The 72,089-nt window shown below is 30.9% G+C and overlaps 4 protein-coding genes across 4 annotated transcripts; 1 reads left to right on the forward strand and 3 right to left on the reverse strand.

Annotated features, from left to right (window-relative positions):
- Positions 1-1,378: 1,378 nt before the first annotated feature.
- On the reverse strand, positions 1,379-23,719 carry nompA (no mechanoreceptor potential A). Its single transcript, XM_065512933.1, has 21 exons — positions 23,527-23,719; positions 19,546-19,893; positions 19,372-19,466; positions 19,168-19,277; positions 18,896-19,105; positions 18,652-18,794; positions 18,223-18,409; positions 18,018-18,130; positions 17,677-17,949; positions 16,467-17,510; positions 15,872-16,364; positions 15,651-15,814; positions 15,488-15,581; positions 15,345-15,429; positions 15,133-15,272; positions 10,692-10,946; positions 10,267-10,631; positions 10,156-10,211; positions 9,688-10,094; positions 9,440-9,565; positions 1,379-1,454 (listed from the first exon to the last, which is right to left on the reverse strand). Exons 1-21 carry the CDS (start codon positions 23,615-23,617, stop codon positions 1,379-1,381), a joined length of 4,875 nt encoding a protein of 1,624 aa, XP_065369005.1. The 5' UTR covers positions 23,618-23,719.
- A 21,878-nt stretch (positions 23,720-45,597) lies between these two features.
- On the reverse strand, positions 45,598-52,268 carry Or47b (Odorant receptor 47b). The gene is made up of 7 exons (XM_065512934.1): positions 52,196-52,268; positions 50,775-50,970; positions 50,544-50,715; positions 49,961-50,481; positions 48,828-49,032; positions 45,802-45,960; positions 45,598-45,651 (listed from the first exon to the last, which is right to left on the reverse strand). The coding sequence occupies exons 1-7, from the start codon at positions 52,266-52,268 to the stop codon at positions 45,598-45,600; spliced, it is 1,380 nt and encodes a 459-aa protein (XP_065369006.1).
- Positions 52,269-59,158: 6,890 nt separating this feature from the next.
- On the forward strand, positions 59,159-59,984 carry LOC135959675 (uncharacterized). Its single transcript, XM_065510681.1, has 3 exons — positions 59,159-59,290; positions 59,605-59,722; positions 59,788-59,984. Exons 1-3 carry the CDS (start codon positions 59,194-59,196, stop codon positions 59,909-59,911), a joined length of 339 nt encoding a protein of 112 aa, XP_065366753.1. The 5' UTR covers positions 59,159-59,193; the 3' UTR covers positions 59,912-59,984.
- Positions 59,985-70,535: 10,551 nt separating this feature from the next.
- On the reverse strand, positions 70,536-71,079 carry LOC135959965 (uncharacterized). The gene is made up of 3 exons (XM_065511124.1): positions 70,963-71,079; positions 70,767-70,884; positions 70,536-70,678 (listed from the first exon to the last, which is right to left on the reverse strand). Exons 1-3 carry the CDS (start codon positions 71,060-71,062, stop codon positions 70,555-70,557), a joined length of 342 nt encoding a protein of 113 aa, XP_065367196.1. The 5' UTR covers positions 71,063-71,079; the 3' UTR covers positions 70,536-70,554.
- Between the last annotated feature and the right edge of the window lie 1,010 nt (positions 71,080-72,089).

Below are 72,089 nucleotides of genomic sequence, written 5' to 3' on the forward strand. Positions count from 1 at the left end.
ATATGTCAATTTCGAAAAAATCAAGTATCAGGCTTTATTAATTTTAAAAAGTTTTTAGTATAGGTTTATAGACATCCTTCAAGTAACTGTTTGTATAAACGATTTAATTTGTTTTATTAATTTGTCTTGGCTAAATTATCAAAACTAAGTAATTTAAGCTCTTTAAATTCAGATTACATTTTTATATATCATCTTCTATCTTACAAAAACAATTATGGTTCAGTTTGTATTTATTATATTTGTTAATTAAATGATTATATGAAAACCTTGATGTGGATATAGACTTTTCATAAAATCGTCATTTTGAGGACTAAAATCGGCAAATCGCACTTTGCCATTTTTACAATCAAAAATCGTCAAAATACCGATAAATCGGCAAATCTGGCAACAGTGATCCCAGCGGGAAAAAGATGCAGTAAAGAGGCCTTCCTAAATGCCTCATTTTGCAGACAGAAGGACTTGCAAAATCATTTTGCCGCATTGCAAAATCATTTCATTTTTACACGGCGTGTCATTGCGAGCCAAGGCCTTGCATACTCGCTGCTGTTAGAGGGCTGAGAGAAGGCCTACTTATGATGGGCTGTTGGCAGCCAACAAGCTCACTTGTTATTAGAAGGGGATTCATAGGGCTTCTTGAACACCTTCTAAGAGCAGGCAGGGTGGAATGAGTATCGGATCTTTTAGAATGTGTAAGTATGCCTTTTAGAAGGCTTACAAATTGAAGTCATATCATTTTTTCCCGCTGGGATATATAGATAAGAAAGCAAACAAATACATACATATTTATCAATTATTTTTTTAAGATTTTTGAAATTTTTATTAAATTTGTGAGAGAAATATTTTAAATAAAATATTTTCTTATTTTATACTGTTAGTGTTTTTTATCAGTTGGTTTAAGCCTATTAATTTATAAACTACATATTACAATCGTTTTGTTATTATTAAATTAATAATAATGTAATACAAAAATTAAATTTTAAATGTCTTATATTCAGCTTATTGTTAGGGCCATAAAATATGAAAACATTTTACAGGACTTTTTAAAAACTACAAAAATATATTTGGTATCAAAATGTTGTTTAATTTGTGATTATTTTTTTGTTTTTTTTTTTGGTATAAAATATTTTTTTTAATCACAGATTTAAACTGTATGAGCTTTGTTTGTGTAATCTTTGGATTAGGGGGTTTTGGGTTACATTAAATACTTTTTAAGGCAGTTTTTCTTATACGAGTAAATGCTATTGTATTGTTTTTACTTAATAGTAATTTAATTATGATTAATTTAAGTTATTATTTCCTTCATTTCTTCATTTATTACATTTAAGTCCATGGGTTTTATTTTTGAATGAATTTCCCGAGTGAAATGCTTGTGCAAGTTTTAGACATCATTACGGCGATCGTGTTGATCGTTCTCTCCTGCTTCGCCACCCTCTATATTGAGACTGCGTAGAGATCTAAAGGGAAATAGATAATACAAAATATTTAATAATATATAAATGAAGTTCTTTTAAAGTTTTGTAAATTACGAAAACAAGTTATAAAGTCATAATTAATTAAATTAAATCAATGTTAAGAATAAATGTTAGAATTATATTGTATTTTAATAAAATTGTCATGTATGTACTTGTTATACCCTTCACCTTCGTGAGAAGGGTACATATAAGTTTGTCATTCCGTTTGTAATTTCTACATTTTTCATTTGCGACCCCACAAAGTATATAGTATATTCTGGATCGTTATAGATAGCGAAGTCGATATAGCCATGTCCGTCTGTATATTGAAATCAACTTTCCGTAGCCCCTAAATAACTTACATACAGGATTCATACATCAATATGTCGGGCTCGGTTGCTATTTAAAATCGTCAAAATCGGCCCACAAATGGCTGAGATATAAGGAAAAAAAGGGTAAAAACGGGTAAATTCGGTAACCTTATATCTTCAAAACTAGTAAAGATACAAAAAAACTTAAAATTGCATGTTACTTCATCTAAAAAATAAGCTGACAGGTGTTTCGTACTTTTTCGAAATTCGAACATTTTAGGGGAGAAAACGGGTAAAAACTGTATTTTGGTACTTTTTTGGCACCCTATGTATCTTTTAAACCAATAAACATAAAAACAAATTTTAAATCGCATTCTTTACTTATCAAAAAATAAAAAATACAAGTTTGGTACTTTTTGGAAATTCTAACCCTTAAGGGATAAAAATTGTGTTTATTTTTGGTACTTTTTCATAAAATATGTTTTTCTATAATATGACATAGACATACGAATATTTTATTATGAACTCCCACCACGATGCAGATTTTTATTTGAATAAAATTTTACCACCGCAATGGGGATAAAAAAGGTACCAAAAAGGGGATAAAATCGGGAAAATACATTATATTTGAAATTATTAAGCCAATTTTGATAATTTTTTTAACGTTGGTTCCTGGATTCGTACAAAAATTAACTAACAGGGTGTTATTTGGAACTCGAGTACCAAGGTGTATATTGGGCCAAATCCCGGTAAACAGTTTGGTACTTTTTTTAAAACATATTTATTCTTGGCCATATTAACACAGATTTTAATATTTTGAGACATGCCTGTAGCATAAACAATTTTGGCAAAATGGAATATTTTTAAATTTCAAACTTGAGGGGTGTTCAAGGAGGAAAAGAAAAATTGGTACTTTTCTCCTAATGGTACTTTGTTAACATTTTAAATTATTTCAGTTATCGACATTAAAGTTAGCTGATATGTATCTGAGTGAAGTTAGTGTTAGGAATAGGGGATAATATTTAGGTACCAAAATGTGTGAACTGAACTATAGGTACTTTTTTGTTCTTCTAATGGTACTTTTTTGAAATTTCTATAACAATGGACTTAGAAACATGAAATTAAACATATATGGTCCTAAGTGAGTGAGAATTCTAGGGGGAGACTTTTTGGTACTTTTTCTTTATTGGATTGGTACTTTTTGTAATTTCTTCACAAATGAACCTAGAAACATGAAATAAAGGTTATATGGACCAGAGTGAGTGGGAATCCACAAGTGGCTGCTTTTTGGTACTTTTTGTTTATTCTAATGGTACTTTTTTTAATTTTCTATAGCAATGGACTTAAAAACATGAAATTAAGCATACATGGTCATAAGTGAGTAAGAATTCTAGGGGGAGACTTTTTGGTACTTTTTCTTTATTCGAATGGTACTTTTTGTAATTTCTTCACCAATGAACCTAGAATCATGAAATAAAGCTTGTATGAACCCGAGTGACTGGAAAACCACAAGTGTATACTTTTTAGTACTTTTTCTATATTCTAATGGTACTTTTTTGAATTTTCTATAACAATGGACTTAGAAACGCGAAATTAAACATACAGTGGTGGCCACCAATTTAAGACAAATACTTGCATTTTTTTCATCAACTGAATTTTAAGTGCGATAGAGCCAAAATAAAAGGACCTCTAAGGGTATGAAATTTATTATTAATGTTTCTAGTTTCTGAAAAATGTTTGGAAAAATCGGTAAAACATATATGGACAAAGATATGTGGAAATACGTTGACCCACCTCAGCGAACATCCGCTGTTAATAACATGATATGACCGAAACTAATGGAACTAAAAATACGAAATTTGGTCCGAATATTTTATAATAATAAAAATATAATGATATAAATGTGAGAAAATATGTTTATTTAAAAAAATTTTTTTTTGGTCAAGTTGTAGAAAAATTGTATGTGTTCGTGGTGAATATGTATGAATTGACACAGTCGAATAAAACACACTTGTGTGTTAAAACAATCCTCATGCATACATATTTGTCGAAATATTTGAAAAAATAATTGACAATCACGTGGAATTTAGCAAACAATTTTTGTCTTAAATTCCTGGCCACCACTGTATATGGTCATAAGTGAGTGAGAATTCTAGGGGGAGACTTTATGGTAGTTTTTCTTTATTCGAATGGTACTTTTTGTAATTTCTTCACCAATGAACCTAAAGGCAAGAAATTAAGCTTATATGGACCCGAGTGAGTGGGAAACCACAAGTGGGGGATTTTTGGTACTTTTTATATATTCTAATGGTACTTTTTTGAATTTCCTATAATAATGGAAATAGAGTTTCCAAAAAATCGAAGAATTTCAAAACCGCGGTTTCAGTTTTAAAAAATTAAAAACCGATCGGTTTCGGTTTTGTGATAATTTATTAAATATTATGTATTATAGAAAAAAAATTAGTTGATAATATACGAAATGATATACAAATCTATAATTCAAACTTGACGGGTTATGGTTTAGTGAATGCGAATTTAAAAGTGATAATCAATGGTACTATTTCCTTATTGCAATGGTACTTTTTGAATATTTTATAATAATAAACCTAAAAATTTAAAATTAGGAACACATTTTGCATTTTCTATAATAATGGACACAGAAATATGAAATTAGACATTTACAATTAGATTCACAAAGTGAGACTTGATAGTACTATTTCTTTCTTCTAATTGGGGTGGCGAAGCGCACCGGGTCAGCTAGAGATACATATTTTAAAGTCCATTGCAACGATGTATATAAAGCTATAATAGTAAGTTGGTCCTACAATGGGTCAAAATCGGGAAAAATATTTTTTAACCCGAATTTGTTTGTCATAAATTATTTTTCCAAAAAAAAAAAAAAATTGTAAATAACTTTTTTAAAAAACAATTTCGAAAAGTAAAAATTTTAAAAAAATTTGGAAAAAAACAATTTCGAAATGTAAAAATTTAAAAAAAAAATTGGAAAAAAAAATTTGAAAAAAAAAATAAATTTTGTTTACCTAAAAATATTAAAAAAAAATATTTTTAAGTATAATTTGGTGAAGAGTATCTAAGATTCGGCATAGCCGAATATAAATCTCTTACTTGTTTTTAGTAAATATTGATCTGTCTATACATTTTGAAGTTGCACATTGAGTTAAATTTAGAGATGCCAAACGGGAAATCCCTTTCCCGAAAATCCCGGGGTTTTTTAATTTTAAATCCCGGGGTATTCGGGATTTTCCAAATCCCATTTTTCATAAATAAATAGGGGAAATTGTAATTTTTGTGTGCCTTTATCAAAACTTTTTTGAAAACTAGGTTTTCTATTAAAATATAGTAGATTTCAGCGGTTTTAATGTCTAAAATAAATTTTATTTAAAATATTTCTTTTATCTCCCACACTGTGCGATTATGGTGGCTAATCTCTTCTTATTTTTCTGCTTTCTTTTTAATAGTCTATCTTTCTTTGACTGTCTGTGATGATAAAACACAACATACAGACTTATTAAATGAAATGAAAAAACTACTATTTGCTAAATTATGATGACGTTTGTCAAAGATATTCAAAGAAATTGACATGATTTAATTCACATTGTATAATAAATAAATATTTAGTCAACCCACTATATTAGAAATGAATTTGTTACTCAATTTAGTTATTTTTCTTACTACAATATTTAAACGTGCATAATATCATGATTAGAAATGTGAAAAAAATAAATCGTAACTAATATTTGCGGAAATAATATAGAAAAATGCATTTAGACAAATAGAAACGCAACAAATTTCTACTAACTTATATTTGGAAAGATGATCTTTGGCTAAAACAGAGACGTACGAGTATTAGAAAGTAAAGAAGGGGCAAAGTAATATTTTGGCATAAAAGATCTTTTATACGATCGTATTTTATGTTACATTTTTTAGATTTTAAATCATTTAACAATGTTAAGCGTTTTTATCCTCACCAAGCTCGGAAGTGATTATTGTAAATAATATCAAATTTTATTAAAATAAATATTTATTTTATTAAATTTAAATTCTTTTTTATTGTTCAAATCGTGCGTGATAACACAAAAATTCTCAACTGTTTGGTAATTTGATCTCAATAAATTCATTTGAGTTGTTTTATATTTAATTTTTTTTTTGCAAAAAAATCTAACTTTATTTTATTAAAAACTTGTGCTTTTGTTTCTTTTTTTTGTTTGTTTATATTTGTTATTGTTATAATTTATTTGTTATAAAATGCATTTTATAATAAAATTATTAATTATCATGAAGCTTACTTTTTGCAATTGTTTATGTATTACATAAGTTGGACGAGTTTGAATTGTTTTGAACGTGTTTCTACTAATCCAGCTATATGTTTTGAAGGAATTAAGGAAAAATTAAAAACAAAAGAGTACAAGTTACTAGACAAGAATATTATATATTGTTTTTTGATAGGAAATTATAATAAATTCAGAGTTCAACTTGGAGAGCTATAAATACCATCATTGTTGGCTAAGGAAAGGTAACGATAATTTGTATTATGTCTGCTACGGTATTTTAGTGGTAACTTTTTATTTTGGAAATAATTCGGTAGCTCGTGAACGATTGGAGATATCATAATGAGTTGATTTGTATTTACATGGGTTCGTATTTGGAATGGTGGTTAATGGGCGGCTTACCAAAGTTGCTCACCTCGGGTGAGCAATTCTTATCCTAATGTCAAGAATATATTTAGAAAGTAGTTGAAAATATCTAGAAAAATACGGTTACATGTGTGGGAATCTGTTTTGGTTCATGAGATATTTATGCAGATTTTTTTTTTTTTTAATTTTTGACCGACTTTTTTGTTTGTTTTTTTTTATGTGATGGACCCAATACAATTTCAAATATAATAGAAGTAGGTTGTATACAGTTATCAGGCCCTTATACAAGCATCCAAATTCCGAACATCTAAAATAAAAAAAATTGGTCTTCAAACTTTGAGCTTGCAAAATCATTGGGAGCTACTGAAGTAGCAATTTCAATACGTTTGCGAGCAGCAGGATTCATCCAAAAGCAGTGAAATTAGGTAATATACGAATTAAAGCCGAGAGACCTTGAATGACAAATTTGCATGTCCGAAGTGATGCTTGAACGCTATAGAAGAAAATCACTTTTGCACCGAATCATTACTTGCGATGAAAAATGCATCCATTGCGATAATCTGAAGCGTAAGAGATCGTATGTGAAGCCCGGCCAACCAGCCGAATCGATACAAAAGCCAAATAATAATAATATCTATTATGAGCTGCTGAAATGTTATCAGACCATCACAGGGAACCTGTACCCTCAACTGATTCGTTTAAAGCGAGCATTGGTCGAAAAACGCCCAGAATATGCGGCCAGACATGAAACCGTAATATTACATCATGCCACATGTTGCAATACCTGTTAAAAAGTATTTAGAATGAAGTGCTTGGGAAGTTTTGCCTCACCCACCTTAAAGTCCTGATCATGCCCGACTACTATTTGTTTCGATCGATGCAGAAAACTCTCTCGCTTCTCCTCCGAACAGAGTATCCCAAATATGAGCAGTTCTTTTTGCTCGGAAGCCATATGTTGCCAGAAAGATGGAAAAAGGTCATAACTAACAATGGTCAATACTTGGAATAAATTTATATTGTACAAATGTTTCAAAATAAAAGCAAAAAATTTTAAAAAATCCCGCAATTTTAGGTGACACACCCAATGGAAAAAAAAAGTAAGAGAGCTATATTCGGCTGAGCCGAATCTTATATACCCTTCACCAAATTATACTTCAAAATACATTTTTTTAAATATTTTTAGGTAAACAAAATTTAATTGTTTTTCAAAAATTTTTTTTGAAATTGTTTTTTAATTTTTTTTAAAAAAAGTTTTTTCCACATTTTTTTTTTTTTTTTTTTTTTTTTTGGAAAAAAAATGTATGACAAACAACATTTTTTGATGAAAAAAAAATTCAGGTTAAAAAATATTTTTCCCGATTTTGACCCATTGTAGGTCCAACTTTCTATAGCCTTATCTACATCGTTGCAATGGACTTTGAAATATCTATCATTAGATATCCATATTGTCTATATTAATGACATAGTAATCCAGATATAGATCAAAAATAGGTCCAAAATCGTGGTTGTCCCGGTTTTTTGCTCATATCTCCGTTATTTATGGACCGATTTTGCTGATTTTAAATAGCAAACTTCTCGAAAGCATGTCTGACAGAATTATTGAAGATTTGGATCCCGAAGATATCTGGGGTCTTCAGAAAATGGCTTAATCGACTCCGCTTTCTATAAGGATCCAGAATATATATACTTTATAGGGTCGGAAATGAAAAATGTAGAAATTACAAACGGAATGACAAACTTATATATTCCCTTCTCACGAAGGTGAAGGGTATAAAAATACCTCGGCCTCTTATATATTTTGTATACATCTCTGCAGGAAAACTTAACATAAATGAGTGTAAAACAAAAATTATCTCATTTATTAGAAAAGGACCGCCGAGCTCACTCCAAACTTGTCCAATTTTGAAGAAAAATATCATATTTATCTAAAACAAATAATATTTTTTAAAGGCCCTACAAAGAATAATGCTTGAGCCAACTTTAAAGTGTTACAAATGCTGCAAGTATGGAACATTACAATTTTTATATTTTGGAATCATCCAAAATTAATCTCAAGTCCATTTGGGGATTTGCAGCCAGTTGTGAGTTTAAAGATACAACAACAACAAAATGACACATAATAAACATTTAAATGACGGTACAGTATTTCTTCCCAAATTTCTAAGCGGCTCAAAATAAACATATTCAATTCCAGCGTAAAGTATAATAGTAAGTTGGACCTACAATGGGTCAAAATCGGAAAAAATATTTGTTATGAATTTTTTTTTCACCAAAAGTTTTATTTTTCGCTAAATATTAAAAAAAAAATTTTAATTAAAAAAAAAAAATTTATAATTTAAAAAAACAATTTGAAAAATTTTTTTTTTCCAAAAAATTAAAAAAACAACTTTGGAAAAAAAAATAAATTTTGTTTACCTAAAATATTTAAAATTTTAATTTTGAAGTATAATTTGGTTAAGGGTATATAAGATTCGGCACAGCCGAATACAGCTCTCTTACTTGTTAACTTTAAAATCGTTTATGAATATCGCGATTGAAAAATTAAAATCTTTACTTAAACCATGAATTTTTTCAGTTTCGTTATGGAATTAACTATGAGTTTGTAATTTACTTGTGAGATATTTCGTTGGGTTATACACAGATTTTGCATGAAATTATTAAATAAAATATTAGTTTTTTGTATTCATTAGCTACTACATTAATTTTGAATGTGATAACTCGACGATATATTTTCCGATTTATGTGAAACTAACTACAATAACTATTGTAATGTATTTATGTTAATTCAAACTTTTAGTACTACTAAGTGATCGGTTAAAGGGTTAAACGAGATTTCTATTTTTGAATGTTGAAAAGCTAACCTGTTTTATGTTTCTTATAAATTTTAATTTGTTTTTTATCAATTTCCATTCACGCCCCTTCGGTTTACTTCACTTAAGCTAAAGCTAATTGTTTTTGTAGCTGAGCATTGTTGTGTTGTTGCTGTTGTAAAAGAATTGCTTGTGCCGTAGTTTGTACAAACCTGGAACGTTCGAATAGAGAGGGATCTGTGTAAATGGGTTCACTGGGATCTTCAAATTGATTGGGTCCGTTTGTTTGATTTCGCATGGGATTCATTACTGGCAATTGGCACATTCGTGCTAAATTTCTGGAAACAGAAAAATAATTATTTCGATAATATTACATATGATAATTTCATAAAATATGTTAATTAATCAATAAGTATTAAAATGATAAGATCTAACAAAATATCAAACAATAATTACCCACCCAGTAGCAAATGTCTTATGAAGACTCCCACCAAACATGGAAACATTTGAACGGAAGGCATTTGCTGCACGATTCGATGAAGACGTAGTGGTGGCATTCGAACTGCCCGAACCATTGGGCATATGACCGATTTCGCTAAAGCGCTCATGAGTGCGCATCGATGAGGAGTGGCCCAACGAATGTATGGGTGAATGACGATCCGCTAAACGATTTTTGGACATAGTTTTCCAATAACGTCTGTAGGCCAAACCGGAAACCAAGGTAATGCTTAGCAGTAAAATCATTAATAAAATAATGGCTGTTATAAGGCCGTGATATTCTGAGGGTGTAAGGCATACGGTTTCCACGGGAGCCACCAGTTTGCGGGGATAGGATTCCTTTTCGATTTCTTCGCGGCTTTCAAAGACCTGTTAAAGATATGTTGTTAAAGAAAATGTTTAATTAATTTATTAAGTAAATATTTTGTACCTCTATCATTTCTCTAACTTGCTCAGGTTCTTCGGGTTCGTTTTCGGTGGAGTTGTCTAATAAATAAATTTAATTAATTAAAGTTTTTTTGGTTTTAATGGGTTATAATACTTGTGTTACTTTCTCCCAAAGTAGCTGTTACAGTTGTTGTATTCAATTCGGACATTTCATCGATTAAACGTTCAGCCACTGGTTCCAATGAATCAACATTTTCATTTTCATCTTCTTCCACTTGCTCTTGTTCTAAAAGCTCGGTTTCATTTAAAGCTCTTCTACGGCGACCAAATGAAGGTTCCTGTCTACCAGCTGGTCCGGGGCAATAAGCCGGCTGACAACCCTCACGACAAGTGCGTACAGTAGCTTCAAATACCAAGAAATTTGATTCGGGAATTTTAAAGGCATTAAAGCGGGCCTCTAAAGTATCGCCATCACGCAGTTTATCCAATTCCGGGAAGACATAAGGATCCACCGGGCAACTATTATCCGAAATCGTGTATTTAATATAATTCAGAAAGCCAATTTACTAATTTACTTACCCAAAACGATCTATAAGTTGTATGCTTCTGCCCGAATAAGGATCTCTGGCCACCACATTTGTGGCAAATATATCCGTAGCATGATTATAGCCATCTAAAGCCTCCAAACGGAATGTCAAAGGATCTCCTACAGCTATGGTGGTAGTGGGTCGTCCTTGATACAAAATACTTAGGCGCACCTTAGAGCTTAAAGTATTTTCGGCTGGCAAATATTCAATGGGTATGGGACTGCCCGATCTATCGGAATCAGAAAGACTTTTTACAACATCAAATAGTTTGTTATAAAACAAAATGTTTTTGTAAAACGTTTTTTCTTATGTTACGAAAAAAAAAACGTTTTTTGTTTTACATTTTGTTTTTAGGGAGATTTTCACTAAATACAAGGATTAGTCAGCTTACTACTTAAAAAATATTAATCGAAAAGAGTTTTGGCAACCATGCAAGTAACTACAGTACATGCTTTAAAAATAACAACTACTTTAAAAGTTCTAATGTATAAAGATTTATAAAAGAAAGCTTTTCAAAAAGCTTTTGTTATTTGTACTTAAGCCTAAAAGTATGTTTAAGTTGGGGTTTGTAATTTAACTATAGAAAAGCTTAGATGTTTTAAATGAACTTTTGTAAATAAAGCTTACTTAAGTTTATAATTTTATACTGCTAATCTAAGCAGTGGCGTTTTTTGGAATATCTTTGGAATCTTAATTAAAATAAATATTTTAAAATTTCTATATTTCAATTTAGTTTACGATTAAAAAATTAACTTGTCTTAAAGTTATAAGTTTCGTAAAATTGCTAATGGTTCGGTGACTTGCTTAAAGTTCTATTTAATGAGTTTTAATCAAAGCTTATTCTCACACATTGAACCAGTAGTCAGGTACGAACAGTGGTTTTGAATCATTATAACTTTGAAATAATTCGGTAGCTTGTGAGCCATTAAATTATATACCCTCAGAGCTGTTTATGAGTTGTGGCGACCCAGATTTGGTCTTCGCGGGTCTACAAAACTTTAAACAAATCATCAAAATTGTTTTTACTATCAGTTCTATTTGTGTAAAATTTCCTTAAGATATCTCCAATGGTTCACAGGGTACCGAATTATTTAAAAAATCTAAAACAGTGTGGGACGTTCTGTCTTATTTTTGGATATTTTTTAAACCTTACTAATGGAAATATTTTCCTTGACCGGATCTTTAAAATAGGTTGATCTCAAACAAGTCAATTTTTTAAAAAAAAATTTAGCTGATTACTTCAGAAACCGTTCAAACTCAGAGCTAAAGACATAACTCACTTTCCTGTGAGCGAATTATTGGGTACAAGACTTAAAAATTCGTGATTTACAATACATTGCGTATCTTTTGAACGCGGTTTTTTCATTCATGTCATTTATTCTTACTAAGTTAAACAACGTTTCTTTTACATAAAAAATGTCGAATTTTGTGCCCACAAAGCGTCATATGTTGGAAGTTTTGCTTTTACCGATTGCACATCAAAGCTCATCATAAGCTTTAATCGGTTTCAACTTGCGAGAGATGGATTGATCGGTTCAGAAGTGGTGATTTAATATGGAAGACAAAAATCGCCAAGGCCAGCCAAAAAAGTTGAAACCCAAAAATTGGAGGGATTACTCCATGAAGATTTCTGCAAAACGCAACAAAAGCTTGTAAAATCATTGAGAGCTATTTCAAAACGTTTTCAAGCAGCAGGATACATTCAAAAGAAAGGAAATTTTGTAGCATATGAATTGAAGACCTTGAAATACGATTTTGCATGTACGAAATTATGCTTGAACGCTATAAAAGAAATTCATTTTGGCACCGAAGAAAAATGGATTCATAACTTAACCCGAAGCCTAAGAGATCATTTGAAAAAAGTGCCGTTGAAGCAGACCTATTGCTCACAAAAGCTTATGGTTTCAACGTGCTACAGATGGTTTGTTCGGTTCAGAAGTGGTGATTTTGCCACGGAAGACAAATATCGCCCAGGCCTGCCAAAAAAGATTGAAGACCAAGAACTGGAGGCAATACTCCATGAAGATCGTTGTCAAACTCAACAAGAGATGGAAAGTCATTGGGAGCTAGTCAAGCAGCAATTTCAAAACGTTTGCGAGCAGCAGGATTCATCCAAAAGCAGGGAAATTGGGTACCATACGATTCAAAGCCGAGAGTCGTTGAAAGACGATTTTGGATGTCCGAAATAATGCTTTAATGCTATAAAAGAAAATAATTTTTACATCGAATCATTACTTGCGAGGAAAAATTAATCCATTACGATAACTCGATGGCAACCAGCCGAATCGACGGCAACTGATTTGTTTGGCATTTCTCCATGAAGATTGTTGTAAAACTCAACAAGTGCTTATAAAATCCTTGGGAGCCACTCAAGCAGCAATTTCAAAACGTTTGCAAGCAGCAGGATTTATCCAAAAGCAGCGAAATTGGGTACCATACGAATTGAAGCCGAGAGACCTTGAAAGACTATTTTGCATGTTCGAAATAATGCTTTATCGCTAGAAAAGAAAATCATTTTTGCACCGAATCATTACTTGCGATGAAAAATGGATCCATTACGGTAACCCGAAGCGTAAGAGATCGTATGTGAAGCCCGGCCAACCAGCCGAATCGACACCAAATATCCTGTACCGAAGGCAACTGATTTGTTTGACATTACTCCATGAAGATTGTTGTAAATCTAAACAAGTGCTTGCAAAATCATTGGGAGCCACTCAAGCAGCAATTTCAAAACGTTTGCAAGCAGCAGGATTTATCCAAAAGCAGGGAAATTTGGTACCATGCAAATTGAAGCCGAGGGACTTTGAAAGACGATTTTGTAAGTCTGAAATGCTGCTTGAACGCTATAAAAGAAACTCATTTTCACACCAAATCATTACATGCGAGGAAAAATGAATCCATTACGATAACCCGAAACATACGAGATCGCATGTGAAGCCGGCCAACCAGCCGAATCGACACCAAAGCCAAATATTCATGCCGCTAAGGTAATTCTCTATATTTGGTGGAAGCTACTGAAATCTGACCAGACCATCACAGAGAACCTGTACCGAACGCAACTGATTCGTTTGAAGTGAGCATTAACCGAAAAATTTCGAATTTTGTACCAACATAGCGTCATATGCGGGAAGTTTTGCTTTACTTCTTTAATTTGAAAAAAAGTGCCGCTGAAGCATACCGATTGCTCCCCAAAGCTTATGGTGAAAGCCTTCCATCCGTTTCAACGTGCAAGAGATAGTTTGTGCGGTTCAGAAGGTTCAATAAAAGCCTGCAAAATCATTGCAGTAGGATTCATCCAAAAGCAGGGAAATTGGGTACCATACGAATTGAAGACTAGAGACCATGAAAGATGTAATATTCCATCATGACAACGCTCGGCCACATGTTACAGTACCTGTTAAAAAGTATTTAGAATGAAGTTATTGGGAAGTTTTGAATCATTCGCTTTACTACTACTTGTTTCGATCGATGCAGATGGCTCTTTCTGGGATACGCATCACTTTGGAACAGTGTATTCGATATTGGCTCGGAAGCCATACAAATGTTTCAAAATAAATGCTAAACATTTTAAAAATACCGCATTTTTAAATCATACACCCAATATTGCATTCAGAGACTATTTTTGATTTATATTCTTTGAGTGAGAGATAATTTTGACAGACTTTTCTCCAGTGAATAATGGCTTCAAGACCCCATTATTTTGTTTGACTATCAACCAATCAGATGGCAATGCATTTACAAAAAAAGTCAAAAAAGTTGTAATAAATCTGAAGTAAAATGATTTATGAAAGAATCGTAGAAAAGGACATACGGGTGTCATAGAATCCAATCATTGTCGGAATCGGTTTTTGCAAAACGACTAAAAAGCTACATTTGACTTATGAAATCCAATGTAATCTGGATCGAATATAAAACCGATAACTTTCTATTTCACGAGACCAATGTACTTTTTTTGTCGCTTTCGAAAACGATTCCGACAATGATTGGATTCTATGACAACCCCAATAATCTGGTTGGAATACCTGGTGAGATACAGGGTGTTAAAGTCGACCATCTCTAGTTGGGAAAACTTTATAAAGCTTGTAACTTGTACAAATATGGACAGATTTTAAAATCATTTAAAAATTTTTACTTTGATTATTTGGAATTTTGGAATGAAAACCATTTTCGCGATTATAACAAAAAGTTTAGCGTTCAACAGTCAAGCCTGAAAATATTTCACAAATTACCCTTAACTTACTTTAACTAATATTGCAAACAAATGTAAAATTTAAAAAAAAAATAACAAAATTCTTGATGAAATACAGCATGCTAATGACTAAACTAAACATCCAGTTTCAGCTAATCCAAACCAGATCTTTAAAATAAAATTTATTATTCAAACTAATTCCCAAATCACAACATCAACATAACTTTCTGAATTTGGAACATACCCAGCTCCAATGTAACCAGAAGTAACAACAGCTTCACCAGGTCCACGGAAAACACAAGTTAAATTATAGCGTTTATCACGGCTAGTTTGTACATTGTCCGAGAATTGTACCACCACAATGTTGGTTAGAGTGTCACCATACTTTTTAATATAAAAAATAAATTGGAACCAACTGTATTAATAGAAAAGTTAATATATGTAAACAAAACTTACTCTTTGGGTACCACAATCGGGATAACCTTGAGGACCACTGATGCGCAAGACATTTACAGTGCCGCCATTGCCACGGAAGAAACAGCTGTTGATATATTAAATAAATAAATAATTTTATACATCTTCTCTTTAATTAATCTTACCGATCATAGTAGCCATAGGTATATATACGACCCATAAAACTATCTGGAGTTCTTATAGTAAATTCCATGCCCTCCTCATTGCAAGTTTGTGTAACTAAATATTATCCAATGATTACATTAATTGTTTTATCGAATTCTCTTTATTTTGTATTAGAAAACCTACCATCCATACATTCACCATCACTACGTCCCATACTGCGCTCATAAAAATCATAATTGGCGGCATCAAATAAGCTGGGATCATGAACATCTAGTTCACGAGAATCACGATCACTTAGCTCACAATTGGGTACATCACGATCATCATAATTGGAGGCCACAGAATCCCTTAATTTTATAAATACATTAACTATTAAGTAGTTTTTATAAATATTTTTCACTAACCTATAATTAAAACTTCTACACACAAAATCCCTTGATTCTACACACTCTCGTTCGCATTGTATTAGCGAGGGCACCACCAGTGATCTTCTTATAAAATGTCTTCTCATTTTGTGGCGTGCTGCTACCTGCTTAAAGTTATCACTCTCCTCGCAACGTGTAATGGGTGGTCGCGGAATACCTACAGGCCCAGAGGCTCCATAAGGTGATATCGGATGAGGATGTGGTGGCGGTAAAGCTCCTGGTATGGGATGATCATTTGGCAAGGGTGTTAAGGTTCCCGAACTGACAGCACCTCCACCAGCACCACCACCATAGTAGGGACGTTTGAAGGGACTGTCATAGCCCGCATAACCTCCGCTTCCTCCCGGATTTACGACAGGTCTACGGTTTAAGGGTCTTTCATATTCACGATCATAGGGAGCATAACGATCGCCATAACGTTCCTCATAGTCCATGTCATAGTATGGAGGAGGAGGAGGTGGTCGTTTGTATCCTACATAAATTTTACACAAATTTGTTATTATTCATGAGAGAATATAAAGTGGCCTTTATTCGATAGAGTCATTAGTTTATTATTTGTTTAGTACAATATTACCTGGTCTTACATCTCCGGCACTAGGGCCACCAAACCGGTTTCCATATTTGTATATATCAACGGGATAACGGTCTGTACCTACCGGTAAACGATTGGGCGAAGTAGGAGGATATTTGCCAGCTGGTTCCACTATTGGTGGAGGTGGATAACGTTTGGCCGAATCTGGTTCGGGTCGTCTGGCATTATGTATGATTTCTTCGGGCGGATAGCGTCCATCTGGACCGTAACGTCCAGGTGGAGCGGGTCCTCTAGGACCTTCAGGCGCTAAAGGATAGCGTGATTCATATGAAGAAGGTCTAAATCTTCTATCAGGAAAACCTTCGGGAGCATCACGACCCGGTGAGCCGCCGCCTAAGGAATCCCGCATAGGTGGATAGCGAGAGGGATAACGACCACCATAGCGATCATCCGGATAACGGCTACCAGGCAAATAAGGACGATAGGGAACATCATCATCGGGTGGATAGGGTCTAGTGTGTGGTAAATCCATAGGCAAGGTATTATCTTTAACGGGAGGATAACGACCAGATGTCGGACGATACAAAGGATAACGATCACGTGGCGGATAACGACCATCACTAGGATATCGTTCATTATAATTGCTTTCGGGATAACGGTCAGCATAACGATCTTTTGGTGGCATAACATCATCGTAAGGATAACGTCCTGGCATGCGATCGGGATAGCGATCGTCATAGGTTGGACGGTCTCTGTCTACAGCTCCAGGATAACGATCTCTATCTACAGCTGCAGGATAACGATCTCTATCACCTACAGGCATATATCGATCTCTATCAGCTGGATAACGTCCACGATCCCCCAGTGGGAAACGATCGCGGTCACGATCCCTGTCACGATCACCAGGAAAGCGATTGGGATCTCTATCCAAAGGATAACGCTCATCTTCATATAATCCTCCACTAGGAGGATAACGATCTCTATCCCTATCTCGATTACGATCACGATCATCATTATAATCACCACCAGGATAACGATCCCCTAAGCCAGGTCTGGGCACACCACCTCCAGCTCCCGGATAACGATCTAACATTTTTGTTAGTGAGTTAAATGATGGTTAGTTGTTCAATTAATTTTATTAATTTTATTAATGTGGGTGATATACATAAAAGAAAGTTGTGAATAATTAGAAATTAGTATTTTTTAAATCAAGTTTAAATCATTTTGCCAAGGGACTAATGCCAATACTTACCATAATCATTAGAGCCCGAGTCTGGATAACGATCATAAGGCGGACGACCATAGCCATCCGAAGTGCTGGGTGTTTCACTGGGTACTCTGCTGCCACCTGGGCCATAGCGATTGCCACCATAGCGATCTTCATTTTTATTGGGATTATTATTCCAGTTATTACCAGGACGATCGGAAGGTCGGTGGCCATTACTTGAACCTCCAGCAGCATTACCCCCCGTGCTGCCACTAGCACCATGACCATCATTATCATTGCTTGCTCCCACCACATTAACTGAAATTTTATATCAATCATAAAATAAACATTTTCTATAATAACGTCTGCCATCACCATCAACTTACGCATTAAATTTTCATAATAATCATAATCTGCATCATAAATTATACGCATGCCATCTTTTTGATTGTAACGACTCAAACGACATGTACGAAAACGATCACTATACACTGCTGATCTGCAACATGAAAGATTTTACAAATTTGTATGTTTGTATGAAGTCATTTGTGAATGAGGAATGTTTGTTGGATATTGTGAACAAATGTTTACCTGCATTGAAAACTGGTTTGTCTTAGACACTCATCCAGACATTCGCTTAATGATCGTCCTGTTATCTCGGAATGAAATTCTCCGCCCAAACGGGAATTGCGGTAACGTTGAAATGCTGTATCTGGCCGTCTACCGCTAGAGAACAGATGAGATGTCACTGAGTTATCCGGATAATCTGTTGCACGTTCTGCAAATAAAAGAGTCAAATTAAATACGCACATCTTTGCCACAAAATTAGAGAAAAACATAAAAATTTAATTAGCATTAGAAGTGTGTCTGGCTGGCATCCAGGGGCAATATGTTAAAACACAGACAAAAACAAAACTAAATATTTTGGGCAGCATTTGGGTCATGTTGTTTAAGCAGCTTAAAATTAAACGTGTATTTTCCCCTCAACAGCACTAAACACTAATCATGTGTATTACTTACGGTTATCCAAGCAGACAAGATCATAAAAATGATGTGTTGGACTTGAACTTATACTAATGTCATCTTTTTGTGAAATTGAATCCTCCTCAGATAAAATACACTGTTTAGTTTGGTCATCAAATTCCACCGAACGACAGAAGTATCTAAAATACAGAAGTAAAATGAAATAAAGAATTAAGAAAATAATTAAGTAACAGTTTTAATTAGAAACTTGTATTTTGTGTTTAGCTGTCGTCCCACTTACTTCTCAGCACGCAAACACATTGTCTGGCATTCTTCCAAAGTCATATTATTAAATATGTCCACCTCAAATGGTCCGCCTAAACGTTTGTTCTCCTCTTTGACAAACACAGCCAAACCATCACAACGACGTTCAGCATTGAGACAAGTATTTTCTAAATAATCTGAATTGGGATCATCCTCTAAGAGTTCGGGATGTGTGCGACGTGTAAATCTAAAGTGATTTAATTGTATTTGAAAATGGTTTGATTTTAAATTAAACGTGTCACTAAATACCTGCTTAGGGTGCAGGAGCGCATCGTGGAATCAAAATTAGCGGAACGGCATACAAACGAGAATTCATTGAGGCATTTATCTTCACAATCTGAACGATTGGCGGCGGTAATCTGCGGGCAAGAAATGGGAAATTATTAATTTATCTATCTATTGTATAAAAATAAGTATCAAAGTTTATCAAAAATATCCTGACTGATTCTCTACCTCTTTAATATCCGATATGGGCAACTTAAGTTTCTTTCGTGGATGTCTTTCAAAGACATAACTGCGACTAGGACACTCTCTTTCCGGTCGGCTAGCTGAAATGATATTTATTCATTTACAGTAACAAATTCAACTCCAACTATTATTTAATCTCTTGTTAATCTCACTACTTACATGTCAAACAAATCTCATTGAAATGTACACTGTTCGGCACCAACATTAAACTGCCAATACCTTCAGGTCCCGCCTGCTCAGATGTCAAATAGCACAACGACTCTTCGTATTCCATGTTGCCGCCAAATGCCGTTATCCTACTGCCTGGCTGAAAATCAAAACTAGTGCAAGTACGCACTAAATTATTGGTGCCGGTGCGATCACGTAAACAAAGATCTTGACATTTCTCTAGCACACGAAAGGGTGGAGCTGTATCACGTACCACATCATCGTCATAGCCTTGTAACTGTTGATTGGGTAGACGTTCGTATAGAACACGACCTAAGCCATTTTTACAAGTTGTTTGAGCTGCATGGACAACAAAAGCAAAAATGAAAAAAAAAAACAGTTTGTAACAAATGTAACAATTTCGTTTTTTGCTTGTAAGATATGACAAGTTAAAGGGTGACAGAGGTGTGGTTAAATATGAATTTAAGGGGGAAATAGGTAGCTTATAAAAGGAAAATTTTTGTTAATCGAGAGTTCTGCATAGTGGTAAGGCCAAGGTATTGCGTTACTTCAACTGGTTTTGTAGCTCCATTGCACGTAGCGAAGTAGGTTCTGCTGGAGTGTTTAATATGTGGAGATATCATGTGTACCCAGGCCACAAGCTGTGAATAAATTACCACAGTCCATTCGGAACTATTTCTCCTGTTTTTCTGCAGGTTTTTCTCTGATGTCCATATCAGCTGTGAGACCTCAAAGTATGATATTCATGCGGTATCTTGCGGTCTCGGAATAATTGTCGTCTCTTTGAATGTATATACCTGTATATAGCTCTGCATGCTCTCCTTGTATATACGTAGGTTCTCCAACTCTGTAATGATGTGACTGGGATGACTACTCCGATGACATCCCAGGAGGAATTGTTTTCTAAACTAAACATTTACCTATTATAAGCCTGGGAACAGCCGGGTGGTTCACATTCGAAATTTGTATCCTATCGACTACAACGCCGAGATAATATTTACAACCATCGTCCAAGTTATAAAGAGTGTTACAGTTGACTTTGCTGGTAGTAGTTGCAGATTACGCGTAGGGCTGAAGTTGTCCATTTTACAGATATAATAGATACCGGACCTGGGTTATAAAATTTGTGGTCCATCGCTTCTTCCGCCAATGAGACCAATTCTAATTCTTGTGGAGGTGCGAAGAGTTTAAAGAGATAGTAGTGGATCAGGAAGAGTGCCAGGACTACACCCTGTGGAACTCATAGCTCTACGAGATTTGAGCGTTTGTCTCTAAACTACACGAATAACTGGTGGTCAACCAGATAATTTGCAATCCATCTTTGGACATTGGTGATTTTCAGTTGGACATTGTGGGCTGCTAGATGTCCTAGAAGGATGAGGAGTGCTAAGATTAATTTCAATTTCTGTGGTGGTACGAGGAGTTTAATAAGATAGTTGTTGATCAGGAAGGGCGATGGGACTACACCCTGAGGAACTCCTTGCTTAGCTCTACTCCACGAACAACTGGTGGTCACTCAGATAATTTGCTATCCATCTTTGGACTTTGGAATCTATCAGTTAATCATTGTGGGCTTCTGTATGTCCTAGAAGGGTTAGGAGTAGCTGAGATTAATTCAAATTCCTTGTGGAGGTTCGAGGAGTTTAAAGAGATAGTAGGTTATCAGGAAGGATGACGGGACTACACCCTGATGAACTATTTGCTTGAGTCTTTAAACTCCACGAACAAATGGTGGTGAATCAGATAATTTGCTATCCATCTTTGGACTTTGGAAACTATTAGTTAATCATTGTGGGCTTATGTATGTCCCAGAAGGGTGAGGAGTGCTAAGATTAATTTCAATTCTTGAAGAGGTGCGAGGAGTTTAATAAGATAATTGTTGATCAGGAAGGGCGACGATACTACGCCCGAAGGAACTCCTTGCTTAGCTCTACTGGGTTTTGAGTGTTTGTCTCTAAACTCCACGAACAAATGGTGGTCAATCAGATAATTTGCTATCCATCTTTGGACATTAGTAACAAACAGTAGGACATTGTGGGCTGCTGAATGTCCTAGAAGAGTGAAGAGAAGCTAATAGTTTCGAAGGCCTTCAATAAGTCTAAGCCTTGTAAGATTTTTGTCTGTAACGGCGCTTACATGTTAGTGACAAGCTGCTAGTAGGTGTCGGGTCGGCTGGAGTAGTATACAACTATTCGCGACAGCTGACAATAAGGGTAATGGCCTGTAGATTGTTTATCATTCGCGTCTTTCTCAGATTTGATTATCAGTATAACTATAGCCTATTTCAACTCACTGGTCGCCTAAGTGTTTAAACATTAAATTACATATACCGTCGACCTCTACAACTTCACTTGGCGCAAACTTAATCCCCACTCTATCGTACTTCTTTGTCGGGTTGAAGAGAGACAGAACTATAACCACAACTTGCCAACTCCTGAACTCAAGATGTAGTTCTTCAAATGATCTAACCATTTTCCCCTTTTGTCCTCATTTGCTGACTTGATGATGTGGCGTTTCAGCTGAGCGATCTTTGGGTCTTTGGAGTATGAAGATTCTTCAATTAGTTTCGCCAATAACGCTCTCTTTTATTGTGGACTGCTGGATGTTCTAGAAGAGTGAGGAGTATCTGACAATGTCAAAGGTCTTCGACAAGTCTAATGCCGCGATGACTATTCTGCTGTCGAGCTGCTAGTAGGAGACGGGTCGGCTGGCATAGGAAAAGATTCTTTGCGACAGCATATTGGCCTTTAAGATTGCACCTTTCCCAGATTTGAGTACCAGAATGAATTTATCCTATTTCCAGTTTGTTAGGTATTCAACTCCCTGCTCCCGTTGATGATTTAACATCAGCATGGATATGCTGATGGCCTCTGCAACTCAGGCCTTGCGACTCTATCATACTTCTTTGTCGGGATGAATAGAGACAGAACTGTGGACCACAACTTACCAACTCCAGAACTCAAGATGTAGTTCTTCTAACCAGTTTTTCCTTTTGCCTTCATTTACTAACCTTCATATATGGCGATTCAGCTGATAGGGACTCTCTCTTCATTGTGTCATAGGTCTTCGACAAGTCTAATGCCATGTAGACCTTTCTATCACTAGATATCTGCTGGTTTAAGTCTTTTGAAATTTAAGTGGTAATGGTGGTTACATATTGGTGACGAGCTGCTGGTAGTAGACGGGTCGGCTGGGGTAGATGAAGAGTCTTCGCGACAGGATATTGGCCTGTAAGACTGCAACTCAATCGCGTCTTTCCCAGATTAGAGTATCAATATGACTAGGCGATTGTAGCTTTGGTAGTAGCTTTTGGCTGTGGTGATGGTCTCTGTAACTCTAGTCTCGCGAATCTATCATACTTCTTTTTCAGGTTGAAGAGAGAACGTACTGTAGACCAGCAGCTCTTACCAATTCCTGAACTCAAGATATAGTCCTTTTGTCCTCAATTCGTTCTACCAATAATGCACCTCTGATTCTTCCTTAGGTTAGAACTATAGAGCTCCAACTCCCCTCATCTGACATCAATACCTTGATAGTCAAGTTATTGGTCAAGATCGAAAGTAATAGCTCTATACTGCTCTCCGTTTTGAATGGTAAATTCACATACATCTGGTGCGGTCTTTCCTGTAACTGTGCCGACTGGGATTGCTCATCAGTATTGCCTTCTAGATCTTATTATCTCAACTATTTTGCATTGGAGACCATTACAGGTAAACTGCAATATGGATATTACCCCAGGTATCTGGAATCCAATCGAGACTGTGAGCGACGATGGTGTTTATTATCATTGCACACTGTGATTTGTGATCAATTTTAAAGGACAGTACAACATATAGAGAGGGAAATTTAATAATTTTAATATCTATTAGAGTTTCTTTTGTATGCCTTCCTTTATGCTGTAAAACTCCTTTAACCACACCTCTGTTATTAAATCATAACTTGCACATAATACATTATAAATGTAATACTTACCATAAATCTCGTCCCATCTTAAACTAGCAATACAAACTATCAATAAAATTATAGTATTTTTTCTTGGTTTCATCATTATTATTTTCAACATTTTAACGATTTTTGTATGTGTTTGGAATCCGCCTTAAAAGCGAACACAATATGATTTCGAAATATTTATTGGTCTCCTTGGGAATGAGGTGGAGTAAGAATAGTTATCTGTAAAACATGATTGTGATCCTCATTAGATGATGCAGCTTACGTAAAAAAATATGAAAAAAAACTGGAAAAACAAAAAAGAAATGGTTTAAAACTGAAATCAAATAGGCTAAACTAAAGCAATTTAGTTCATAGTGACCTTAATAGAAATAAACAAGAAAAAAGCAACAAATATTTTATTTCGTTAATAATCATTATTTTTTATAGAGAATTTTTCAATTTGAATTTTTAATTAAGTTCATAAAGTGTTGCCATGCGTAACGCATAGAATAATTCTTAGTTGAATTTTTTGGGTTGACAATTATCCAAACAGTTGAAATCATAATTCACCCAACTACCAGCAACCACTCTACAAAATCAAAACCACATGTATTACCACTATTACCACCAGCTACAGCCACTAACTTGGTCATTTACATATGATTTTTTATTTTTTTTTTCTTTGTGCGACACGAGCACTTGACAAAAAAACGCAAAATATATTTAACGCAAAATCAGATCTGATTTTTCAACACCGGAAGTTATATCCGGTTCTTTGTTTTTTTTTTTTCCAAATATTTTTTATAACCAAATATTTCTGTATTCCTTTTAGAAGCGTTTTAAACCAAGTTTTTACTTTAATGATTTGAAATATTTGTTTTTTTGTTTAACTTTCATCGTTGTTATTAACTAGTAACAGTTAAATTTCTCATTTTCATTCTAATTTTAAATTTAATTATTGCATTTTTTGTTCATTTGTAGTTTTTTTTCATTTGTAGTTTTGTAGTTTTTGGGTTTTGCCGACATTGGCATTCGTCTCATTTTACATTAGAATATTTGTAATTGTTGTTTGTTTCGCTGATTTTTAATTGTTATTTAAATTTGATTGAGGCTTACACTTAATTGTTACTTAAAATAGATTCATAGAGTAGTTGCATGTTGAAGTAAAAATAAAAATTGTGGGGTGCATAACGAATGAGCGCCCAATTGTAATAGAAAGTTTATTTTTATTTCTCTATTTTTTTGCTTAATTTTCCCGCCCTTTTTTATAGTTCTCTTTTAAAATCGAACAAGTATTTTAATAAAATTTTAAAAACCATGTTAATATATTGCTTTTGTTAAATTCGCAGCTGCAAACTGTTTTGGTTCGCATGTTGTATTGCAAACCACAACAGTTTGCAGTTTCTTTTTCTTGCAAATGTCATTCGCTTCAAATTGTCGCATACTTTTCACTGTGTGGTAAGGGATATACAGAGAGCCTCAAAAGTGAGTAAACACCGTTGATCTTTTTTATTTTTTGGAGATCATGAAACTATAATTGTCCGACTTAAACTTTTTTTCAGAACAAAATCCATTATTTAACCCAATCTCCTACAAACCAAAACTTTTAAATTGCAATCGATGGATAGATTTTAGGATTTTCATTATCTTGAAAAAAATCAAATAATTTGTGGTGTTTACTCACTTTTGAGGCTCTCTGTAGACATAAGTTTGTCATTCCGTTTATTATTTTTACAATATTATTTTGTGACCATTTAAGCAAGGTCCGTCTATACGCCTATCTATTGAAATCAACTTTCCGAAGCCCCCAAATATCTTAAGAACATGAATGATACATTAATATATCGGGTTTGGTTCCAATTAGACTTTTTTCTATACAAAGTACTGAATAACCAGAGCTTCGAAGTATTTAATACAATTTTAACTGAATTCACAAAACTCTTAACTCTAAATAAAACTTTTAAATATTTTTAGGTAAACAAAATTAAAAAAAAATATTTTTTTATTTTTTTTTTTTTTTAAATAAGAAATATTTTTTAGTGATAAAAAATTTTTTCTACAAAATTTGTTTTTTATTTTAAATTTTTTAAAATAGTGAAAAAATCATATGAAAAAAAAATTTTTTTGTGTGAAAATTTCGTTTAAAATTTTTCCCGATTTTTACCCATTGAAGGTTCAACTTACTATGGAGCTATATACGTCGCTGCAAAGGTCTTTAAAACATCTATCATTAGATATCCATATTGTCTATATTAATGACTCGAGGTTGTCCTGTTTTTTTCCTTATATCTTAGCCATTTGTATGCCGAATTTCCCGAACCGGGTCTATAGCGGATATATTGATGTATGAGTAGTCATGTATGTAAATTATTTGGGGGCTACGGAGAGTTAATTTCAACATACAGATCTTCATAAAAATTCGTTGCCACGATTTTAATGTAAACGAAGATATGTATATTGCTTGTGTTGAGTTTTAATCTGATATATATAAGAGATCGGTCAAATATGAACCGATTCAAAGAAAATAACTTTTTGTTGTTTCTTTTTACGTGAAACTTTTTTTATGTAAAATATAGCCATATTCCGGGAATAAATTTCTATGGGTACTGGCAGAAATCATGTTCCGATTCTTACCATTATCTATAGAGCAATAACGTCTGCAAAAATTTCAATATCAAATCTACAATATTGTTATGTTTTAACCTTTTCAAAACGTTAGTTTATTTCCTTTAAATAAACCTGATACGTTTGATTGCAAATAAAAGCCGTTTAGTAGTTTGAAAATTGTAACAACTCTTTATTTATTCAAATGTACAACAACAACAGAATTAAATAGTCACTCAATGTTTTTTATACACGTTTGTAAATTCGCAGAAATACAGACACAATTTATAATGTACACGAATTTACTTGAAAAAAACACAATACACTTTAAGGCACTCAGTTGATGTTTATTCGAAAAGCGTCTCTGATAAACTGACTCACGACTGCATCCTCTGCCACTATTTATAACACTGTCATCTGCACTCTAGATTGTTCTTTAACTGTAAAAATTCGAATATTCTAGATCTTACTAATACATACGCCATCTGTGGTGTACTTTCTACAATGTTCTTTAACTGAATATTCGAGTTCGAATACAGCGTTGTGATCAAATCAACTGAAAGCTTTTATTTAATAATGCCCACAGATATGTTACAGTTTGCTATTATAGCACTGTTATTTGAAAGTATTATGCTACTTTTAAATCAGCCCTTAAAATCGTTATATTTGAATTCAAGTACAATTTCGTAACAATATATTTAAATAAAATTGCAAAAAAAGTTTTGAAAAATTTTAACTTTTTTGGAGGTTGTCTCACATTTTGGTGCATAACTCTTTTTCTACTTGACAGATTTCGCCCATTTCGCACCGATTTCGCACATTTCAGAACAACAAAAAATATTTCTGAACAACAAAAAATATTTGAAAAAAATTTCATTCCACTAAGGTAAAAAATTGACCAAGACTATTTGTAACAGATTTGAATTGAAGAACATTTGAAACATTCATCATATTTTATTAAACTATTTTGTAATGTATTTAAATTAAAGAAAACATGAATGATTAAATAAGGAAGTAATTCTATAAATAATAATTTACTTAAGGAATGAATTCAATACGTTTGGAGTACTAAGGAATTAGTACTCTAATAAAGTATTCATAGCATTAAATTTTGTAGTTTATAGTAGCAAGGAATGGATAATATTCAATAACTATATATGTATATGAAAAAGTGCTAAGTCCATTTTATTTTGTAAAAAATTGTTTATTAACACTATTAACAATGTCCTTTTGTATTATGGATAGCGTTTTTTTTTTTAGCACCAACAGTTTTTCTGGATGGTTTTTATACCCACCACCAAAAGGGATATATTGTTTTTTTATTCCGTTTGTAATACATGAAAATATTAGACTCACAAAAGCATTTATATTCTGGGTCCTTATAAAACACTATGACGATCTAGCTATGTCCGTCAGTCTGTTGGAGGCATGATAGCGCCTAGAGGAAAGCACCGAGGGGGATGAAATTTTTCGCAAATATTCTATGCTGATCAGAAATTTTTGATATTGAAAATGGGCAAATATCTTAGAACTTAATGTCCGTCCGTTAGACATTTAAAAACATGTAAGAAAGTATGGTCGGTCAAGCCCGACCATATAATACCCTACACTAAGTAAAATAGCAAAAAAATTTTTCTTTTAAAATTTCAATAATTTATATTTTTGAGTGATTTTCGGAAGTGGGGTTATATGGGGGCTATGACCAATTATGGACCGATCACCATGAAATTAGGTCGTGTGATTTATGTCTATATTAAAGTTAACTATGTTGAATTTTTTGTGTTTACCAACATTTTTAAGCGATTTATGCTCGTTAAAGTGATTTTCGGAAGCGGGTCTATATGGGAGCTATGACTAATTATGGACCGATCGTAACAAAATTTGGTAAATTTTGTGTATATAAAACTTATTTGGAGCGGAATTTGTGAAGATACATATATAAATTAAACATTTATGACCGATAAAGTCCAATTTCGGGAGGACATTTGTATGGGGGCTAGGTGAAATAGTGGACCGATTTCAGCCAGTTTCAATAGGCTTGGTCCTTGAGCCGAAAAAATAATATGTACCAAATTTGATCGAAATATCTTCAAAATTGCGACCAGTACTCTGCGCACAAGGTTTACATGGACAGCCAGCCAGCCAGCCGACCAGACGGACGGACATCGCTTAATCGACTCAGAAAGTGATTCTAAGTCGATCGGTATACTTTAAGGTGGGTGTTAGACTAATATTTTTGGGCGTTACAAACATCTGCACAAACGCGAAATACCCTCCCCACTATGGTGGTGTAGGGTATAACAATTAAAAGCCGATAGAGACTAAAGAGCCCAGAAGAGCCTTTTTTGGTACAAATAGTTATGTCAATTTATACACAACAATCTTCATGGAGTAATGTCTCCAATTCTTGGTCTTCAAACTTTTTTTTTGGCTGGACTGGGCTATCTTTGTCTTAAATTTAAAAGGTAAAGCAAAACTTTCCGTATATGACGCTTTGTTGGCACAAAATTCGAAATTTTCGAATCGAAAAAATTAGTCAAATTAAAGAAGTAAAGCAAAACTTACGGATTATGACGCTTTATTAGCACAAAAATTCGACATTTTCGAAGCAAAAAAATTAGTTGTTTACATTATAATATTCAATAACTAAGTGAGAATAAATTACATATATTTACCCTTCAAATTGACATATAATTTATTAAAAACAAAAACTGCTTTCAAAAGACATGCCATCTATTGATAATCCCGAATATACCAATATAATTTGTGTTTTTGTTTGAAAAAAATGGAGAGTCTTGTCTCTATGCTCTTGTTAAATATACATACATATATAAATTTGATCACTTTTTAGATCTTTTTTTTTTTAATTAAATTTGTTTGTTAAATGCTTGTAAATTTTTTAATTTAATTGAATACCAGAAAAATTATTTAAAAAATAGTTTTTTGTGTGGTAATGAAATCATCAGTCAGGTCAGATACTTCCAAGTTGTAAAAGAAAATAAACAAAAATATTAGAAATGTTTTCACATAAATTAAGTTGAATCCTAAGAAAGGATCATTGGCAGTGAATCAACTTTGTATATTCTACCCATACGGTTTTATGCAAGAGTAATAGAATTCTATTTTAAAATCTCTTGTTATACCCTTCACCATGAGTGACAAGGGTCATTCCGTTTGTAATTTCTACATTTTTTATTTGCGACCCCACAAAGTATATATATTCTAGATCGTTATAGATAGCGGAGTCAATATAGCCATGTCCGTCTGTATAAATCAATTTTCCGTAGGCCCCAAAATCGGGTAAAATAGTTTTTCACCCAACAAAATTTTTTGTCATACAATTTTTTTCACTAAAAATTTAAAAAAATTTTTTTTTTGCCGTAAAATTCTTTTCACTAACAAATTAATAAAATAAATTTTTAAATGAAATATTTAAAATTTTTATTTTAAAGTATAATTTGGTTATTAGATAAGATTAGACAGAAAAATTTTTATTATTTTTTTTGTTGTATGTCTGTAATTTTTCTAGTTTTCGTTAAAATAGAGTCCTTAACAAATATTTTTCTTAATTTATATAAAAAACAATCAAATGTTATAAATACACAAATTTATATTTTTAGTTTTTACTAATAATAACCCATTACATTCTGCAATACAAGTGTAATTATGTATTCATATCATTAGTGAAATTGTTGTTAAATTAAAAAAGAAACGAAGCTAATGATTGATCAACATTTCCTTAATCACTGGTTATTAATTGTTTACTAATAATTTATATCTAGTAACTCTTTTATATGGTCCTTCGAATTATTTGTATATTAGTGTGGGTATTCTTTACAATCTTTAGCAAATGGCTGGAAATTATTTGCGATCAGTAGTGAAATTGTTGTTAAAATAAAATAAAATAAAATCGAAGCTAATGATTTTATTCCTTATTCACTGGTTATTAGTTTTTTACTAATAGTAATACTTTTATATTGTCTTTAGAATCATTTGTATATTAGTTGCTTTTGTTAAAATTCATTTATAGTTAGTCCTTTAATTTGTTGAACGTTTTTGGTTTTAATTAATTTTATTTTAAATAATAATTTTTGAATTCTACACTTACATTTTATTTAAATTATTTTAAAATGTTTGGCTATATTTTTAATTATTTTTTCAAATTTTTCTTTGTTGTTTGAGATTTTCTTATTTAATTGTTTTATGACCTTGTCAATTGCTTTCTTTTTTCACTATGTTTTGTTTTTAGTTGATTATTATTTTAATTAATTTAATTAAACACTAATTGTCAAGGATATTTTCAACATTGAAATATTCTTTAATATAGAAATTTTTCCACTTTTTTTTATTATTATTATTAATGTGTGAATATTTTGAAAGATCCGTACGATTTAGAAAACTCGACTGATCATTAGAATATTTCGCGATGAACTGATATTATTAAAGACCAACAAAGTTACAACCAACTTCAGAGTCATTGGAAAAAGTCAACATAATGTAGGAAAATCCATAATCAAAATTATTGCCATCAGCCATGTTAGCAGAAGTTGGAGCGGCAGCAGCAATAAAAAATTAAAAAAAAACAACAATAAGGGCTGCTGAACATAAAAGAATAAAACTATAGAATTCTACATAAAAAAATGTATATAAAAATAAACAAAGAACAATAATCCATAACCAGTGATTGTACCAAAACAGAGTTGATGATCAGCAGCATACAGCGCTGCATGCCACACCAGCACCGGCACCACCACCGACAACGCTACTAGACAATAGTTCATACTGAAAAGAACAAAAAACTCCATCAGAGCAGAGTTTAATTAGATGCGTAACAAAACCAACAAATAAATATTTTTTAACATTAAAATTTAAAAAAAAATAAAAAAATGCTATACAATACAATAACAAAATAAAACATGCTTGTACATGAATATATTTGAAAACCAACTCCAACTTAATATGCGATATGACTCTTAATGTTTTAACACTAAGTGCAGCAAAGTTTGATTTAATTTTGTTGTCCTAACCTAAGATTCTTTCAAAGGATTGATACGGGAATAAAGTTAGCATTCCATTATTTAAATATTTGACGAAAAGCACACTTCGTGCATCCCTCAAAATCACTCCATAAATCTCCCTTAGACATCGTAAAAAACCGCTTCGATTGTTGAGCGAATGGGATTTTCACTCAACACAAGTACCAGTTATTTGCTCGTTAAAGCCGCACAAGATTTAAAAGGTCCCGACCACTGATGTAAATGACTTTGTAAATGTCTCGTTCCCAGAAAGGCCGAGTTAACACACATTTGCCGACCGTCATTTATTTCATTGATTAAGAAAAGCTTCTGGTGAAAACTTCTCGTTCTCAAAAAGACGCAACATAATGTTAATCTGTTGTTCTCATGAAGTTAATTCACATGTGTCGATCACTATTCTGATCGACTTTGGCAAGCTTTTCCGACCTTTTTGATTAATGGGTCGATTATGGATGGCAACCGAACAACGCAACTGAAGTTCGGTTTCCATCCAAAACACGACACATAAGTAATGCTTCTGTAGAAAATTTCCATCAAAATTGTTTGTTTCCATTTTCCATTTAACGACCCTCTTTGGATACACCTAGTGTTAATGATTTTATGACCACACTCACACACACACCCACCCTCTCTCAATCACTGAACCACTGCCACCTTTTAAAAGCCAAACGCTATAATTGTCACTGCTGATGATTGTTGTCAATATTACACGTCCCCCATTCGCCACCTGATCATTCGTACTCAACTATTAAAAGTTGATCTTTTAATGTAGAAACATACATACCTGTGTGTTTGTGTGTCTTTAAAATCATTGAATTGTGGCTAAAATGTTGGAGTTGTTTTTTGGTCACAATTGAATGATCTTTTGAATTGTAACTGCTGCTGCTTGCCACTAAGCAGAGTAATAAAAAAATGTATATAAAAAAAAAGATTCCAGAAATACATATTACCACTTATTTTATATGATTAATAGTTTAGATTGTTAGATTAGGGAATTTTAAAATTCTTTGGAACTAAAATGATTTAATCAAATCCCGGTATAAGTGTTGCAAATATCTAATCTTTTTTAAATTTACATAAATTTGAATTCTGAAGATTTATTTTACCTTGTTAATGCTAAATGATGCATCCCACAACCTGTTAAGTGTTGACCCACCCATCTGTTTAACATTTTTCAATAACTTCCGCATTTGACAAAAGCTTTCAAATCTAAGGTTTGTCTTCTCATAGACAAATCGCCTGCAATTAAATAAAATATTTTTATTTATTCATTTCTATTTGAGTTTAATTTAATGATGGGTATTGTTGAAAATAGAAAAAAATAAAAACAGTTCTTTTATAAATGTTTTCATTCCATTCTACTACATTTTATTTAATTCTTTGGACTATTAATATTAATCTAGTTCCGCTTAGTTTATCATATACAATGATCGCAATGATTAAAGTCATGCACAGCATAGGTTACAAGTTCATCTAAGGTAATTGGACTACGATCCATAGTAAAAAAATAGACTAGATTTGATAAAAACAGTGATATGTAGAAACTTATTCCAAATCGATCGATAACTTTGCAGTACAGAAGGTAGCATTTTAAATCTCTCAAATGATACCCAAATATTTGATCAAAAAAATTCTCGTCAATATTTATTGTATATTTCGTTTAATATAAAGTCGAAAGGTCGACTTTTTTAACTATAGAAAGAATCCAAGTATTAATATATCAGATACAGATACATACACCAGTATATATCCAAATACAAGTATATTTTTAAAAGTTAAATATACTTAGTGCCTGATTCATTGGTATATTATGGCTGGCTTTGCAATACCTTATTCTTTCATTCCAATTTTCCAGGCGCTACGTACTAAATCCCCAAACCGCAAATGAATTAAGGCCCCAAAATTTTATATAGAAAAAACCAACAACAAATTTTAGGGACTTAGTTAATTTTTTGGCGTATTTATTTCATTTCTAAAATTGGGGATTTATTTCATAATGAAATTACTCTAAGGTGTATCAAAAATTGGCTTCGCTCGATGCAAAAAGTTTTTAGTATGCGAAGACGGTTTCTTTTTCATTTTGGTTGGGGGTTTAGTTCCTTTGGTTGGGGATTTATTTCATTGGGTTTTAATTCATAATGAATTAAGCCCTCAATTTTGGGGTTATAATTCATTTGTGGTTTGGGGACTTTGCTCATTGGGGACTTTGCTCATTGGAGACTTTGTTCGTAGCGCCAATTTTCCAAGACTTAAATGGCAATTTCTGATTTTATCTCACAATTGGCTCGAACAATTAGTCTAAGGGTGTGGATCGTTTCTGGTATATTCGCATAACATCGGTCTTTAACGGTACCCCACTAGTAAAATCTAAAGGGGTCAAAGCGCAGCTCTGAGGCGGCCAATTAACATAGACAAGACGGCTGATAAGACGATTAGCTTGTAATTTGGTGCGCCATCCTGTTGAAACCATATAAAGTTCGTAAGCATGGCTCTGTAGCGCTCACCTTTGGATTGCACATTTTGGCCAAAGCAACCACAATCTCGTTGTACACACCGTACGCCGGTGTTCATAATATTTGTCAAGTGTAAAGCGACTTATTTTGATTCACAGAGGTATGATACTGAGTGATATTAATATTTCGAATATAAAAAATCGATCAGTGTCAAAATAACATAAAAGTTAAAAAGATACTTGTATTTGGATTCTATTAAACACTAAATTAGTATTAACAAGTAAGAGACATACATATATTCGTCTGTGCCGAATCTTATATACCCTTCACCAAATTATACTTTAAAATACAAATTTTAAATATTTTTAGGCAAACAAAATTTTTTTTTTTTTCAAAATTGTTTTTGAAAATTAAAAAAAAAAAATTTCCATGTTTTTTTTAAATTTTAAATATTTTTTTTTATAATTTTACATTTTTTTTAATTTATTACTGAAAACAAATTTATAACAAAAAAATTTTTTTGTTAAAAAAATGCGGGTTAAAAAATATTTTTCCCGATTTTGACCCATTGTAGGTCCACATTACTAGAGCCTTATATATATGGTTGCAATGGACTTTGAAATATCTATCATTAGATATCCATATTGTCTATATTAATGACTTAGTAATCCAGATATAGATAAAAATAGTCCAAAAATCGAGGTTGTCCCGGTTTTTTCCTTATATATCAGCCATTTTTGTGCCGATTTTTTTTTATTTATTATCTTTATTTATTAACAAAACTCAATGAAATTTGCAACATTATTTAAATTTTTCATTCTAAATAACAAACATGTCAAAAGTTCAAAGGGAATCCCGCAATTCCCAAAAATTGTATTTTTTACAATTTTGCCCATAGCGTCCACATTTCCTTCGGGGCTGAAAAAACACCTTGGAGATAAATAGAGAAAACATCAAGGTTTCCAACGCTGCTTTTCGTTTTCTGATCCCAGCTTTGGGATTTTAGAACATGTGGCCCAAAGTTGAAATTTTAATAAAAAGTAAGTCACATTCCGAAGGACTTAAGGACGACATATTCGAAAAATAGGACATGTTTTTTATACCAAAATGTTCTCCGTAAATATACCTCACAGAAAAACATAAAATTGTTATATGTTTTAAAAGAAATTTTTTTTTTTTAATAAACCTTTTTTTTTAATTAAAAAACCTTTTTTTTCGCCCAAAAAACAGCAAAAATCTTATATTTTTTAAATTTTTAAATTGAACAATCGTTTATTTTTGGATCCATAATTGATATTGCTCTGAATTCTTTTGTATATTATAGGTAATTTAGTTCTCTAACTAACAAAAAAAATTCAAGTACATTTGGTCCAAAACTAAGTGGACCAATCTATGGCCAAATTTTAAAATTTCAATTTTGAAATGCGTATAAATCGGAAATTATAATGGATACATAGCACACGCAAGCATTCTAAAAATATAAAAATATTTGAAATTGGATGGGAAACATTTTATTAAATTAAACTTGAATACTCCTTGGCTATGCCCACATCAAATTTTATACCGATCGGACCAGCCCTTTAGAAATGCCAGATTTATTTCCCAAAAATTTTGATTCTGCCCCACTGTGCGCTGGTGAGGCAAAACTTCCCAACCACTTCATTCTAAACTTTTTTTAAAAGGTATTGCAACATGTGGCCGAGCGTTGTCATGATGGAATATTACGGTTTCATGTTTGGCCGCATATTCTGGTCGTTTTTCGGTCATTGCTCGATTTAAGCAAATCAGTTGCGTTCGGTACAGGTTCCCTGTAATGGTCTGGTCAGATTTCAGCAGCTCATAATAGAATAGGACCCTTTTGCCACCACCAAATACAGAGTATTACCTCAGCACCACGGATATTTGGCTTTGGTGTCGATTCGGCTGGTTGGCCGGGCTACACATACGATCTCTTTTTTCTTCGCAAGTAATGATTCGGTGCATTTCAGAAATACAAAATTGTCTTTCAAGGTCCAATGTTCTTGCTTTGGGATTAATCCTGCTGCTTGCAAACGTTTTGCTGCTGCTGGAGTAGCTCCCAATGGTTTTGCAAGATCCTGTTGAGATTTACAACAATCTTCATGGAACCGCACTAACCATCTCTCGCACGTTGAAACCGATGGAAAACATTCAGCATAAGCTTCGGTGAGCAATTTTTGTTAAATTAAGGAAGTAAAGCAAAACTTCCCGCATATGACGCTTTGCAACTACTACAGCATTTGTATATGACGGGGAACAATTTTCCAACTTGAAACATTCCAAAATCGAAAAGAGCTAAATAAGGGCAACTCTAGTGTATAGCCACTCATCAATATGTGGCTAAATTCCGAAGTATTTTTGGAAGTTTATATTTTTAGTGCCTATTCTTATTTTGTAACAATTTATCTATTTTTTTGCAATTATAGTTATTATTTATTTTTTTATTTTTATTAATAATTTTTTTCAAATCACAGTTATTAATCAACACTTAATAACTAAATAACATTAGCTAAGCTACTTTTTTTGTTGCCAAATTCAATACTTAAATTTATTTAAAAGAGGAACTTCAAAATCTTTCTTATATAATTCTACATATATTTAATTTTCTATACAATGTTTGTTTCAATTTATTTAATTTTTCCGCTGATTACTAACATTATTTGCATTTTTAGAGCATTACATTTTGTTAGCCACTATTAAAGCATTTAATGCCTTTTATTCGTTCACAATGTTGACTAAAATTACAAATTGTTTTGGTAAATTAGCGCTTGGTTTAACAAAACCTTGACCATTTCATTGAAAAACTATATTTTATGTGTTCGGTTTGGGTTTCATTTGACATTTTTTTTTTTTGGAATGATGATTGTTATTTAGAATTTGGGCATAAACTGGCAATTAGAGGTATTATATTTTATTATTAGTCATTTAAATGTAGATGAAATACAAAATAAAATGCATAATTTTATGCTAAAGAGAGAGAATCAAGTCTAGATTCCAAACTCAAACACTTAAACCAGCTTTGTAATCTTATACTTTCTCCCCCATTTCCACTCCATTGTGCCAGATAACTAGTCCTGATAGTTTCATCTCTCGACTACTATTTCATAATAACATGTATAGCAAAGTTATTAACAAAGTGCTATTTCTTGTAACTCCAATTAACTGTATTTTAAACTAAAAATTAACTCATTAATTGGTTCTCTCCGATCTCCTATATATTTTTTTTAGCTTTACTTCCGTTAATTGTCTTTTAAGATTTATATTTCTGTAGGCCATTATTAAATGTTGATGTAAGATTGCTCTTAAACAAGTTCTTCTCACTGACAAGTACTTAATTTGTTGTTTAGACGGCCTAGAGAGGGAAATTCTTTGCCAACTGATGTGTTAAAGATCCATAAATCGTTTATTAAGTGAATAATTAATATGCATGAGAATGAGAATAAGAATAAAAAAAAGAATAACAATAGTGTTTGTTCTTTGTGTTTAAAGAATACAGTGGAGTAAAAGAAATAAATACGTTTTATTAATTGAATTTGGACTATACGTTCCTCTCTCCTAAGAAGGTATTTTTGGATATTCGAAAATTTTGGGGTAAATTCGGTTACTTTCGGTAATCGGTAATTAGGTAACCTAACAAAATTTAAAATACATTTTTAAATATTTAAAAAAATTAACATACAATTGTTTTGTACTTTTTTGAAATTCGAACCTTTTGCATTTTGGTACTTTCTTGCAACCCCATATATCTTTTAAACAAATAAACATAGACATAGTTTAAAAATCTTATTCTTTACATATTAAAAAATAATAAACACAAGTTTGGTACTTTTTGAAAATTCGAACAATTTAATTTTGGTACTTTTTTTCATAAAATAATATTTTTCTAAAAATTGGCATAGACATATGAAGATTTTATTATGACCTCCAACTACGATACTGAAATTTATTTAAATAAAATTTGTATAATTTCAATGGGGACAAAAAAGTACCTAAAAGCGGTTAAAAATTGAAAACATTGGATCCTGCAGTCATACAAAAATTAACTAACAGGGTGCTGCGAGTTTTTGGAACTCGAGTGTGAAGGTCAAGATTGCTCTTAAACAAGTTTATGCCAAAAATCGATTTTTTGTAAAAAACTAAACTCAACTCAACTTTGTAAATTTTCCCAATAAGGATTTTTTTGGAATTCAAATTGAAAACAGTTCAAGCCTTATAGTCAAGCAATTGAATTACAGTTGTATAACACTTTCAGCCCAATTATGAATAAAAATTCCGCGGGAGTTTTTTCCCTTTTCTCATTTTTCCTATTCAATTTCAATGAAAAAAAAACTCCCGGGGAACAAACTCCCGCGGAATTTTTTATTCATAATTGGGCTGTTTATTTCAATAGCTTTCTCCAGTAAAAAGGAAACATATATTCAAAAATATTAAAAATATAAAATTTTTTCCAAAGTATAACATTTGCATTCAAGTCAAATTCCAACAAAATGTTCAATGCTTGAATTTTAAGGAAAATAATTTTATAACAAAAAACAGTTTTTAGTTAAAACTAGTTGACCGCCCCGGCTTCGCCCGGTAGCCAATCCTGTCTGTTCTTATTTATTTGCAAATAAAATATCTAAATTTGTACTTCATACTTTAGGGGCTTTTTTATTACAGTTGGCTGGACTTAAAAAAGCCGGTTTTAGCCGTAAATTTTTAAATTTTTTTCTTTACAAACCATCTCCTGAAAATTTCGAATCGAATAAAAAAAAATCAGCCGTTCTCACGTGATGACATTACATACATGGACCATTTAATTTTTATATATATAGACAAGTGAGAGCTATATTCGGCTGTGCCGAATCTTATATACCCTTCACCAAAATTTATTTTTTCTTTTAAAAATTTTTTTTTTCAAATTTTTAATTTTTAAAAATTTTTTTTGATTAAAAAAAAAATTCAGGTTAAAAAATATTTTTCCCGATTTTGATCCATTTTTCTCTTTAAAAATTTTTTTTTCTAAATTTTTAATTTTTAAAAAATTTTTTTTGATGAAAATAAAATTCAGGTTAAAAAATATTTTTTCCGATTTTGATCCATTGTAGGTCCAACTTACTATGGCCTTATATACATCGTTGCAATGGACTTTGAAATATCTATCATTAGATATCCATATTGTCTATATTAATGACTTAGTAATCCAGATATAGATCAAAAATAGGTCAAAAATCAAGGTTGTCCTGGTTTTTTCCTTATATCTCAGCCATTTGTGGACCGATTTTCTCGATTTTAAATAGCAATCGAGCCGAAAGAATTCCAGACATATTGATGTATGAATAGTGTATGTAAATTATTTGGGGGCTACGGAAAGTTGATTTCAATATACAGACGGACAAACGGACATGGCTATATCGACTTCGCTATCTATAACGTTCCAGAATATATATACTTTGTGGGGTTGCCACTCATGGCGAAGGACATAAAAAGTAAAATATCTTAAATTGTTAATAACTTTGTTAATACTTTAGTGAAAATAAGCACAATATGTGATCACTCGTATTTTATACCAAAAATCGATTTTTACTATAAAAAAATCAAATATCTTAAATCGCTAATAACTTCGTAAATACTGATATTTTGGGGAAAATTAGCTCAAAATGTGATCACTCGTAATTTATTCCAAAAATAAACTTTTGATGTTAAAATACTCAAATATCTTAAGATGTTAATGACTTTGTAAATACTGTGAAATAAGCTCAATCTGTGATCACTTATACTTTATACCCAAAATAAATTTTTAGTTTAAAAAACTCAAATAAATTAAATCTGTGAACACCGATATTTTATAGCAAAATGTGAGTTTTAGTTTAAAAACTCAAACATTTTAAATCGATAATGCCTTCGTAAATACTGCGATTTTAAGGAAAATAAGATCAACCTATGATCACTGATATTTTATACCAAAAACTGATTTTTAGTATAAAATGCACAAATATCTTAAGTTGTTAATAACATTGTAAATACTGCGATTTTAAGGAAAATGAGCTCAATGTGTTATCTCTCATAATTTATACCAAAAATCAATTTTTAGTTTAAAAAAAAACTCGAATATCTTAAATCGTTAATAACTTTGTAAATACTTTGATTTGAAGGAAAATAAGCGCAATTTGTGATCACTCATATTTTATACCAAAAATAGAAAAATAGATTATGTACAACATTCTGTGTGTTATGTTAAAATATGTTTTCCTAAGCCTCTCGCGAATCCTCCTGTGGTATTAATATATCAGCTACATTCAGGATTATGTTGGTGTTGTAAATCAGTAAAATCGGTCAATAAATGGTTAAGATATTAGCAATTTCGATTTTTTAAATATAATTGCTTATTTCCAACATAATAAGATATCAAATGAAAGGTATTTCAATGGCTTTTCCAACGATGTAGTATGTGATTTTCAAATGTGTATCGACAATATCGAAAGCAAATCTTTCATTTAAAATGTTGCCTTACTAATGTAATCCTACATCCCACCGTATATTCTACGCTCTATGTAAGTTACTTCAAATAGCCACTGCTATATTCTTACATCCACAAAAAACCTGCTATCGATTACATGCAACTGCAACATCACGTGAAATATAAACAAATCAACCTTTACCAAAAAAAAACGTTTTATTTTCTTGTTAAGCGAGTTATTAAGATAGTTATAGAGGGGGGATTAATATTTATTTTTTATTCGCATTTTTTTTTATTCTTGCCAATGTTAAGTTAAGTCATTGCCAACAAGTCGTAATCTTGAACTTGAATTTGAAATTAATGCTGTTAATAATTGCATTCGTACTTGAATTGTAAAAATTCTTTATAAAATTATTAAAATAATTTGCTTTAAATTGAACAATACATAAATTTGCACAATATTTGAACTGAAATATAATTAAATATTGTTTAGGAAAATACTGGAAGCAGGTTTTATGGGAAATACCATTTAATGAGCGTAAGATATATTTAATAAGGATTTTGTTGGTTGTTGGAAGCGCATATAAAGAATTTTTTTAAATAATTTGTAACAGAATGAGTGATCACAGATTGAGCTTATTTTCCTTAAAATCGCAATATTCACGAAGTTCTTGACGATTTAAGAAGATATTTGAGGTTTTTTATACTAAAAATCGATTTTTGGTATAAAATATGAGCTTGCTTTTCTTAACATCGCAGTATTTACGAAGTTATTAATTTGTAACAGAATGTTTGAGTCGAATGATCACAGCTTCCTTTCCTTGATCACAGATAGTTAAGATATTTAAGTTTCTGGTATAAAATGTGAGTGATCACAGGTTGAACATATTTTCTTAAAAATCACAGTATTTACGAAGTTATTAACGATGTGAAATATTTGAGTTTTTTTTTTATAAAAATCTATTTTGGTATAAGGTATGAGGGATCACAGATTGACTTTATTATTTGTCGAAACACTGTATTTACAAAGTTATTAACGATTTAAATCGTTTTTTTTTTTTGGATTTTTTGTATAAAATATGAGAGATCACAGATTGAGCTTATTTTCCTTAAAATCGCATTATTTACAAAGTTATTAACGATTTAAGATATTTGAATTTTTGTTTTACTAAAAATCTGTTTTTGATATAAAATGTAAGTTATCACAGATTAAGCATATATTCCCTAAAATCTCAGTTTTTAAGATATTTGAATTTTTTATATCCTTCACCATGAGTGGCAAGGATATTTATAAGTTTGTCATTCCATTTGAAATTTCTTCATTTTTCATTTGCGATCCCACAAGGTCGTTATAGAATCGGTATAGATAGCGGAGTCCATATAGCCATGTCCGTCTGAAATCAACTTTCCGTAGCGCTCAAATAATTTACAAACATGATTGATACATCAATATATCGGGAATTCTTTGGGCTCTGTTGCTATTTAAAATCGAGAAAATCGGCTCATAGATGCCTAAGATATAAGGAAAAAACCGGGACAACCTCGATTTTTGGCCTATTTATACCCTTCACCATGAGTGGCAAGGGTATATATAAGTTTGTCATTTCATTTGTAATTTCTTCATTTTTCATTTGCGACCCTAAAAAGTATATATTCTGGATCGTTATAGATGGCGAATTATAAGGAAAAAACAGGGACATCCTCGATTTTTGGCCTATGTTTCATCTATATCTGGATTACTAAGTCATTAATATAGACAATATGGATATCTGATAGATAATGATAGATATTCCAATGTAACGATATATATATAAGGTTATAGTAATTTGGACGTAAAATGGGTCAAAATCGGGAAAAATATTTTTTAACCCGAATTTTTTTACAAAAAAAAATTTTTTTGTCATAAATTTTTTTGACAAAATTTTTTTTTTAAAAATTAAAAAAAAAATTTAAACAAACTTAAAATAAAAAAATTGATAAAAGCGTTTTTTTAAAAAAAATAAAAAACTATTTCGAAAAAAAATATTTTATAAAATTTTTAAGAACAATTTAAAAAAAAAATTTAATTTTGTTTAAATAAAAATATTTTTAAGTATAATTTGGTGAAGGGTATATAAGATTCGGCACAGCCTAATTTGTTTTTTTTTTACTAAAAATAGATTTATGGTATAAAATATGAGTGATCACAGATTGTCCCTAACACTCGAGTTCTAAATAGCACCTTGTTAATTATACTCTTTTTGGTACTTTTTTATCCCCATTGAAATGATAAAAATATTCTTTAAATAAATTTCAGTATCGTATGGGGAATTCATAATAAAATATTTATATATCTATGTCAATTTTTAGAAAAAAATTATTTTATGAAAAAAGTACCAAACATAAATAAAATGTTTACTCTCTGTTCGAATTTCCAAAAACTACCAAACATAAATTTGTTATTTTCTAATAAGTAAAGAATACGATTTGAAATTTATTTCTATGTTTATTGGTTTAAAAGATACCTGAGGTAGCAAAAAAGTACCCATTTTCTCCCCTAAAAGGTTTGAATTTAAAAAAAGTACCAAACCCTTGGCTGTTTATTTTTTAAGTAGAAGATATAAGATTACCGAATTTACCGGAATTTATCTACATAGGAAGAGAGGAACGTATAACTAAATTGCATGTCTTTGGCTTTTTGGCGTTTGTGCTGGGCGATATTGAATCAGATAGTGACTCAGTGACGTTACTTTTTTATTTATATAAGTATTTAGAGGATATATATGTAGATTAAGAATACGAGCCCTAACCACTATTAATTCGTACACCAAGAATTTTTTGACAATTCAACATTCAAAACTATATTTGACCACTATTACTTCGTACAGTGGTTACTTTTGATATTTAAAACTGTGTTACGCCTCCCTTGCTTTTTAAAACAGCATCTATTCGCTTTGGCATTGTTTTTATTAAAATTTTGCACTCCTCAGGGGTTATTGAGTCCCATATTTCCTGGATTTTGTTTTTCAATGCGCTAACAGTTCGCTGTGGGTCATTTCGCAGCTTCCTTTTCATGATGGCCCAAAGATTTTCTATGGGGTTGAGGTCTGGGCTAGACGAGGGCCAATCCAAGACCTCTATTCCATTTTCTTGCAGCCACTTTTTTGTTGTTTTTGCTGTATGGGAAGATGCACCATCTTGTTGTAGTATATATTCGCCACAGTCGGCTAGTTTTGGTACTGATGGGAGGAGATTTTCTTGTACTTAATATTTTAATATATTTTTCTGCATTTACTATTCCATCAATGAAGTGAAGCTGGCCAACACCCTTTGAGGACATGCATCCCCACACCATAAGACTAGCTGGGAATTTAACAGTGCGCTTTAAGCAGTCTTTATTATATGCTTTTACGAATTACCCTTTTTCTAGCATCACCGACACATACATCAAACTTAGATTCGTCGCTAAAAATAATGGTGTCTCATTGCCTTTGAACCCAAGAACGCTTTTCTTTTACCCATAATAAACGTTTCTTCATTTGAAGTGCTGTAAGTAAGGGCTTTTCTTTGGCCTAAATAAACAAATGTCATGAAATTATTTTTAACGACACCGAGTGAATGTTAAACTTACTTTATAAAAACCATAACCTATATTTTTCATTTGCTGACGCGTCCATTCACGTTTTCCGATCGTTTCAGACCATTTTGATGCTATGTCTCTAACTGTGCTACGACGATTTTGTTTGATTATAGCCGCTAAAGCTCTTTTGTCGCGAGACGTAATTTTGGAGACCTACCCTCTGTTTGCAACATTGTTTCTAATATTATCACATTCTTCGTATTTTTTAACAATGCCTTGTACTGTTGATCTGGGAAGATTAAGATATAAGAAAATAACAGACAAAAAGAAAAGTCAATATCTGTCATAATTTTCCGTACCAGCGATTTGAACTTTAAGGATTTCGGGTAAAACTTAATTTTAAGCAATAATTTTATAAATACGCATTTAATTCTTTTGCTCAATTCTAGTAAAATAAACTCCGAATATTATTGCTCTATCTATATATTTTTTTAACCAAACACAAACTGTAAAGCTTATTGCTTGTCTGCAGATACACATATAGTCTCTGGCGGGAATCGAACAGATTGTCTAGTCTATCGAGGCACCCGATACAAGAATCGATAAGCGTTACCTAACCCTTTTTTTCGTTTAGAGATAAAAATTTATAACGAACGTTTACAGGCTTTGTATTAAAATATAAATTAAATAAATGATTTATTAACTATTTAAAGTTGGAGAATAAAGTATCTGCATTTATTTCATTTTACAATTAGATCCCTATTCAAAGAAAGTCAGATGATTTCAACCATAAATAAAATTCCTTTATTTTAAACTTTAAATAATTTATGGCATATTTTATTAATTTCAACAAAAGTAAATAATTTCAAAAAGTTCATTGATCTTTTCTGCTAAAATTATGTATTCTATGAAAAATATTATTACAATAAATAAAATTTAGTATTTAGTTTTTGTGTTTTTTTTCCATTTTCATTGAAATTGCGTGTTTTAAAATTAGATCATCAGCAAATGATAAAAAACATATAAACTAAAATACAAATAATAGAACGAGTAAAGCAAAATTACAATTTAATGGTGAAATATAAAATTATTTAAAATTATTTCTGCTCTAAACATAAATAAACATACTAAATAGTTTAAAAAGTTAACAATCATAAATAACTATTAGAATTTATAATTTCGCACTATTATGATTTGGATTTGAAGCGTAAGATTGTGATAAATTACTTTACATAGTACGATATATAGTATTATATTAAATATCTATATAAGTACCATCATGACCAGTTGATTATATTTATTTGTATAAAAAAATAAAACATTTAACAGAATTAAAGTAATGGGCCTGTTATTAAAGTTTTCAGTTTAAATGCTAAATAATCATAATTATATGAAAAATTTAATTATATATTATTTTCTACGAACTATTTGAAAGAAAACAAGTAAGAGAACTTTATTGTGCCTAATCTTATATATCCTTCACCAAAGTATACTTAAAAAAAATTAATTGAACAAAATTTTTGGTTAAAAAAATTTAAAAAAAAATTCGGTCCAAATATTGACTTTGTAATCCAGATACAGATCAGAAATAAGAAGTAAATATGAACCGAATCTCGACAATGACGGATATATTGATGTACGAATCAAGTATGTACATTATTTAGGGGTTACCGAAAATTGATTTCAAGATTCAGACGGAAGTGACTATATCAACTCCGCTATCTATAACGATCCAGAATATGTAAAAATTACAAACGTTGCCACTCATGGTGAAGGGTATATTTATGATAAATTTGTATGGTTCATTTGAAAATACAGTTTTTTGTATCTTCAAACTGGTCAATTAAATGTTTTATATATAATTTTAATAATATTCATTGATTCAGCCGAAATGTATAATAATTTTTCTCTGCTGAGAATTTCATATAAATATTGCCGCTACTTTATTATCTACCAAAATATTTTAATATCAGTATTACTTTGTTGGTGCATTGTAGATCATCTTTAATCATTCATCGTTCTAAGAAGAGCAAAATAGGAATATGACGTACTAAGAATCTGAAATCAATAAAGAAATATAAAAATTATTTATAATTGGACTGAAATAAATTTCGTATTAATATAAATTACACAAATTTGGGGCGATGTTTAACAAATCGTTTATCTTGCAATATATATTCGATATTATTTTTATATACAAATACTTACGCTGGAAAATGATTCAAAATTGAAGCAAAAAAATGGCTTCGGCCGAAAAACCAATGGACTTTGAGCTCGTAATATCAGAAATCTTAAACAATATTTAAATTCCTTGGATTGTTCGTACCAACGATCTATTTCGTAAGCAGCATCGGCCACATCAAGAGACTGAAGAGAGAGGTAGGAGAAAGTATAACAAGAAATATTATATATTCAACATAGGTAGACTTTATGAATTTAACCTTTAACTGTCGAGGTGAAATTTTGGGACATAAATATAAAATTAAGCTACCACATTTTTAATTACAAAAAATAATGAAAACAACAAATATTTTTATTTGTTTAAACAAAACAGGTACTTTACTTCACAAACCTTTTTTGTAGTATAACAAAAACGATATATAAAAAACTTATAAAAAAAATAAGAATTTAAAGAAAATTAACCCAATAAGCACACATAATATTAAAATTCAAGTGGTTGAATTTTAACTGGAATTCAATTTGAATTTCAATTCTGATTTCAAGTATTTTTCAAGTAAACAATGTTTGATAATGTTTGAAAATTTGTTTCAAACTTTTTTTTATTGTCAAGATAATAAAATTTAAATCCGAAAAAATAATAGTTGAATTTAATGCTTTTAGAAATTGCAGTAATTTATAACTAAAATGCAAGAATTCAATATAAATAATCAGTGTTTTATATAAAAAGTTAAAGTAAGTTCATAGTAAAATGGTAAAAAATCAAAATTAAACTCAAAAAAAATTGTTTCATTGTTTACTAAACACTCAATACAGCAGTCAACAGTTCCATAAAATGTGAGAAGTATATCCACAGATCACAAATATAATCAAGACAACAATAATCCTGGAAACAACATTGACAATGCAAGTTTTGAAAGAAAAGAAGAACTGAAAAACTAATTAGCTAAATTATTTATAATTGAATTGTAATATTTCAGTTTAATTTTACGTTAATTTATGTAAAAAAATGTAATATAAATAAAACCAATATTAATAAGAGCTTGAATATAATTATTTTGCTCGACTTGTATTGAACTATAATTCAAGGGTTGAATTAATCTATATTTCAAAGCTTAAATTCAAGTATTTTTTCGATTTGTATTTCATTGTAATTCAAGGCTGTAATTCAACTGTATTAACACTATAATGTTTGACTTGAATTCAAGTTTCCTTTTCACTGGAGAATGCTATTGAAATAAAGTGTAACCCAAGTGTATTTCAACCCTTGAAGTTTGAATGTATGACTGGAATTCAACTTGTTTTACACTTGAATTCCAGCAAAAATGCTTATTGGGATTTGTTTTGTATGAAAAAGTGCAATATTTTTGAAGGACGGAGTTTTAAAGTGGCATATTTTTCAATATATTCGAGATATTGACTTGTATTTTTTTTTGTAAGATTAAAGATTAACTTATCTAAACAAAAAAAAATAGTTCGGAATAAATGTGGATCAAATTGTTCCTAATATTTTCATTCCTATTAAAATTTTGATAAAAATTTTAGTATTAGAATCTCAATAAATATGTAATATGTAATAAAATCTTTATTTATTAACAAAACTCAATGAAATTTTCAATGTTTTTTAAATTTGTCATTCTAAATAACTAAGAGTAAAAAAACTTGTCAAAAGGTCCAAAGGAATCCCGCAATTCCTAAAAATTGTAGCGAAAATCTTAAAAATGGTATTTTTTACAATTTTGCCCATGGGGTCCACATTTCCTTCTGGGCTGGGAAAATAGTTTGGGAATAAATAGGGAACACCTCAAGGTTTATAAAGCTGCTTTACGTTTTTTGATCCCAGCTTTGGGATTTTAGAACATATGGCCCTAAGTTGAAATTTTGATAAAAAAATGGGTCAAATTCCGAAGGACGTGGGGGTGACATATTCGAAAAATAGGACATGTTTTTTATACCAAAATGTTTTCTGTAAAGATGCCTTACAGAAAAATATAAATTTGTTATATATTGTTAAAGAAAGTTTTTTTTTAATAAAAAAGTAATTTTTTCGTCCAAAAAACAGCAAAAATCTACTAATTTTTGGAATTTTTAAATTGAAAATCGTTTATTTTTGGATCCATAATTGATATTGCTCTGAAATCTTTTGTCTGTTATTCATAATTTAGTTGTCTAACGAACCAAAAATATTAGAGTCCATTCGGTACGGAAGTACGACCTATATTTTAATAAAAGCGTACCAAGGTATGGCCAAATTTTAAAATTTAAATTTTGAAATGCCTATAATTTGGAAAATGTAAGAGATAAATAGCACACGCAAGTATGCATTTATCGGGCCCATTTTAATAACTTAAACTGAAATACTCCTTGGCTGCTCCCACGTCAAATTTTATCCCGATCGAACCATCCGTTTAGAAATTACAAACTTATATATACCCTTGTCACTCATGGTGAAGGGTATAATAATCCCATAATTACACAACCCAACCTCCCAAAAAAAAATAAAAAAAATTCAGTTAAAAAGTAGTTTTTACCGATTTTGATCTATTGTCGGTCCGAATTTCTATGGCGTTATATACGTTGGAAAGCTCTTTGAAATGTTTATCATTGGATATGCCTATTGTCTATGTCAGGGACTTAGTAATTCAGATATAGATCAAAAATAGGTAAAAAAACAGAAGTAGTTGTGTTTTTTTTGCTTATATATCAGCCAGTTTTGGGCCGATTGTCCCGAAAGAGGGACTATAGCGGATAAATTGAACATGGCTATATCGACTTCGCTATCTATAACGAACCAGAATATATATACTTTATGGATCGCAAATGAAAAAAGAAGAAATTACAAACGCAATGACAAACTTATATAAAAACTTTAGTTTTTATGGAGCAGGTAAAACTTAAATTCGAGTAGTCCTCCGCTGACACCATGTACAATTTTATAATAATAGCAAACAGCCAGTTATAAATGACATATTTGCAATATAACCTTTTGATTTTGCAAAATTTTGTTTAACTCTTATCTGTCATTTCCATTGTAATTTAACCCACATAATACTTACATTATAGTAAACCATGTTACCCGTACAGCACCAATAAAATAACTGAGCAAACGCCGAAAACATATAAATTTGAAATTTGATCGCCAGCATGGGTTGATCCTGAGCCAGCATAGCCTCAAAGGCGGTCAAACAAATCATAAAAGTGCTGGCGGCCATTTGAGCAGCATAGTTGTAATAGTAAACATCATTAATTTTCGATATTAAACTGTAATATCAGAAGTTATAGGAATAATTAAAACAAGTAAGAGAGCTATATTCGGCTGTACCGAATCTTATATACCCTTCATCTTATTAAACTTTAAAATACAAAATTTAAAAAAAATTATTTTCAAAATTGTTTTTGAAAATTTAAAATTTTAAAAAAAAAATTTTTTTCGAAATTGTTTTTATAATTTTTTTTTCCAAAATTTTTTTGGGAATTTTATTATTAAAAACAATTTATGACAAAAAAATTTTTTTGTTAAAAAAAATTCGGGTTAAAAAATATTTTTCTCGATTTTGATCCATTCTAGGTGCAAATTACTATAACCTTATATACATCGTTATAATGAACTTTGAAATATCTATCATTAGATATCCATATTGTTTATATTAATGACTAAGTAATCCAGATATAGATCAAAAATAGGCCAACAATCGAAGTTGTCCCGGTTTGTGGGCCGCTTTTCTCGATTTTAACCCTTAAATGCATGATTTTTACTTCTATTTTTCTATAAAGTATCAAATATTTACTTGATTTTTATTTATTATATTTCCTTTAGCTTTAATTTGATTTAGAATTTCTTTAGCTGAAACTTTTCGTACTCCATTTGATTTTGCTGAAGGAGAATCTGAATTAGTATCAAGCTTATGATCGTCTAAAATTAAGTGGAACTGGAATGTAGACAATTGGCAACAATATGCATTAAAGGGTTAAATAGCAACCGAGAATTCCCGATATATTGATGAATCAATCATGTTTGTAAGTTATTTGGGGGCTACGGAAAGTTGATTACAACATACAGACGGACATGGCTATATCGACTTCGCTATCTATAGCGATCCAGAATATATATACTTTGTGGGGTCTCAAATGAAAAATGTCTCTCATGGTGAAGGGTATAAAAACATCAATCAATATATCGAAAACTTACTTAATAATGTACTGATGAAATTCAATAGCCTTATGCAATTCCTCTAAATGGTCCCCTTCCGACCGCGAGCCCAACTCTCTTATACGCATACAAAATATTTGCAAATTCAATGTAGTCTGGGTGAAAATATGACAACCAATATTATCGATGACCACAATTGCCAGCAGCACATATTGAGTCATAATACATTGAAATAGGTAAATACTGGTGAATAGTATGGGATGTTCCGAGTAGGTTTGCCATTCAAAAGGATATTTTGCCCTATAGGGTGTACCATTGGGAGTCAAGATGGGTGGCAAGCAAATGGCGGCCATAAATAGTACACCCAAAATAATATATAGGAAAAATGAGATTAGTTCGACCAGAAAATATAAACGTTGGAATTTGCGTATTTTCCAAACATTGGAGGATCGTTTTAACTGGCTAAAGTATTTGTGCATTTTCGAAAATTCACGCACTATATACTCAATATCTTTGGCATGGTAAGCGGTTAAGATTACTTTAAAGAAAATTAAATAAATCTGAAAAGAAAACAAATATTACTATTATAACATATAAAAAAAGATCAGTTAATTAATTGTACCCCTATTAAAACCACCAAATCTTCACCAAATTGCAAAATATCTTGAGAGGCATCATATAGATCGAAAGTTATACTCACAGCAAATGAGGCCAACAATGTCATAATAAATTTATTAATGATTCTATAACTCAAGGATTCACCTCTCCAAGTACGTGGTAAAATACCCAAAAGCCTGTAAATATAACCATACTTAATCAATCTGAAATGGTAATGATATTTAAGTCCATCCACCTCATATAATTCCTCATATAGACTAGTGATATTTTATCTGGTGCTTGGCGTTGGTATAACACTTTTCTTAGATCTTTAAAGGCAGCCAAAAGTGTTTCCATACTAGCATTTTTTATGCCACACTCCTCATCTTCTTCGTCTTGCTGGTAGTTGGTCAATTTTCTTATTTCTACTTTTGTCATGATTTTAACTTCAACTGTAAAAATTCTTAAGAAATTGTGCTATTTTATATAGTAAATTTTATAATTTTTTTTAAGAGGAAAAGAGTAGTACAAGGGGATATGGACTTTAGGCCTTTTAGTTTAATTATGTTGTTTGAGAAAATTATTATTTACCGTTTTATAAACTAAATTGTCAATATAAATATTTTAAATATCTGTTGGGATGGATTTCCAATAACTAATTGGTTTATTATACACTTGATTATAGCTGTTTCGAAAAAAGAGTTTTTAGTAAAGGGTTTAGCATCAATAGATGTTATTAAACTTTAATCAAGATATATAACTTTAAGGGCAGGTTTATAACTTGAATATTGGAAATAAAATACTATTCGATACTATTATCGGCAATAAATCCGAAAGTACAAACAGCTGATGAAAATATATTTGTGTAGGAAAACTTAAAAAAAAAAATGGTTCAGTCCAATGCTAAGGAAGATTTAAGAGATTTCATCTGCGCCCCATACAAATGTCACCCCGGAATACTGTTTGAGCAATCTTGATCAAATTTTGCACAAATTAGCTCTAAGTACTCTGAAATTATACTGTAAACTATGTTGAAAATCGAACAACAGATGTCCCTAGTCAACATAAAAGGTCCCCCTCAGAAAATTGCCTTAACGTTCATAATTGTCTTATAATAATTATGAAATTGGACATAAACTAGTTTAAGTTTCTAGCTTTTATTTAGAAACATTTGTACAACATAAATTTATTCAAAGTATTGGCCATTGTTAGCTATGACCTTTCCCCACCTTTCCGGCAACATATGGAATCCAAGCCAAAATTACTGCTTATCTTTTGAGGCCAAGAACGAATTAAGTCAATTTCGGATACTCTGTTCTGAGATCGAAACAAATAGTAGTAGGACGGCGCAATGTCTGGACTATAAAGCGGGTGAGGCAAAACTTCCCATCACTTCATGCTAAATACTTTTTAGAAGGCATTGCATAATGTATCGGAGTGTTGTCATTATGGAATATTACGGTTTCATCTCTGGCCGTTTTTCGGCAAAAGAAAAAGTTGCCTTCGGCAAAGGTTGCATGTGATGGTCTGACCAGATTTCAGCAGCCTTTTGGATATTTGGATTTGGTGTTGATTGGGCTGGTTGGCCGCAATTAATGATTCGGTGCAAAACTGAATTTATTTTATAGCATTCAAGCAGCTGTCGCCTTCAATTCGTATGCTACCCAATTTTCCCACTTTTGGATGAATCCTGCTGTTCACAAACGTTTTGAAATTGCTGCTTGAGTAGCCCTCCGAAAATGCGTAGCATTGCATCTTCATCGAGAGCTGCGGAAACACCCCAATAGCATATCGAAAGACTACAAGTCAATCACTCCCGAATGGATATATCAAGAGAAAAAATCGACTTAAAGTTGTCGAAATTTCATTGCAATAAGGAATCACATGAAGTTCCTTAAGGAATCTCCTGGAATGTGCGGTTCGAACTGAAAAGTTGTTCTGCCACCAATTATTGATCCGATTATATTTCCATCGCCACACAGAGGGATGGCTTCATACATTTTTTGGCAAAAATTATAAGGAATGGTCGTAGAGCATTGAAATTTGGCACCGAGAATTATATGGACTAAATTAAGAAAAAAATAAAATTTTATCAAAATTGACCACGCCCAACGCCCATACAATCCACATAAATCCACATATCCAAGTAAAAGTCTAGAAATTTTGTACATATATTTTCTGAAACAAAAGAAGAACGTATGTCGAGTTTCAATAAAATCGGCCATGCCCACCGCATACCGCCCATGCAATCCAAATGCAATACATTTTTGTATAAAAATTATAAGGAATGGTCGTAGAGCATTGAAATTTGGCACAGAGAATTATATGGACCAAACTAAGAAAAAAATAAAATTTTATCAAAATCGACCACGCCCAACGCCCAACGCCCACTGCCCATACAATCCAAATGGATTTTTTATCATAAAATTGTTCCTATCCAAGTAAAAGTCTAGAAATTTGGTACATATATGAAATAAAAGAAGAATGCATGCCGAGTTTCAATAAAATCGGCAATGCCCACCGCCCACGAAACCCATATGTAATAAGAATTTGTTTGATATTTCGTTTATTATTCGACAAAAAATTTTAAGTTTTCATTCTGTTCCGAAAACTTCCGAAAACTATTTTTTTTTTAAATCGAAACAAAACAATCCCACCTTTCGTTTTATTAAAAAAACAGCTTGGTGGAAAGTGGTTCTACACTTTTTTTCTCCATGGAAAATCAAAAATAAAATAATTTTTAGAGGCTTATAAATATGGCCATATCTTCTTAACGGTTTACGATATCCCCATAATTTTCTTTTTTGTATTTATCTAGAAATGCTATATTTTTCAAATATGTTAAAGGTAAATGGTATCATTAGGAAAATTATACATATATAAACCACTGAATTACGTGCAAATATAAGTAAATTTTAGCTTAACACCCTTGCATGGACTTTACTTCAATTTTTTAAAAATAAAATAAAATTTTTCTTAAAACTATAAATGCACATTTCATCTTTAAACATTTCTCTACAAAACTGCATTCATTTGATTTTTAAAATTGAGTGTTTGAAAAATTTACTTTTTGACACCAAAATCCGTCTGTGCGCCACTCCAATTTCCAAGAAGTTTCTTCAAAATAAATGACGTCCTTCTTGGCAACTAATATCATAAACAATGTCGGCTTCATGCCCACATTTAAAGTCAAGGCCAAATGGACCACAGTCCAGTCTTTGTGATAACCATTAACCCACCGTTACACAGTGGGAGAAAACCCTAATTTAGTGGAACTAAATTCGTATCTTCTAAACGCTTGGCCAAATTAATTTCATTTATATGGAAATATTGCAGACAAGGAAGTAAGCTAATAAAGTAATGCAAAATGGGTACTGCTACTTCAGTAGAATGAGCGGGAGAGGCTGCTAAACTACACTACCTCGGAAGAAATTCTATACTATTTTCAATTGTAAGAAATTATTTTAATATATCTTTCAAAAAATTTAAATTATATAAGTTATTTTATTTATAGCAACTAACTATTTAAATCTATAGATTTTGGACATTTACCCTATTGCCGGCATAGGTCGAAATATTCATATAAAATTAAACATTTTTTAGTTTTATTAATAAGTTTATTTTTAAAAACGAATAACAATTATTAGTTATGAAATGATTTTATTTCATTGTTATAAATAATTTAGTTATAATTAAACAATGAAATAAAGAGTAATTAAGCTAACTAACGCTTGTTAGAATTTTGCTAATTTTTATTATGAGATTTTTAAAATTTATTTAAATTAGTCGACTTCAGAGTCTGATCAATCACTAGGAAGTAATGGATCCAACAAAAGTTGCCTAACATCTTTCGATAACGGTTCCACTTTTTTATAGCTTGCAGATGAAACTAGAGATGCTAATCGGGACTGATTTTTGAAAATCCCGGGTGAAATTTGGTAAAGTATCCCGAAATCCCGACCTGGGGTTTCGGGATTTTCGGGAAATCTAAAATCCCGAAAATTATAAGAAAGAAACGTACATAATTATGTCTTTACAATTGAAAGAAAATTTTTTATTTAGCAATTAATTTTTATTAGACACCAAAAAGCTTAAAATACTTGCATGAGTACATTATATTTCATTCCATATGTTTATTTATTTAATGACTTTCAAATAACAATAACGATAGGTCTAAAATCAAATCTTATTTTGCGCATTTCGTCTTTTATCCAATGATATTTCAGTATTTTTTTATTGGATAAAAGGCGAAATACGCAAATGTTTTATTTTTAATCTAAATAAAGCACTACCATATTTAAAAGGACTCATAATTTTAAGGCAAATTTGGTATATGAATATAGAATTACATAAATTTAATTTTTATATAATGTAATTACCAATAACACTTCTTATATACATCTTAAAAAAAATAAGGAACAAATTTAGTACGAGATTTTACATCGTCCCAACGAAAATAATTTCTTAAAAAAATTATATAAATTCACCTCGCACTTTTTCGCAGCTGTGTTTTTTACCATATGTAGTCTGTGATATGGCCTTGATATTGGTAAACAAATTAGGACTGCATCTCACAGCATTAGTAACTGGCAACCTTCCGAAAATTCAAAAAGTAAAAAAAATAAAATTCTATAAGAATATGGCCATTGGTTATCACAAATAGCGGAAAATATATTTTTATTTTTCTGATTTACCAAGCCTCATATTCCATCTACATAAAAAAAAGTAAAAATACAACTTAAAGAAAACCTTGTACTATCCAGCTTAATAAGAACTTTGAAACCAATTCTTCATAAAAAAAATTTCTGAAATATTTTTTACATTTAAATAGTTGTCAATACCAAACCATTGAAGATATTAATAAATGTTAAATATTTTTAAGTACAGCAACAACCATAGATTGAAACTACATAACAATAAATCAAATATGCGAAAGTTTTTTTTTTTTATTTTGCGCCACTAAATTGTTGATTTCTCCCACAGTGCGTTAGTCGCAAAAGGCGTGTTTGAAAATAATCTCTTGACTTTTTATTTCAAAAACATAAAAACAATATTAAATGCAAAGTATTTAAAAGAGTAATGCAGTAAAAATATTAGTAACGGAGGGTTAACAAAGCACAAGCCGATATCCGAAGAATAATTTTCGGTTTTCGATTTCGTTTGTTTGTGCCATAAATAAACGCGAGCTTTCGGTTAAAACCGAACAGTAATCTCTAGTTTCTATGCGATGAAGCTTAAGAGATTTTCAATAATACATTTTTCCTAATAAATTCTATCACTTATTTGTTTGTGTACCCAGTTATATTCTTCATATTTCAATACTCCCTTTATCATTTTCTACCACGTTAACAAATGCATTATATCGCATTTATGTCTTTTGTTGGCAAAACCACTTATTTTTATTTTTATAAACTTCACCTTCATGAGAAGGGTATATATAAGTTTGTCATTCCGTTTGTAATTTCCACAATATAATGTTCCAACCCTATAAAGTATATATATTCTGGATCCTTATACATAGCGGAGTCGATTAAGCCATGTCAGTCTGTCTGTTGAAATCAACTTTCCGAAGCCCCCAAATAACTTACATACACGATTCATATATCTCCGGAATTCTTCCGGCTCGGTTGCTATTTAAAATCGAGAAAATCGGTCCACAAATGGCTGAGATTAGAACCAGGAAAGCCTCGATTTTTACCTATTTTTTGACCTATATCTGGATTACTAAGTCATTAATATAGACAATATGGATATTTCAAAGACCTTTGCAACGACGCACGGTGGCTCATATCTCAATTTCATCGGACAAAAGTCCAAGTTTTTGTTAAATCCGATTTCAAAAATTTTAATGCCATTCAATAGTAAACACATTGGCCCATAATCATAGTCAAACACTAAAGTCGGTTCTTTTTAAAATCAACTTTAAAATAAAAACCTGCTTTTTATTAATTTGCAACCATAGTCAAAATTAAAGAATGTTTTAAATTGAACCGACTTTAACTGGGTGCCACCGCAAATGTAGAAAATGTTTTCATACAATATACAACAAAAAACAGACAAGTGGCAACGCTGAACAGCTGACATACACAATTAAAAAAGAAACCAAAAAACGTAAACAATAAAAGTAACCGGGACATCTAAAGAAAGTTGTTTGTGGTGGAAAAAATAAGATTAATATCATATTTAGGATATTTTGCTAGTAATATTATTGATCTGTTAAATAATTGCAAAATCTTTGCCAATATCTTGTAACATAAACTTCAACTAGTTTTATATTTAGAGTCGACTTCAGCGTCAGAAGTATACTTTAACTTGTATATGATAGACCTAAAGTCCACTCTTAAGTAAAGTCGAGTTTAATTCTCTTAAAATGTACTTTATTTTTGACTATGATTATGGGCCATTGAAACTAAGGTAGCCAAAAATATTGTCAATTGTGTGCGTGGCATGCTGTTAAAGTCAAATATTTTATGTCATTTTATAAAAATGTGATTTTTGTAAATTTGATCAGAAGTAAATTATCATTACTCGCAAACTATTATAGATAATTGGATGATTTTTCTTTTTTTATGTTGGTAGGATAATAGTCTTTAAGAGCTGATATGATTTGTCATTGTACCGTTTATACCTGATGTGTTATTAATTTTTTTCTCAGGTACTATATTTTAGCCAAATTTTAATTTCAGTGGAGTAAAAGTGCTTAGGGTCAAAAGGGGTTAAACAAATTTTACAACCAGGAGAAAGTCCAAAGTGTCCTCTATAAGTCTATATATACTTATTGTCCTGTTTTGACCTGTTTGTTGAACACTTTTTTCATTCGAATGAAATTACTCCCAAAGTTTTGTTCTATTTTTATTTTATTTGTTCATATGACTGGCGCAAAGTACAAGTCGCAATTTTGAAGATATTGCGATAAAATTTGGTACATAAATTTTTTTCGGCCCGAGGACGAAGTCTATTTAAAATTACTAAAATCGGTCCACTATTTCACCTAGCACCCATACAAATGTTCTCCCGAAGTTATACTTTATCTGTCGTAAATGGTTAATTTATATATGTATCTACACAAATTTTGCTCCAAATAAGTTTTATATAAACTGAATTAATGTCACCTAATTTTATGATGATTGGTCCATTATTAGTCATAGCTCCCATATAAGACCCGTTTCCGAAAATCACTTTACGAGCATAAATCTCTTAAAAATGTTGGTATAAACATAAAATTCAATAGAAATAACTTCCATATAGACATAAATCACACGACCTAATTTCATGGCGATAGGTCCATAATTAGTCATAGCTCCCATATAAGACCCGCTTCCGAAAATCATTCACGAACATAAATTATAGTGTAGGGTATTATATAGTCGAGCTTGGCCGAACATACTTCCTTACTTGTTTTTATCTGCTGATAACTTTTTTAATAAGTATAGCTGATTCAAAAAACAAAAAATTTGCATTTTCATACTAAATGCTATAAAAAATTAAAAGTTCAACTTTAACCTTAAATTACGCAACAACTGCTGAACCGATTTTAATGAAATTAAAACTGGAGAAAAATTCAAGAAGTTATCTGTCCACCAAAAAAAATAAAATTATCTCTATCGTTTCAAAAGTTACAGAGTTTTGGCCGATGAAAAACGAAAATGAGAAACTGTGCGACGTATAGTAAGTTGGGCCTACAATGGCTGAAAATCGGAAAAAATATTTTTAACCCAATTTTTTTTCACCAAAATTTTTTTTTCGCTAAATATTTAAAAAAAAATTAAAAAAAACAAAAAAAAAAAATTTATAAATTTAAAAAAAAAAATTAAAATTAAAAAAAAAACAATTCGAATGAATTCTTTTTTCAACAAAATTTAAAAAACAACGTTGGAATAAAAAATTAATTTTGTTTACATAAAAATATTTAAAATTTTTATTTTGAAGTATAATTTGGTGAAGGGTATATAAAATTCTGCACAGCCGAATATAGCTATCTTACTTGTTTTTTGTATGCTTTAATAAAAACTAGAATTGCTATTTGTTTTCCAGATGTGGCAACAACATGTATGGATATCTGCCTCATATGTCCATTCACACTGTTGTGCTGGCTTAAGGAATCGTAATAAGTTACACGCCCACTTCAATTACCCGCAGAAATACTGCAGCTAAAACATACAAAGAAAGTAAGTTAGTAAAAAGAACTCAATACTAAATTACAAAATTACATGTTTGTTCTCTGTTGATTTGAAAAAAAAAAATAAAAGAAACTAATGCATTCTAGTGTTAAATAAGCAATTGAAACTGTAAATACACTTGTAACGAATTGATTTATTTATTGGCAATAATATCAGTACAATTTGATTTGAAAATTACTTATACTTTTCGAGAATGATGATGTATTTAAAAGGCAGGCAAACGTATGTTGTTATGAAATAAATTAAGAATGACCAGGAAAAGATCAGGGACGTAGAAAAAGAAACGTTCATAAGTTTTCATATAAATATATAAAAATTTTTTAGGTTTTGGTTGGAAATATTACACGTTAATTTGAGGCAACCAGTTTTGTTGATGGTTTCTTTCCACAATAAGTGAATCCCCTTAAAATCAAGTGCATTTTTTTTCTTTTTTTTTATTTCTTTATTAAATTTGTATTAATTTTTATTTGAAGTCAGTTTGTTGTGATCTCTCAAATGTACAACATGCAAGTTTTGTTCTCTTTAATTTTAATATTTTGCACGATCTCTTCTGGGTTGGCGGCAGCATATTACGGTTACTTTGGAAATTCCGGTAAGATCAAAAATGTGGTTGCCAATAAATAAGTTATTTACTATTTGTTAATTATTAAAAAAGTTTGGTGACATTTCATTTTGTGAGAGGGACGAAAAACTTTGGTTAAGTATTTGATCTTGACGTTTTTAGGATTCTGGAAAGATCATAGCATATCATTGGCATTTAAAAATTAATTTTTATTGAAAACTTTTAAGGGAAACAAATTTAAAAATTTTGTTTCAATTACAATAATTTTTCCAAAAATTATTTTGTAAGTGAGGAATTCTGTTCCTACAAATATGTCAATTATTTATTCTTTAATTTACATTTAGATAATCCTGGAAAGTGTCTTATAAATGGTTTAATTTTATTACCTGGTGAGGTACATTATGAAGTAACACAATGTGCAAAGGTCTCTTGTGGTGAGGATGGTATGGCATATTTTGTAAGGTGTGTTCAAGCTCATAAAGTGTTGATAGTAAAATAATAGCTATAATTAATGATTAATATTTTAGCTGCGGCGTATATAAACCTCCCGGCGATTGTGTACTAGGAGATCCAATAGATCCTACTGGCCGCTATCCGGACTGTTGTGCTCGCCGTCATATATGCAACACTATATTGGGTGATGAATACTAACATTTATTTAAGTATTTAAATGATTCATATTTCAATCTGACTAAGAAATAAAGTGGATATTTTGAAATAAATATTTTTAATTAATGTCAATTTTTCATATGAAAACAAGTAGGAAAGTAACTGAGTAAATGATCAAAAACATTTTTCTTTTATAATTTTATTAAATTATTTTGGTGAGTGATATTCGGGAATGGGCCTTATATGGAAGCTATGACTAGGGCTTTTAATTTCCCGACCTTTTTTGATTCCCGGGAATCGGGAAATTTTTTTCTACATTCCGAAATATATATATAGCCGAAATATATAATGATACTGTAAATTAGGAATATTATTGCCAAATTTCATATAAAAACTTAGTGTTATAATTATTAAATACACTAGTTTACAAGGTTTTTGCTCATGAATTGAAACATATGGGGATTTGTGTAATTAGTTATTCTAACTTCAGAAAAAATATTTAAAAAAATCCTGGACGTCAAACTTTTGAGATATTTCTTAAAAACGAAACATATAAAAATGTACATTAAATTAGGACAAAAAAATTAAAAGTGAAGTGTTTTAGTTCTCTTTTTATAATTATTTTCTTTTGTCTCCCTCACGACACTCCAACAGTAGTCTCCTAGCATATTCTGATCCCAAAAACCTTGATAATTCCTCTCGAAAATCTTCAAATCTTGATGGAAAAGCTCTCCATGTTCGTCACTCATGTGTCCGAGGTTTTCCGGGAAAAAATCCACATGAGAATGTAAAAAGTGAATTTTGAGGGATATATTTACACCCATCAGTTCAAAATTATGTAATAAATTCACAACAATATCTCTGTAATTTTGACTTTTCTTATTCCCCAAAAATTCTTGAACAACAAGTTTAAAAGAATTCCATGTTGCATTTTCAACGTCGGTTAATAGACACTCAAATTTGGTATCAACCAAAATGTTTCTTATTTGAAGACCCACAAATATCCCTTCTTTTAGTTTAGCCTCAGAAAGACTCGGGAACACGCTGCATAAATATTGAAATGCTGGTTTTGTCTTATCTAAAGCTTTTACGAAATTTTTTAATGTAAATAAGCATTTTGCAGTGTTTGTGTTATAGGAAAACCTTGATTTGACTGAATAATTTTTCCGCAAATAAAACAAAAATGGTCTGGGTTTATTTTACACTTTCTAGAAGACATTTTAAAATAGTTTTTACTTTAGAGTTTTGTATTTAATAGCGATTTATTAACGTTTATCTATAGGAAAGATGTACTTTTAAACATTATTTATTTTTTTCCCGTTAATTTTTTTTGGAATTTGTCAAAAGAATAAAACTCTGAAAGTATCTAGTAGCTTCGCCAGAGTGTTATGTACCCAAAAACGATGTAAATACCTAATTACCACAATTCGGTACACTACAGTATGCATTAGTAGTACTCAGGTCAGGGGAAAAATAAAAACCCATATATCTCAAAATTTGGACGTATAGAAGGGAAACAAAAAATGGTCAATTAACTAGCGTCCCTAGCTCTTCTCGAAAATATAAGTTTCATTCCATGAGCAAAAAAAAAAATGTTTGATTTGTAAACTAGTGATATCAGAGCTTCGAATTAATTAATAAAATTTGAGCTTAATTCACTAAAGTCTTAAACCGTAATTAAAGAATGTCAGCCTTTCATTCCATAAATCTATTCATAATATTGTTTTTTTTTTAGATTCATTCCAAAGCCATTTTATACCCTTCACCATGAGTGGCAAGGGTATATATAAGTTTGTCATTCCGTTTGTAATTTCCACATTTTTCATTTGCGACCCCATAAAGTATATATATTCTGGATCGTTATAGATAGCGGAATCGATATAGCCATGTCCGTCTGTCCGTCTGTGTGTTGAAATCAACTTTCCGAAGCCCCCAAATAACTTACATACACGATTCATACATCAATATCTCTGAAATTTTTCCGGCTCTGTCGCTATTCAAAATCGAGAAAATCGGTCCACAAATGGCTGAGATATAAGGAAAAAACTAGGACAACCTCGATTTTTGACCTATATCTGGATTACTAAGTCATTAATATAGACAATATGGATATCTAATGATAGATATTTCAAAGACCTTTGCAACGAAATCGGAAAAAAATATTTTTTAACCCGAATTTTTTTTCCATCAAAAAAATTTTTTTTGTCATAAATTCTTTTTCTAAAAAAATTAATTAAAGAAATTTAAAAAAAAAAATTTTTGAAAAATCTTTTTTTTAAAAAAAATTCGGAAAAAAAAATTTTTTTTAAAAAAATTTAAAACATTAAAAAAAAAAATTTGATTTTGTTTAAATAAAAATATTTAAAAAAAAAAATATTTTTAAGTATAATTTGGTGAAGGGTATATAAGATTCGGCACAGCCGAATATAGCCCTTTTACTTGTTTAAACTGAATTAATTTTAAAGTTAATTAATAACAGAATTAATTCAAACTTTGAATGATTAAATTTTTGATAAATCAAATCATCTACAAAATTAATTGAAAAAATTGTCTTAAGCCTTTTTGTACTAGATTTGAATTGAAGAAAAATTTAATCATTTAATAAATTTTTGAAGCTATTTTGTTATGGATTTAAAGAAATTAGAATGATTTTTAAATTTCCATACGAAAAACCCCAAATAAATAATAATAACCGGTCTATTATTATTATTGCCGAGATATAAGCAAAAAAAACTGTAAAAAACTTGTTACTGTTTTTTGGTGAAAAAATGGAGTTCTAACTTGTTTTCTACGTATTTTCGTCAGTTTTTAATTCCCGAGATTACCGACTAAAAATCCCGGGAATCGGGTATTGAAAAATTGGCAAAATTCCCTGGAAATTTGTACCGGGAATTTCCGGGATAAAAACCCTAGCTATGACCCATTATGGGCCGATTGCAATGAAATTAGGTAGCCTGATTTACTTCTATATTAAACTTCCTTCTGTTAAATAATATTTGAATATTAACATTTTTAAGAGATTTCTGTACGTTAAAGTGTTTTTCGAAAGTGAGTATTGTATGGAAGCTACGATCACTCATGGACCAATCGCCATAAAATTAGGTAGCTTGATTTCGTTTTATATTAAACTTATTTGTGCTGAATTTTTTCTGGATATCAATATTTTTAAGAGTTTTGAGTAATTTTCGGAAGTGGGCTTTATATGAGAGATACGATCAATTATAGATCGACAAGATTTTTAGGTGTGATTTATTTGTATATAATAAGACTTATTTGTGGTGAAATTTGTGTGTATATCTGTATAAATCAAGCATTTTTCACCAATAAAGTGCTATTTGGGGAGGAGTCTAAGGACTAGGTGAAATAATGGACCGATTTTTACTAGTTTCAATAGGCTTAGTCTTAATTTTATCGAAATAGCTTTAAAATTGCGACCTGTACTTTGCGCACAAGTTTACATGGACAGCCAGACAGACGGACGGACATCAGAAAGTGATTATGAGTCGATCGGTGTACTTTTAGTTGGGTGTTAGACAAAGGTTTTTGGGCGTTACAAACATAAGAATAAACGCAATACCCTCCAAACTATGGTGGTGTAGGGTAAATTAACGGAAACTCAAACGTGCCTATAAGTCGGTAAATAATGTTCTAAGTGGAAAAGGAATGATCTTCTGTGATAACTTATATTTTCAACTCAAAATTGATTTTTGGTGTGAAAATTAATTGAAATAAAAAGTGGCTATAAGTCGGTAAATAAAGGTATAGATGAAAAATTAAATTTACTGAAATATCAATTTGGCTATAAGTAGGTGAATAGTGGTCCAAATGGTAAATATATGATAAACTGTGATCTCTTATATTTTTTTTCTTTAACGCTTTATTGATTTATTGCATCTGTCTGTTATCGACCTTACAATAAGTATTTAAATCTTATAACTAAAATTAAAACTATTTGTTCTTCAACAGAAAATTGGTTTTTGATACGAAAATTAACTGGAACATAAAGGTAAAATAGGTAAAATAGTGGTCCAAATGGAAAAAGGATGACAATCTGTGATCACTTTTATTTTCAACCCAAAATCGATTTTTAATATGAAAATTATTGGGTGTATGACTTAAAAATGCGGGATTAACAATAGATGGCTTATCTCTTGAATGCAGTTTTTGTTTTTAATAACTTATATTTAATTTTGAAGGTTTAAATTAAAGAAGTAAAGAAAAACTACCCACATATGACGCTTTGTTGGTACAAAATTCGACATTTTGGAACCAAAAATAAACTTTGTTGTTTTTTTTTTGCTTTGAAAATTCGAATTTTGTACCAACAATGCGTCATATGCGGCAAGTTTTGCTTTACTTCTTTAATTTGAAAAAATTGCCGCTGAAGCACATCGATTGCTTACTAAAGCTCATAGTGAATGTTTTCCATAGGTTTTAACTTGAGAGAGATGGTTAGTGCGGTTCAGAAGTGGTAATTTTGACACGGAAGGCAAGGATCGTCCAGGCCAGACAAACAAGATTGAAGACCAATAACACTGTCCATCAGCATTTTAGGAACAGCATAGCGACCCTATAATTCTGAAAGGGCATGTTGAGTAATTAATTTTGCAGAATAAACTTATAGTCCAGCTGGTCAGAGTTTTTTTTTGCAGTGGGTAAATATTTTCGTTTTTTGATAGATGGGAGCACTATACTAAGTAAAAGTTAATGTCTGAGAGAAGTCATATTTCCGAGTTATATTGTTGATTTTTATGGGGATTGTTTTTGTGGAAGATATTAAGCCTCTAGCTCCTCTCAATTAAAAAGTGTAATTGGCGGCATTACTCCATGAAGATTATTGTAAAAGTCAACAGGATTTTTGAAATGATGCTTCAACGTTATAAAATAACATTATTTTACACTTGCGATGTAAAATGGATCCATTACGATAACCCGAAGCGTAAGAGATCGAATGTAGAACCCGGTCAAACAGTCGAATAGGCATCAAAGTGAATTATCCAAGGCGCTAAGCTAATTCTCTGTATTTGGTGGGAGAATTATTGGGAATTCAGCACACTAATTCTTAACAAAAAAGTGGCTGATTTATTATTTTTTTTTTTTTTTAAAACGCCTGTTTTATTGCAATTCTAGTTCCAGATGGTGAACATAATACTTAAGTGCTAGAAAATATCAATTTATTGCAATCAGTTACACTTTTTCAATTAGTTTTGTTACGATATAATATGGAAAAAGTCATTCCATAGACAACTGTATTATTAGATGTCTAGAGAGAATATTTCAACTGGTTTAATGTACTTCAAATTATATTTATGACAAGACTATAAATGAAACAAAAAGCTATAATTTATTGCCAACTTTAAACAAATAAAACTAATCATTCTTTTAATTTAAATACTAAAGAAATAAATATGATAAAAGAACAATAACAATAATTTAATTATTAATTTGTTTTTAAATATTTAAAATATTTCAGTGGCTGTGAACGCATGTTTGTTTGCATAATTTTATTATGGTTTAAAATAAAGAATTAAAAACTTGAAAAACAACTAAAAATACGATCACACATGGCAAATATTTATTCAAAACAGCTTAAACACTTTTTGTTGGGTAAATTTTTTGACATTGTTTTCTTCTACAAAAGTTTTGTAAAAGCAAAAAACATAAAAAAATAAAATTTTTAGATAATTTTGTAAGAACAAAAACCATTCAATAAATGTAAATTTTAATGTGATTTGGTTTAGAGACTTGTAAAAGAAGTTTTTCAATTAAATAAAATTATTTTATTTTATTTAGTGTTTATGCCTTTTTCGTTAAATATTTGCCATGTGTGACCGTATCAAGTTTATTTATTTATAACTTCTTTTAGAATATTCTTAATTTTTGTTTGTAAATACTAATTTAAGGAGTGAAAGAGAAAGGGGAATGAATACATTTCTAAAGTTTAATAAAAATAAGTTAAAAACAAAAAAAAATATTTATTGTCTCAAAACAGAAGCAACATCTTGAGTATTTTTCTGTTAAGAATTATGTCAATTTGTTAATTTTAACAAGTAAGAAACTATATCCCGACTATATAATGCCTTACACTGAGTAAATAACCAAAAACACTTTTCCTTCAAAATGTCAATAAATTATTTTCGTGAGTGATTTTCAGAAGACGGCCTTGTATGAGAGCCATTGCGAGTTAAGGACCGATCGCCATGAAATCGGGTCGCGTGATTTCTTTATGAAATTTATTTGTGTTGAATGTTTTCTGGATAGCAAAATGTTTAAGAGTTTTATTTCGGAAGTGGACCTTATATGGGAGATATTGTAAATTATGAATAGATTCGCACACAATTTTTAGGTGTGATTTATAAAGCTGATTTGTAGTTGATATCTGTACAAATCTAGCATTTATGATCGATAAAGTCTTATTTCGAGAGGACATTTGTATGGGGGCTAGGTGAAAGAAATTGATTATGAGTCGATTAAGGTGAGCGTTATGGTAATATATTCAAATGCATAATACCCTCAAACTTCCTTACTAAACTGGTGTAGGGTATAAAAATAGTTTATGTTAATAAATTGAGCAGTTAAATTAAATTAATACTTAGTGGCGCCACAGTATTCTGTTTAATAAGAAGAACAGAATATTATTAGACTTGTGCTTTATAGTTCAATTCAATGACCGCTCATTTTAATTCATACTTCAAAAATTAACTAGGTACCTAATCAAGTTCAATCACTCTTCTTAAGATTTGGAACGGCCTACGTGAACTACCCGAACTACAAATTTGAAATGTACGCTGTTAATACTTGTATTAATTTAAATAAAACATAAACCGTTCAATATTAAAATTCTCAATAATACGTAAATTTATTCAAATATTGTACAAATACATTAAACATTAAAATATTTCCTGAGTGCAATATTTTTGAGGGATGGAGTTTTAAAGAGGCATATTTTTGAATCTAATTGAGATATTGACTTGAATTTTTTTTTTGTCAGAGCAAAACTCCACTTATCTAAACAAAAAAAAAAATAGTTCCCAATAAATGTGGATCAAATTGTTTCTAATATTTGCAATCCTATTTTTAATTTTTTATACAAATTTTAGTTTTTGAAACTCAATAAATATGTAATAAAATCTTTATTTATTAACAAAACTCAATGAAATTTTCAAAGTTCTTTAAATTTATCATTCTAAATAACAAATTGTAAAAAAACTTAACAAAAGCTCAAAGGGAATCCCGCAATTCCTAAAAATTTAAGCGAAAATTCCAAAAATAGTATTTTTTACAATAAGGTACACATTTCCTTCAGGGCTGGGAAAATACTTTGTGGATAAATAGGGAAAACATCAAGGTTTCCAGAGCTGCATTCCGTATTCTGATCCTAGCTTTGGGATTTTAGAACATGTGGGTCAAATTTGAAATTTTAATGCAAAATAGGTCACATTCCGAAGGTCACATTCGAAAAATAGGAAATGTTTTTACACCAAAATGTTCTTCGTAAAGATAACATACAGAGAAAATTAAAATATTTATATGTTCTTAAAGAAAGTTTATTTTTTTTTCGTCCAAAAAACAGCAAAAATCTACTATTTTTTTAATATTGCTCTAAAATATTCTGTATATTATTGGTAATTTAGTTGTCCTTGAATTGAACTTTGAATTTGAGTCTATTCGGCTTTTAGAAAAATCTATATTTGTATGGCAAATTTTTAAAATTTCAATTTTGCAGTGCCTATAACTCGGAAATTATAAGAAACAAATAGCACACGCAAGTATGTGCGCTTTCCAAAAATATAAAAATCTTTGAAATCGGAAGGGAAACAAAAATATTACAAGTGTTTAAAAATTTTTCATGTCGAAGGTACCCCCCATAGCGCCGACCCTGGCTAATTTAAAGGGGCCCATTTTAATAACATAAACTCGAATGCTCCTTGGCTATGTCCATGTCAAATTTTATACTGATCGGACCTGCGGTTTAAAAATGCCAGATTTATTTTCAAAAAATTTTGATTCTGCCCCACTGTGTGCTCTTTTGCCTTACCAATATCTGTTAGACCTTTTTATTCTTCCTGGTCTAGATTTCCTTTCAATATTATAGTCTTCCTTATACAGTTTAATGGCTTTGGAAACAGTGTGACGACAAACCTTCAGATCTTTTGATATCTCTTTGAAAGACCATGGGATTTTTTTTGAAAAGTTTTAAATATTGTTACGTTTTAAGCTTTTCAAAACTTTGGTTTATTTCCTTTAAATAAACCGGATACTTTTGATTGCAAATAAAAGCCGTTTAATAGTTTGAAAATTGTAACAACTCTTTATTTATTTAAAATGTACAACAACAGAATTAAATAGTCACTCAATGTTTTTTATATACGTTTATAAATTTGTAGAAATACAGACACACTTTATAATGTACACGAATTCACTTGAAAAACATAGCTGATGTTTATTCGAGAATCGTCTCTTATAAACTCACTAACGACTGCAACCTCTGCCACCATTTATAACACTGCCATCTGCACTCTAGATTGCTCTTTAACTGTCTAGAGCTTTCTAATACATACGCCATCTGTGGCGTACTTTCTACAATGTTCTTTAACTGAATATTCGAATTCGAATATACGGTCGCAGCAAACAGCGTTGCCGTACTTACGATCAATGGTCAACGGAAAGCTTTTATTCAATGTTAATAATGCCCACAGATATGTTAAAGTTTGGGCACTGATATTGGAAAGCATTATGCAACTTTAAATCAGCCGTTAAAATCGTTATATTTGAATTCAAGTACAATTTCGTAACAATATTTTTTTATGAATTTAGAATGAATGATTTAGAAAAAATAATATCTGAGATATATATTTAAAAGCTAACGCGATTATAAAAAATGATAATTTGTTGGAGGCAATCACCATTAAAATAAAAATCAGAAAAATCGTTATATATTATATTTTTTTGTTATTTGGTTTAAATACATTACTGAAATGTTGCTTACATAATACAAGTTCAAACCGTTTTGAAAATTGTAAGAACCGATCCATGATTTTATCTAGTCCCAATAAAAATGTCTACCCGAAATTTGACATTACATAAGTATAGTAGAATAGTGGTATCTATACAATATTCACCAACAATTAGTTTTGTTGAAAAGGGAATATTTAGCCATAGCTCACATATTAGGCCCACTTCCGAAATTTATATTAATGCGCATAGATATCGACATCAAGATCAAGTTGAACATAAAGTAGTTTCATGTATACAGCAATTATACTCCTGGATTTTGTGACTATTCAGTCCATAAATTCTAATTCCGAAAATCAGTTTAACACACATAAATCTCTTCTTAATATAGATATCAAAATAAAATTCAATCAAAACAAGTAAGAAAGTATGGTCGGTCAAGCCCGACCATATAATACCCTACACTAAGTAAAAGAGCAAAAAAAAAATGTCTTTTAAAATTTCAATAATTTATATTTTTGAGTGATTTTCGGAAGTGGGGTTATATGGGGGCTATGAGCAATTATGGACCGATCACCATGAAATTAGGTCGCGTGATTTATGTCTATATTAAAGTTAACTATGTTGAATTTTGTGTGTATACCAAAAATTTTAAGCGATTTATGCACGTTAAAGCGATTTTCGGAAGCGGGTCTATATGGGAGCTATGACTAATTATGGACCGATCGTAACAAAATTTGGTGAGATGAATTTTGTATATATAAAACTTATTTGGAGCGAAATTTGTGTAGATACATATATAAATTAAACATTTATGACCGATAAAGTCCAATTTCGGAAGGACATTTGTATGGGGGCTAGGTGAAATAATGGACCGATTTCAGCAAGTTTCAATAGTCTTCGTCCTTGCGCCGAAAAAATAATATGTACCAAATTTGATCAAAATATCTTCAAAATTGCGACCTGTACTCTGCGCACAAGGTTTACATGGACAGCCAGCCAGCCAGACGGACGGACGGACATCGTTTAATCGACTCAGAAAGCGATTCTAAGTCGATCGGTATATTTTAAGGTGGGTGTTAAGGTTAAGGACAAATATTTGACGAAAAAGACGTAACCACTAAATAAAATACATTTGAATTCTTTTATTTATTTCAAAAACTTATTTTGCTTAAGATGATTCAAAACAGAAAATTGAGTTTTATTTTATTTGATGCTGTTTGATCTTACAAAACACTTGTAAGAGTAAACACGTCAAACAAATTTGTGCTAAAAAAAGTGGTTACGCTTTTTTGAGCAAATATTTGCCTACCTTTAGACTTATATTTTTGGGCGTTACAAACATCTGCACAAACGCATTATACCTTCTCCTCTATGGTGGTGTAGGGTATAATAAGTTTTTCACGTTCAAAGAATGTATAACAATCGGCCCATAAGAGATCATAAGCCATTTTTCCAAAAATTAAAATAACGCACACGCATTCTTTTTATAAATATCGAGATAAAGTTCAAAACACATCAGTTTATATAGAAATTCTGCTTTTAGAAAAATATTCACTTGTTAATCATTGTGTTGAAAATTAAATTTCTGGTTTGATCAATGGCAACCATCATTCAGCTCAGCATGAACAAATAAAACTCTGGAATTTTAAAAATCTTATTTTTTAACAATAAATAACAATACTTTATTACAGTTAAATTTAAATTACAATACTACTAATATATAATTCCTAACTATTAAATATTAAGCCGCTTTCGCAAATAATTTTCTTACGACAACAATTTGGATAATTAGCTTCAGGATCCACTACAGGTCCCACTGTACAGCCAGGTGGCGCTATCATAACAGCACAACTAAAATAAATAAAAGGAGATAAATAAAAAGACTCAAGCAAATAAGTATTTAAATCTCAAAAATAAAAACAGCACAAATTCAACCTACGTGACTATGGAGGCTTTGCTATTTTCGTGGCAGGTAATTTTGGCACACATGTCTGGATGTTTAGCTACCGCACCGGGAGATAAAACTAATTGCTGCAATACACACTGGCCCGGATGACCTAAGACAATATTAAAGAATTTGCAATTATTTTTTTTATTCTAGAAAATTTCTATTTTGTTTTCTTCTTCTCTCTTACTTGGATCGGCATACGTTTCAATAGTTACAGCCGCCCAAACGATCGATACGTGATAAGTGCTGACAAATATTAGACTCAAAACTAGAAGTTCAAATTTCATGTTGCTGCTTTCAGTGTTAAAATTCAACTAATTAGATGCTTGAGTAAGAGTTGGGATTTTAAATTAAAATAAACAGAAACAAAAACTTAATAAAAAAGTTAAAAAAGTGGTATTTGAAAGAAGAACTAGTGGTATATTCTTATCGGTTAGTCATCGGCTGCTGGATGATGAAGTTGTTCTATATTTAATTTTTAGTGAAAATTAAATATTTAATTTGTTTATATTTATGCGAGTATTTCTAGAGTATTTATGAACAGTGTTTAAGGAGCTGAAAAATGTGGGTTGATTATTTATGATTTTGTAATTTAAAATTTCTAGCAGCATTATGGATTATTAATGTCAACAAATTTCCAAATTTTATAAATAAAATACAAAAAATTTTACTGATTGGATTTAAGTTTTTTTTTTATTTTTTTTCTCAAAACTTCAAATTAAAAAATTTCAGAAAATTTCCAAAATCATCTTAAAAATTTTGCAATTGAAAATTTCCTTTAAACAATTTTCTTTCCATTGTTCATCACTGTAGTTCTTCGCCTTGTTACAAATTATATAAACATAAAAACAATTAATTAATCTTCCATTGCTGTTTAATTAAAATAATTTCAAAATTCCCCAACTTTTATGGTTTTACTTGTTTTTATTTTTTGCATTTCTTATTTTCAAATTGTTTTTATATGTTGTTTGTCTGATTTGCAAAATATTTATTTATTTATAATTGAAAACAAACAGTTCATTACCCTACTAAACATACAAATCCTAGTAAGAGCATCAGAAATATTTTTATTTAATTTCTCAAGACGTAATTAGAACAATAGCTGCTTCATTGTCAAGGTAAACTATATAAATCTACTATCTTGTTAATATGAGACTAAAGACAATTAAACATTTTTGTTATTGGTCACAGATAAATAACAAAGTTATATTCTTGAAGGGGGCGAAGTGTAGCCACAACCAAAAACATTGCAGATCAGCTAAATTATGCAACAGTACGAGGGCGAATCAATAAGTCCCTGACTTTTTGAATGAA

The sequence above is a fragment of the Calliphora vicina genome, chromosome 5 (assembly GCF_958450345.1).
Source record: "Calliphora vicina chromosome 5, idCalVici1.1, whole genome shotgun sequence".
Classification (NCBI taxonomy): Eukaryota; Metazoa; Arthropoda; class Insecta; order Diptera; family Calliphoridae; genus Calliphora; species Calliphora vicina.

Coding starts and splice junctions, on each gene's coding strand:
- LOC135959965 (XM_065511124.1), bottom strand. CDS start 71,062: ATGAAATTTGAACTTCTAGTTTTGAGTCTAATATTTGTCAGCACTTAT. Junction 70,885..70,962: donor TGAAACGTATGCCGATCCAA/GTAAGAGAGAAG, acceptor ATATTGTCTTAG/GTCATCCGGGCCAGTGTGTA. Junction 70,679..70,766: donor AGCAAAGCCTCCATAGTCAC/GTAGGTTGAATT, acceptor TATTTATTTTAG/TTGTGCTGTTATGATAGCGC.
- Or47b (XM_065512934.1), bottom strand. CDS start 52,268: ATGCTACGCATTTTCGGAGGGCTACTCAAGCAGCAATTTCAAAACGTT. Junction 49,033..49,960: donor TTTCATCAGTACATTATTAA/GTAAGTTTTCGA, acceptor CTGATATTACAG/TTTAATATCGAAAATTAATG. Junction 45,961..48,827: donor GTAACATGGTTTACTATAAT/GTAAGTATTATG, acceptor CTCTCTCTTCAG/TCTCTTGATGTGGCCGATGC.
- LOC135959675 (XM_065510681.1), top strand. CDS start 59,194: ATGTACAACATGCAAGTTTTGTTCTCTTTAATTTTAATATTTTGCACG. Junction 59,291..59,604: donor CGGTTACTTTGGAAATTCCG/GTAAGATCAAAA, acceptor ATTTACATTTAG/ATAATCCTGGAAAGTGTCTT. Junction 59,723..59,787: donor GGTATGGCATATTTTGTAAG/GTGTGTTCAAGC, acceptor TTAATATTTTAG/CTGCGGCGTATATAAACCTC.
- nompA (XM_065512933.1), bottom strand. CDS start 23,617: ATGTTGAAAATAATAATGATGAAACCAAGAAAAAATACTATAATTTTA. Junction 19,467..19,545: donor CAATGAGATTTGTTTGACAT/GTAAGTAGTGAG, acceptor ATATCATTTCAG/CTAGCCGACCGGAAAGAGAG. Junction 17,511..17,676: donor CTCGGGCTCTAATGATTATG/GTAAGTATTGGC, acceptor CAAAAATGTTAG/ATCGTTATCCGGGAGCTGGA.